Consider the following 72089-nt stretch of genomic DNA (forward strand, 5'->3'; position numbering starts at 1 on the left):
AATGTAATAAAAAAAAATTGCCCTTAGTGTTTAAATCACAAACCCTGTTTTACTGAAACACAGAAAGCTACTAAAAGAAAAAAAAAAAAAAAAAAAAAACAACAGCAAAAAATAAAAGCAAATAGTTAAAATTAAATAAAATAATAGGACAATTCAGCTGCATAATTTTGTACTATTTTCTATTTTGTACTGTTTCGTACAACAGGCATTGCAGCATTACACATTTGATTGTCACCATTATTGAGATTCATGTGCTGATCTTTGTGTGTCATGTTGCAGTAACAGAGTTTGTAATGTAAATGTATCACACTGCAAAAAATGCTTTTCTTGTTTAGTGTTTTTGTCTTGTTTCTAGTTTAAATATCTAAAAATTCTATAAAATATATAAAAAGTCAAGATTTTTTTCTTGTTCTCTGGGAAAAAAAAATCTAAATAAAACAAGCAAAATTATCTGCCAGTGGGGTAAGCAAAAAAAAAAAAAAAAAAAAAAAAAAACATGCAAAAAATCACATGTCCTTAGGACACCCTAGATGATTTTCAAATCATTACTGATTTTAAAACTGTGGGAGACAGACATAATGACAGTTTCAACCGATTTTTTTGCATTATAATCCTCCAGATCATTTGGGGGGTGTAAATCGGGCAAATCGTCACACACACACAAAAAAAAATGTTTTGATATCTCAAACACCAAACCAGCACAAATGTTCGTTTTTGCATTACAAATCGATACAAACTTAATATAAAGGAATAGCATAGTTTTGGTGATCATTTCATTTTATGGGCTGCCAACTTCACAGAGGAAGTAGACCAAGCAAGTTTACCAAAACCAGCATACTTTCTCGTTAATTTGAAGAACTTTGGTGCTGTCTGGTACAAATAACCACACACTCAAATCTCAAATCTCCTTTCACAATGTTTATTTTATGTAAAACAAATCTAAAGTGTCTTAGAGATGTGTTGTAATACACAATACATTGTTCCTTCCGACTTCAATTCATATTGAATTGGCATATAGCGGACGGGCATGCTGGGTTATTAAATTATTTTTCTTATTATCATGCTACTTTTATTATTAAATTAATATTGCAATGCGATATCATAGCGCATCACCGCATAACCGACGCACTACGAGGACAATAAAATATTAGTTAGATAGCTCCTCATTTAAAGAATAACTTGTTTAACACAAAATACTTCTCGATTCACGAAAAATACTATTTTTTCTCACTATGGCCCACAAGAGAAATATTAAGAAAATAAATTAGATTCATCTCTCATTGTCTCTAAGAGAATATGCGCCGTTATTGCAGCGTCAGATGCCAAAAGCTCAGTCTGTTTTTACTCTGTTTCTGTAGTGACTAGGCCTAATTGACTGGAGTTTGAGACTTCTTCACCCGCATTACTCTCACGCAAAGTTTGCACAGTGTTTGTGTGATATCAACTGGCTCGCCTTCATGGTTTAAAATGGAAATATTTTCAATATTGCAACGTGGCATTTTTCTTTATCACCAGTTGCTCGCAAAATGTTGGACACTGCTTCACATATCGTCCACGTCATAATAAAATATCCAGTGATAATAAAATTAAGTTAATTGTTAAATAAACAACAAGCAAAGTTAAGCTTGTTTGCTTAAAATTTCTCCGAATAATTTCTGCAAAAAAAACAAAAACATTTTGTACCTGCAAGGAAAAAAATAAAATAAAATTTTTGCCCCCCCTACCTCGAGAGTCAAATGTCACCCATGACTATTATCATGTAGATACACCCCAATCTGACTTTCAACTGTATAATAATTCTTTCCTCTTTCAATCATGGCAACAAAAAGGAATAACTCATCTCCATCATTTGTTTATTTCTTTGATTCATTTAACTGAAGGAAGTTGGCAGACATCCAATGTTTAACATCTCTCAGACAATCAAACAAACACAGCAGCCTAGAAACATCCCTTGAATGTTAAGGAACGCAACACTGAGTATCATCTGCGTAACTGTGGTACGAGAAATTATACTTCCTAAAAATGGTATACAAAAGGAAAGGTAAAGAAAATAAAACAGGACCCAGACTTGAGCCCTGTGGAACCCCATACAAAACTGGTGCACGAGAAGAAGAATAATTCCCGTTTACTTTATTTCAAAATAACCAATTTATATCATTTAACACAATTGTCCAGCAGTATACGCTTTTGGGGAGAACAGTATCTCCGGTATCAACAAATAAAATCCATAATCAAATCTATAATTAAGATAATACATAACCCACTACATCCCTCTCAGCTGATGGACAAGATAATGAAAATCACTAATTCTAAAAAAATTAGAATCCAAACTTAATAAACTTTTATCAAATACCAATACAACAATGATTCTACCAATGGCTAAATGGGAAAATGACTTGGCTCTCTCCTCCAACACCAACTTATCTTTTCTATGACTAGGAATACAAATCTACAACTTATACAGTACAAGATAATTCACAGATCTCAGAATCTGCCAACCTGTTTATTCATTTTGTATATCAGTGACCGAAAAGCTTTCCATCACTATGCGCTGTAGGATTCCTCCATCTCCATCACCATTTATTGGGTAATACCATAGAAATCGATAATCTTTCGATTAAATACAAAAATCCACTCCTCATCTCTCTAACTTTTGCCTAAAAATAATTCTGATAAACTGGAAATCAAAACAATATATACATATTAATCACTGGACTAACCTTCTTACAGAATATATTACATTAGAAAAAATAACATTTCTGATTCATCTCAATATACATCAGAAACCTGGCACTGGACTCACACACTCTCCAAATTCTCCTAACAGCAACTTTACAAAGAAAGAAAGAGAGTAAGGGGAATATATTTACAGATATATAAATATTTGTATGTGTATATGTTTATATTTTATTGTTTAATGTGTACACATGTATTGATATACATTATTGACATATACAAAGTTCTGGCATGAAACTCTAGATGGTGCAGGCTAATAGGTCCTTTAACACACCTGCTAATAATCACATCAATATCTATAGGTCACAGATTATTGGTTCCTGCTGTATTAGTAGCCAATGAGCTGCGTGCTTAATCTCTAAATACATGAGTTAGCATTGCTTAGTAGCGCAGCATGCTTCAGAAACCCTCCACCTTCCCCAGCTCCACCTGTATAGATCTGCTACAGTTATTCATGTATGCTATATTGTACAGCAGCAGCATGTCTTACTTGCTCACAGCAGCGGGTCGTGTATGTATTGGCAGTAGCAAGTCCCGTACTTGCTCTGCAGCAGCAGCAGCAATAATCAACAGCAGCAGCAATTAAGCAGCAGCAGCGTAGCAGATCTATTCCGCCAAGACCAAAATATCTACATTGTCATATCCGTTACCATACCAAACACTCCGAGAGTTGTCATGACAGAAATAGTGTTATTATTATATATTCTGTTTCTACTATTATAATAGCACTACTGAATGTAAATATGCAGTCTATTTATCTTCTTTCTACCCCTCCCTTTCATTTAGTTGTTTAGTTATTCACTCCTAAATAAGCTGACTCCCCCCTCAGGGCTTGGGAAAGGTTTTGAAGGAGACCGGGCAGTAAATCAATTCTTCCCATTAAGGGTGAGAGGATGACGACCCAGTAGGTACACTCCCACTGTTGAAACACACACTTATTGAAATATTATGCTCTAACGGAGCATTCACGGCTGTTAGGGCCACTCTGATGCCCCTAAATAGCAACCTGATCTAATACCGGCTTTGTGCCCCCATACCACCTCATCCTTTTTTTTTTCTTTCAACTTATGTAGATTCAAAGTTGAGCTCAAATTGATTGAAATATATTTTAATTGACAAAGTGTTCACCACAATTTCAAAGACAATCATAGTCTGCAAGGTTACAACATGGAGCAAACATATAGCAAGACATTAGGCAAAATCAATACAAGACGTCATATTTCTGATTTATTAAACGTATAAGATCCCTTCATTGCTCCTTTAGTTTTGGAGTGTCTGATCATCAGTCTTGTATTATGGCATCAGTAATGGTGGCATCTTTCTCCAGGTCCACAGTGATTTTCTTGCCAACCAGTTTGAAGATGTTCTCTGGTCTCATGCCGTGCGGTTCGGCCACTTTTACTGTCAGCATGTCGAGAGTTAATGTCTGACCCTTCTGCAATGGTTTCCGGGCCACCACTGACTTCCCCAACTAAAAGAAAGAACATAAACATTAATTTAATGACTTTTGATCATTTTTTGATTTTAAAGTCTGCCAGAATGACCGTTATATCGGACCTTGCTGTGACAGGAAGCCTCACAGGGCAGCATCTGTTTGATTGGCGAGCCCATTGCCATCTCAACCGTCCTGATGGCTTTCACCAGCTCCGCCGGCTCCAGTGATGCTGAATGGTCACTGCCTTTCCAGCTCTTATCCAGGGTCACATGACGCTCCAGGACCTTTGCCCCAAGTGCCACAGCAGCCACAGACACATGGATGCCCGTCTCATGTCCAGAGTAGCCTATGGGAATGTCCGGAAACTCCTTCTGGAACTCCTGCGTAGGAAAAGGGAAAGAAAGATTTCAAACTACTCTGCTACTACTAAAAAAATTAAACATTTTCTTCAGTAATTTATGAATATCATGAAGATGAGATTAAAGATATTTGCATCTTACAGGGATTTGTGGTTGACGTGCTCTAGTGGCAGTGGATAAGCGCTGGTGCACTGCAGGAACGTGAAATTGGGATTGAGCTTCTTGACGGTTTGATAAACACAGCGCATGGTCTCCATAGACTGCATTCCACTAGAAATCACCATGGGACGACCTACACAAATACACCAAAATGTTAGCTTCAAAAAATGGCTGCTTCTGGGAGAAAATAAGGTCAACTTTTTAGTCATTAACACATTAAGATGAGTTCACACATGTCGATTTCTTTGCAGACTTAAATCCAGCCCAACATGAAAATCCAGAAAATCCACAACAGGATTTCTAGGTTTCATTCGCTCTGCTTTCTGGCCAATCAGAACTGGGTCTCAACGTCACTGAGTTTTACCTTTTTTGGCGGTTTTCTCCAGGTAAGGGATATTGTTGGTGTCAGCTGAGGCAACTTTGAAAAACGGCACATTGATTTCATGAAGAAATTCTACAGCCATCTGATTGAGGTAGAGAGAGGAAAAGTTATGAGATGCATTTCAATTTACTGGGTCTCTGAGGGACATTTTCAAATCATAATTCATGTTAACATGCATATATTCTTTTCCTTTAAACGTTGGGACCTTCTTTCATTTGTTCACCTCATCCATTCCTGATGCAGTAAAGAAGATGCCAACTTCACTGGCATACTGTTGCAGCTCTCTGTACTGCTGGTGACTGAACTCCAGATGGTGCTTATGAGCCCCGTAGGTCGGGCCCCAGGCGTGAGGGGACGTATAGGGCCCCAAACTTGGCTCCAGAGCCTGCTTGGTGAATCTGTGTTCGATCTCGCTCTTTTGAAACTTGGCACAGTCGGCTCCACAGTCCTGAATGGAGATAAAAGGGGTAGTAGAAGTGGATTTGGTTGACAACAAATATAAATTCTGGATAAAAAATTAATTTCCCTTTCTAAGATCCTAAGTTTGGGCCGGTTCACACAGAACACGTTTTTGCAGTTAAAAACATGAGATGCTTTTTTTAAAAAACGTTTAACTTCTTTTAACTTTTGCACCACATTTTTAGTCATGTCATGCATGAAACGCTGCAAATGGTCAAACACATCTGTCTAGCATGGGTTTAAATTGAAAAACAAAGGAAAGTTAATGTAGTGGAATGAAAAAACATGTTCTGTGTGAACGGCCCTCAGGATGATACATGAAAAGAACCGGCATCAACACGGTATCAGACTTCACATCTGATAAAGCAGTACTTTACCATGGCCATTCGGATCATTTTTTTGGCGATTTCTATGTCTCCTTGATGGTTCTGTCCAATCTCAGCGATGATAAAACAGGGGTTGGAGCCCCCGATTTTTCTTCCAGGACAAAGTTCGAACTCAGCAGACATTTTATAGACTAATTGTTTAACTGATTTATGATTAAGAGGCTGGAGATGTGATCACAGGTGTGCTGGCATCAAGCTAAGGGGCCGGAAAGAAGGGCGCACTGTAATTTAAAGAGATACAAGTGCTCCACCCTAACCGTCGCCAACCTCCTCCCACGAATGCATATCTCAGGGCATAGTTTTGGTTTGAGGGGGGTGGGCGGCGTTGAAGTCTGTTCCGACTTAGCAGGATCCCAGGTCTTTTGTGGTGCCACTTACACATGCAAATTTGGTTGATATCTGCAAAAAAAATAATAGGATATATGGTGTATTTTTATATCATTTAAGCACCTGGGCTGGAACCTTATAAGTCTGACAAAATTTTCTACTTCAAAGTGCCATGGGAAGTCAAACTAAATTTATCTAACATTTTCTTATACTGAAAGAGTTTATTTCCTACTCAACAGTTCATCAGGCTCTAAATGACTTTGGCTCTGTCATCTCTTATCTGAAGGTCATGTTTTTCCAGTCAGTCATCATAACAGAACACATTTTACACATGGAGAAAACTGATTGTTAATTTCAGAAGGTCCAGACTTGAAGCCGTTGTAAACTACGCTACAAACATACACCTGTGACCTCATTACATCATTACTGCACCACTGTCTCTCTGTGTTGCTGCGGTTCCATGTATTGTGTATTTCAAAAATTAAGCGAGTTTATGCTTAATGTCGCCCTGTAGTCAATAATTTTATTTTTATTTTATTTGTTTATTTGACAGGGACAATGCAATCAAACATAGTTACAGAACAAAGTTTGCAGCCGATGTGATGCACATAGAGTTTATAGCAAGTGCTAATTTTCAACTCCCGTCCCTGGATGGGCCTTTCTACTATAAAAACACAATATTCAGTTCTAAGAAAAAATACACAATGTCATTTTACATGTTCAGAACTCACTCATTCTAAAAACTCATTCTAAAAAGTACACAGTGCAATTTTACATATTCAAAACTCACTTATTCACGTTCAGACATCTACAAAATGGGTACAGTTTTGGTTTGTTTTCAGCCAAGCCTTAAGCCTAGAGGTGAACATTTTAAACTCAGAAATGATCTTAATCTCTGTGGGCAATGAGTTCCACAGTTTACAAGCCCTGTAAGAAAAGGCTGATTTGCCAAAAGATGTTCTGCACTGTGGGATTTTACAGTTTTGATTTGAGGAACCTCTTGTCACTCTACTGCTGTTTGGTCTCTGGATAAATGTACTCAGGGGTTCAGGAGCCAAACTATTGATGCACTTAAATAACAATTTGAGAAAACATAAATTGCTAAAGCTTTCAAAACTTAATAAATTATATTTCTTAAAAATGTAGCAGTGATGAAAGCGAATAGGTTTTCTATCCATAATTTTCATTGCTTGGTTGTAAAGTGAACCAATGCGCTTTATTGCTGAGGGTGCTGCCTGGGCCCATGCTGTCATGCAGTATGAAATATGAGAAAAGATCATAACATGCATGTACAGCATGGCTGCCTGGTTCGGAATGTAATGTCGGATTATTTTGAAACAATTTAAATTTCGTTGTATTGTTTTTGATATTCTCTCAATATGTTTATCAAATTTTAGTTGGGGGTCAAGGACCAACCCAAGATACTTAAATTGAGTTACTAATTGTATTTTATCATTTTGCAAATGTATTTGAAATTTTTGTTCTAAATTGTGTTTTTTAATTGAAAAACACATAGAAACTGTTTTTGTAAGATTTAGAACCAACTTATTTTGAATGAGCCACTGACTAACCTCAGCCATGCATGCAGACAAAACCTCTGCAGCCTGCTCTGGTGTCTTGGCAGATACATAAAAAACGGCATCATCTGCATAAAGCTGGCAACGGACACCCGGGCAGATCAAGGGCAAGTCATTTATAAAGAGACCAAACAACAATGGTCCTAATATAGAACCCTGTGGTATGCCCATACGAATGTTTAAAAATGAGGATTTGTCCCTGGCCACTTTAACACACTGTTCCCGCCCCTGAAGAAATGAGGCAAACCAACCCACTGCCTCAGGGGAGATGTTAAACAATGACATTTTGGATAAAAGTAGGTGGTGACTGACCGTTTCAAAGGCTTTTTTAAGATCGAGAAATACTGCTCCTACCACCTCACCCCTGTCCATGGACTTCTTTAAGTTTTCAATGAAGCAGCAGTTTGCTATTTCGGTTGAGTAACCTGATCTAAAACCAAACTGCTGTGGGTGGAGGAGCTGGTTGACCTCCAAATGGTTAGTCAGCTGTATTGCTACGACTTTCTCCAGCACTTTAGATAATACGGGTAAAATTGATATTGGCCGGTAGTTGCATATAGAATCTTGACTTCCTGATTTAAAAATTGGCACAATCACTGCTTTTTTCCAGCCTGAGGGAAATTTACAATTTCTTATGGACAAATTGACAAGGTGTGTTAAAGGTTTAACAAGTTCTCTACTGTATTGTTTGAAAAAACAACAATTCAAATTATAAATGTCAGTTGATTTGGAATTTGAAAATTTTTGAATAATCTGCATGACTTCTGTCTCATTAACCTCTTCTATACAAAAGGAATCAGCAGAGGGTATTAGACATGGTTCATTCCCACCAACAATTTCTTTAAAATCTCTTGTTAATTCTTCTACTGACTGTACAAAATAGGTATTAAATCCATTAGCCATAGTTGCACTCTTATTAGTCCTCTTGCCATTTATGATGAGTTCTCGAATTCCCTTAGTCTTAATTGTTTTATTAGTTAGTGCATTTAAATGTTTCCAAAGGCAATTACTGTTACCCTTTGCGTTGCCTATAAGATTAGTATAATATGAAGCTTGTGCTTTTCTCAATTCTTGTACCACTTTATTTCTTAAACCTTTGAAGGCTAAATGATCGATGTTAAGTTTTGAATGTAAAAATTTCTTCAAGGCCAAATCTCGCTTCTTCATAAGTTTTCTTATTTCATTATTTATCCAGGGAAGAGTACCACCTTTTTGTTTGCACTTTTTTTGTTTCGTAAACTTGTCCACTAGTTTTGTGATGGCTGTCATCATAGAATTACAGCATTCGTCCACATCATCCATGGCAATAATCTGCTCCCAACTGAGATTTTTTAGTTCTCTTTCAAACTGTTGAATTTTAGATTTAGGGATGACTAACTTTATATCCTTGTCGGCATTACATGATTTACCAAAGTATTGTAGTCTTTTTTTAGTCAATTTCCTAACAGTCAAAGTCAAGTTATGATCTGATAGCCCTGTTATTAAATTATAAGTTCTTGTAATACGATCGGGTTTATTTGTAAAAGCCATGTCAATTAGAGTCTTAGTCTGTCTAGTAATCCTAGTGGGTCCTTTAATCATTTGTTGATAGTTAAATTTTGTCATTATTGTTTTCAGTTTGAATTTATAACTTTTATCGGACCAGTTGATATTATAATCACCATACAATATAGTTTCTCTATATACCTCTAGTTGTTTAACTACATGACTTAGTTCATCATAAAAAGACACATTAAAAGAAGGAGGATTGTAGAGAACAGCAATATTAAAATTCATTGATGGTGACAGAATTATATTCAAAGCTAAGCATTCAAGAGGAGTATTCAATTCAACTAAATCACATTTGAATTTATCTTTGATATAAATCAATACACCTCCACCCTTCCCAAACTTTCTGTCTTTTCTGAAACATTGATATCCCTCAATTTCTATCATATTGGTTGGTATACTACTATGCAGCCAAGATTCAGTTAAACAGAGGTAGTCCAAGTTAGAACTTAACACATATAAATATTTGTTTTTGAACTTACATGGAAATATAAGTGATGACTATACCTCAGCTCAGAAGTGCATACCTTATGCCTCAGAAGATGCAGTAGTCCAGCACGTTGGCTACATATTGTCTGTCAGTTTGTAAATAAGACAACATTTGTATTGCAAACCCCTCCAAATTGCTGTTGTTGTTGTTGTTGTTTATGGCATATGCCTACCAACACAATGTAATTGGCATAGAAACCAATGCAGATATTCTGGAAATTATAATTATACTGGATTATATTATATATTACAATATATTATATATATATATATATATATATATATATATATATATATATATATATATATATATATATAATTCCCTCTAATTGAATTCTTAGTAGTAAAGATGCAGTTATAAAAAGCAATGCATGCGACATTAAAAGCCAATTCAACTTGCCACAGAGAAACCCAAGGTCCTGTTTAAAATGACACTCTACATGACATTTGTTGCTACATTTGTGAATAGATGTATGGAACAAGAAACTAAAACCTTTCTTGCATACTTCTCTCCATCACATTGTAACACTTAAAAATTCAACATATTGTGAACGGGCTATCAATAAAAAGTCAAGAAGTCAATGAAGTCAATCAAGGAGCACCCGTGAGTATAAAAGGGTGCCTGTATTGCACGTCATCAACCATGGCAATGAGACGCAGCATCTTGTTACTTGTCTCAGGGAACCAGAGTTACATACCTAACCTAGACATTCCCTTTCAAAGTGGAATTTCAACACTGCGTCATGGAGTTGATGCTGTGGGGATACTACGCCATGCACAAACATAATGGCATAAATTGTCTCTACGGATTACTTAGGCAGTAGGAGCACATCAACCCCAAGGGCACATACAAAATGACTCATATAGACTGTATGGTGACACCACTCCCTAAGACAATATCTTTCCACGGGGGAGGATACTCAATCATTTATGCTCTCAAGGAAAGTCCTGACCTTTACAACCTTCATTGTGGGACAGGCGCCAATACCACAGCTCTGAGAAAAAATGCCTCACCTATGCCAGCACCTTGACAAAGCCCTTTGGGAGTAGACTATTAAAGCCTACCAAATACACTAGAGCAATTAGGGAAGAGCAAACATGCCCTGTTTGAGCAAAGGTACTTCTCCAGGATCCATAAAAGGCTCAATTCACTGGTCTAAGCTATGGAGTGCAAAATAACAAGGGGGAATGCTACCAGTTAAACTACCTCTACTTGTCTAATTACAATCAGCGTAAGACCATAACCACCATAGACACTGAGGGGGACAAGTCCTTCCCAATAATTAGAAATTAGAAATTAGAAAATAATTTGTTATCACAGTGACACAAACTCACTGTTTAATCTAGAAATTGGAATACATTCTAAAAATGAGCCCTGTCAATGCGATTCTGGTGCACCTGTGACGTGCTCTTTTTCTCCAGTGTCAGAATGTACTCGGCAAACTCCCGAATGGCTCCGTGGCTGGCGGGTCTCTGACAGATGTATTTAGCTGCAATGAGATCAGCCACAGGTGGGTCACATGGGACGCCGTTCAGCCCCACCTGAGACAGGATCTCTACGTCTTCAGCTTCTGAACCTGTGGCGGAAAACACAACAGACTCAATAAAAATATGCAAAATTCTTCTCAGTAAAACACTGCGAAATGCTCTATATCGAAGCTTTACCTGATTTATTTCAGAAGTAAAAAGCATATATATACCATACAATACAAGGCAGAGTAAAATGGATTTCAATTTTTAAATATTATGTATGTTAAAACAGAACTAAGTAACTTTTTTTACCTTCATAAATAGTTTTCTAAGTTACGACGGTTAATTGACTTGTAGTGGTGTGTTTGAGTCATGCACTAACCCCCTCTGGCACGTCTACGCCAGAAAACAGCACTTGCAAGTTGAGCTGCACCGACCCGACACAATCTCGCCTCATGTTCACGTTCACGTGAGAGTGACAAAATGCTTTACGGTAATTCAAAATCAGTGTATATATTAAGACTTTATAAGACAATTTCGAAAATTACCCACCTCCATCAAGATTTCTTGTACTGTATTTGCAAAACTACTGTGCTGGTGAGCGTTGTAGTCGTTGTAGTCCAGAGCTGCGCTTGGAGTATTTACGACAGTGTGATTCACTGAAGGAACCTGCAGTTTTCCTGAGTTCCGCTTTAAGAGGTCTTTTGAATATACAAGTAAAAGCCTTTTATATTGTTTATTCCGTGGAGGAAACAAGATTCTGTATTAAAAAGAATAATTTCAGGAGTGAGCATAAGATTCTGTCCTTGCTAAAAACAGCCTATATGGTAACTGTAGCCTAATTTTGAGCTTTAAATACGACCACAAACTTATATCCACCACAAACATTTCAGTTCCCAGTTTAAGTTTGTTTCATACACATATATTGAACAACAAAAAACATATTAAAGTCATATTAAACAATTAAGAAAATAAAGTGTAATTCAAGGCTTCTATACATTTTGATAGATGTATAGAAGCTGAAGAGTAGCATATCAAGTTATAATCAAATAAAACATATCGAGGAAGCACAATAAACCTGTAGTAAGTGACTGAAGGAGTGGAATGAGAACTTAAAAGATTAAGACATGAAGTAACTTGAATTGTTGTATAATCATAGGTCTACTAATAATCGATTTTAATGGTTTAGTTCAGTAATAATACTATATATAAATTAATTTTGTAATTGCTGCCGTGTTCATTCTAATAATGGACTATTTTTCTTACCGGAATCTTTAAGATATTTTTGTTACACATCATCATTTGTGTTTCACTCACTCACCACATGAGAGCAGTAGTATGTCACAGGCTTTGCTTAATCAAAACTCAACAGTTTATGTGCTTGATGTAAAATTATATAATCAATTAACTTTGCTTTTGCCCTATTCTCTTTAAATTTTGTGTAACATCAGAACTTTAACTTTTCCATGAAACACCTACAGTTTTTGATGGGTTATTATAGGGTTAGATTAAGACTTGAATAATGCGTTTTGTTGTGTTTTTTCTTTGCATGTTTACAATATTATATTATAAATCTCATCATTTTGAACAATTGTGTTCATCATATAAATCTAAGTAACAACAGATTTAAGGAAAATGTTATATGTTCTGTTAAAAGATGTTATGGTTATTTTCTTTTCTGTCAAGACATTTTGTATAACACTGTACAAAAAATAATGGAAAATGTAGTGTTACGAACCTCCCAGTTTGTCTAGGGTAGGAGGATGTAAGAATTATTGTTAATAAATAAAAAATTATAAATAAAATAAATATGACTGATGGTCACTTAAATCCCCTGATCCAGAAAATCCACAAACACCAAATTAAGCAAAAATTACTTAATTTATTTAATAACAATTCAAAAATAACCTCAACAAATAGAAAGAAAGAAATAAAGGAAGCAAATCTTTAGGAGAGGGCCAGGCCAACATAAAACTTGACAAGGGAAGCATTAAATAACCCATACAAAAGAAAACCCATACAAATAAAACAACAAATTCTTACCTTGCTCCCTGTCTAACATAAACATAAGCAAAATTCAAGTTTAAAGAAAATGGCACCCTCTGCCTACGGCTTTGAATTCAAAACAAAGTATTTACGAGCAAAGTAAGAATGAAAGCAAAATAATGATAACATAAGAACAAAAACAGGGTTCGCATGCTCTCTGAAAGTAAGCCGTTACGCAACTCATTCAAAGAGTTGAGAGCAGAGCAAGACTACATTTAGTTCTACACATGAACTCTAATGTGTTAATGTTAACCGCATTGAAATCGCAATTAATGTTGTTGGTTCAACATCAGAAAATGAAACACAAATATAAAGCCACACAGCCTGAAATCAACTGAAAATAAAAGAATGAATAAATATCTCAAGATCTCAGCAGAAGTTCTTTTTGAGAATTAACAGAGGTTTAGATGTGTTTGGTCACCATTTTGGTGGTCAGTGTTTCATTTAGTTGGGCAGTTTGACTTTTGTCATTTGTTGCAAAGAAACAAAATGATTGAGCTGTATAGTTTTCTGCCTCATAAAGCAGAGTTTACTAATCTTGTTCCTGACCAAGAGTGGTTATTTGTTATTAAAATATTATATTCACCTATAATACTTTCACAGATCTTTTTTTTTTTTCTTTTTTTTTTCATCTAAACCTCTGTTAATTCTCAAAAAGAACTTCTGCTGAGATCTTGAGAGATTTATTGTCTTCTTTTATATTCAGTTGATTTCAGGCTGTGTGGTATAGTTCACTTTCAAATTAAAATTTTCCTGATAATTTACTCTCCCCCATGTCATCCAAGATGTTCATGTCTTTCATTCTTCAGTCTAAAAGAAATTATGGTTTTTGATGAAAACATTCTAGGATTATTCTCCTTATAGTGGACTTCGATGGCCTCCTAACTCTCCTCAAATCGCACATATATTACAAATATGCCCACTGGACATAACAGCTACTGGAAATTTTCCATTATCCTAAGGACATGTCTTTTAACCCTAAAACACAACACAATGTGCAATTCAAAATACAGGTAACACACCACAAGCCACACACACACACACACACACACACACACATACAAGCACAAAACACAATAGAGAAAATTCCTTCATATTTATACAATATATTGTGCCCTATTTTTAAATATTTGTTCCTGGAAAAAACTAGCTGGACCATCTCAAGCTGTGTTTTGGAACATGGTAGCTTTTTCTGATAAACCAAACACCTTGCTTTAAGAATGGAGCACACAGACACACAGACATCCAAGAGGAAAACTCAAATGTGAATATCATTCTAACATATCTTCATTAAAAGCACAAAAAGCTGTTTTTGTTTATTTGTGTGAGATAAATTACGACTTATTTGAAAGTATTATTGAATATTTTTTATTATTATAAATTAATTAAAAGTAGACCAATAATACACTGAAGTACAACTATACAACTATGTATTTGTTTTGTTAAATAGTGCCAAAGTGTCCCTGCTCTGGCCCTTTACAAAAATTACTGACTATATGAAAATTCACAAAGATACAGAAAAGTGCATTATTTTATATTAGTGTTTTATTCACAGACATGTGAAAGTTAGTTAACATTGTACATTATACTGTTTGTTTTTAATATTTTAGTAGTATAAAAGGAATCTTATTGTATATATTTTATTATTATTATTATTATTATTTTATTATTTATTTTAGGTAATCAGTGGAGCGAATGTCCTCAGAGTAGAGTTCACAATTATTTGGCAGATATTAGACTGATATTCACATAAATAAATTGAGTAATATATAAATAGTAAACTGACAATTTGCAGTATAAAACTACTAAACTAGTTTTTTACTGAGAGTATTCTTCAAAGTATACTTTCATAAACAAAAAAATATACTCTAAGTATTAAAATAGTAAACAACTGGTATACTTAGTGCACTTGTACAGTTAGTCAGCAGTTGTTAGACTGATATTCACATAAATTAATTGAATTCTCCACTTGAATGTGTATTTCTGTGTGCTCCATTGTTAAAACGTAGGTTTGGTGTTATCAGAATAGACAGAGGGTAGGTGTTGTAACTGGCAGCTGTTATATATTAAATTAAATCAGTGACCAGCAACAAAAAATGCATCAAACCCTATCTAATAACAGTTTTAACAAAAAAATGGGACAAAATCCAGCTACCAGCATACAGTGTGGTCTAACTGGTCGAGCTGGTTTTTAATTCATTCAGTTAACAAACCCTCTTGGATAAAATGTTCAGTGATGTTAGCATCTATTGTAAATATTTTGTTGACACAAACTGACAATAGAGTGTGCGTGACTGCGAAACAACTGAGCTGTCCTAGACAGATATGTAAATGCCATAGACTGCAAAAAAAGATGGACGACGCGACGCCGCTTCCTTCTATTGTATTGAACTGAAGCCAAAATGGGCCGATGAATGGGCGCTGACACGTTACGCAATACGTCAAAAAAAAGAAAAAAAAAGAAAAAAAAGCTGCGTTCCATTCGACAGGGTCCCTACGCAGTGTTCACTGCTCCCTACTCCCTGAGCACGGTATATCAGTTGAAGTGGACTTCGCTGACAACAATCGTTCATTTGGAACGCCCTGCAAACGTCATCAAAGAACGTCAACAACAGTGTCGCGCGGATTGATAACATAAATAAATAGATATTTTAATTTACTTTAGAATTTAAAATTGACTCTTAACAGATTTGAAGCTGTAACTGTCATGCCATATGAAAATAAATTCTCATTTGGTTAACTGTATGAATGTATTCTTAATCCATGGTCTCGTGCGCTTTCTTTTCCACGCGCAGCCGCATAAACACTCCTGAGGTAACGTTAAATAAAATAAAATAAAATAAAATAAAATAAAATAAATGATAGAGCCTTAGCTGCTTTTCAACACTTTTACTTTGTCATGCCTAATCATACAATAAAATATACAAATGTAACACTCATCGCCATAACCATTCATACTTTCGTTCGTATAAAATGTATGAATACTCAAAACCAGAGAGCCGTTAAACTCTTTCAACGGCTCTGCTTCATCGTAGTTCTGACTGGTGACGTGGTGCGCAATGACAGTTGGGTAATTTTACCTCTCTACTTCCTGTGAAGTGATGTATCGATGTTCCCTTATTCCCTATGCCGTTCGCAGTGCCCTTCGAACTTAACATGTTCGCTCCCTTCGGAATGGAATCTCACTTAAGATGGCGAAATACCCTGTGAAGTCCACTTCGCAGTCCACTTACGGTCGAATGGAACGCACCTAAAGTTTGGAGCCTGGGCATGCGCAGAAGGAATCGTCAGTGGAGCCCGGAGGCGGAGACGCGGCATCAAACTTCCGCCCAGAGGACTGCGTCATCATTCATGTATTTTAAATAGACTATAAAAATTATACACAATTTAAAATTCTACCTATAAAATAATAGGCTATTCTGTTTCTAGAACAATAATATTTTTGAAACAGCAAATTCAGAAGATAAGATCAATATAATATGCCACTAGAAACAACTCTAAATCGTCAGAAACGGTCCTGCCATTTTAAATCAAGTTCAACTAACGTTACAGGAGATCGATTGCTGTAATAGAGTAAGCTAGTAGCCTAAGCTAGAGTAAGTATGTTTTGTCTTGCTAATTATTATTTTATACCCATAAAAATAATAAGTAACTGCCAGATAACGATCATCTGCTTTTTCCCGACATGGTTAACATTAGGTGTGTTATCTTAACTAATAACATTTATTAATTAGTTTATAACGCCCACATTTAATGTTACAGAAAACAAGTTCAGTGATCCGTCAGATCCTGTAGGTCAGTTAGTACAGTTTACTGCTGAACAACTCATTTTGTTGGTGTTAAATAAGAAAGAAATTGAAAATTAACAGTTAGTTAATACATCTTCAATCTCCCCTCGAAGCTCCTACAGTCCTCAGACAAGCTGTCAATCAACTTCGAATCATGACGACACGCCCCGTTTTTATAGCATCAAATTGCTAGCTAAAATCTAAATCATCACAAAAACGAACAATTGAATATATATCAGCGTGATAACAACTACCTTAAATGACCAAAACCATCTTTCAGAAAGTTTTATTTGAAGCAGAATTTATTTTTAAGTTTTCACTGAAGTCTCTTTCGACTGCATTGAGGGCGCGGTTTATGACCTGTACTGCATCCAGCTACCAGGGGGCGATCAAAGAGCCCGCAGCTTCACTTTTCAGGACCTATGAGACACACCCGGTAAACGCTCAACAGATATGTCTGTGATTGGCTTCAATGATCAGCGCTTCAAAATATTGTACTTCAGCATCTTCTTGGTTATTGATGCCCACATAAATTGGTCTACACATTTTTGAGGTTGTTATATTTGCCTAAAACAACTCATTTGCCTTTAGTGTCTTCATTCTATTTTTAAACAGGACAAACTAGAAAATTGTCCTCGGTTTACCCTCTCATTGCTTTCTGTTCAGCATTCTTTTAAGATATCTCACCAGGGCACACACAGGGTTTCAGACGTGGCTTGTAATTAGATCAAAATCAAGTGAACTTTAGTTGATAAAACCATCATATGCACAGCTCTCATGCAAATGAACAAAAAGGAAGATGGAAAAATTACTGACTATATGAAAATTCACAAAGCTTCAGAAAAGTGTATTATTTTATATCATTGTTTTTTCACAGACTGTGAAAGTTAGTTAACATTGTACATTATACTGTTTGTTTTTAATATTTTAATAATAAAAAAGCAATCTTACTGTATATATTTTACTATTATCATTATTATTATTATTATTTGACTTGAATGGTTTTAGGTAATCTGTGGAGTGAATGACCTCAGAGTTAGTCAGCAGTTGTTAGACTGATATTCATGTAAATAAATTGAATTCTCCACTTGAATGTGTATTTCTGTGTGCTCCATTCTTAAAGCGTTTGGTGTTATCACAATAGACATAGGGTAGGTATTGTAACTGGTAGCAAATCAGTGACCAGGTACCTTGCTGTGGCCAGAGAGGCTGCGCCGCCCTGGCACCCTGAACTGCCTGCACCGCTGTGGTCACCTGAGCTGGCTGCACCGCCGTGGTCCCAAGCTGCCTGCACCGCCATGTTCCCTTGAGCTGCCTGCACCGCCGTGGTCACCTGAGCTGCCTGTACCTCCGTGGTCACCTGAGCTGCCTGCACCACCGTGGTCCCCTGAGCTGCCTGCACCGCCATGTTCCCCTGAGCTGCCTGCACCGCCGTGTTCCCTTGAGCTGCCTGCACTGCTGTGGTCCCCTGAGCTGCCTGCACCGCCGTGGTCCCGAGCTGCCTGCACCGCCGTGGTCCCCTGAACTGCCTGCACCGCCCTGGCCCCCTGAGCTGCCTGCACCGCCCTAGTCCCTTGAGCTGCCTGCACCCCCGTAAATTGAGTAATATATAAATAGTAAACTGATGTTATGTTCACTTAAAGAAAACTTACAATTTGCAGTATAAAACTACTAAACTAGTTTTTTAACTGAGAGTATTCTTCAAAGTATACTTTCATAAACTAAAAAAATATACTACAAGTATTAAAATAGTAAACAACTGGTATACTCAGTGCACTTGTAGAGTTAGTCAGCAGTTGTTAGACTGATATTCACATAAATAAATTGAATTCTCCACTTGAATGTGTGTTTCTGTGTGCTCCATTCTTAAAGCGTTTGGTGTTATCACAATAGACATAGGGTAGGTATTGTAACTGGTAGCAAATCAGTGACCAGGTACCATGCTATGGCCAGAGAGGCTGCGCTGCCCTGGCCCCCTGAACTGCCTGCACCGTCATGGTCACCTGAGCTGCCTGTACCGCCGTGGTCCCGAGCTGCCTGCACCACCATGTTCCCTTAAGCTGCCTGCACCGCCGTGGTCACCTGAGCTGCTGCACCACCGTGGTCCTGAGCTGCCTGCACCCCCGTGGTCCCCTGAGGTGCCTGCACCGCCGTGGTCCCCTGAGCTGCCTGCACCACAGTGGTCCCTTGAGCTGCCTGCACCGCCGTGGTCCCCTGAGCTGCCTGCACCACAGTGGTTCCTTGAGCTGCCTGCACCGCCGTGGTTCCCTGAGCTTCCTGCACCCCGTGGTCACCTGAGCTGCCTGCACCGCCGTGGTCCTGAGCTGCCTGCACCGCCGTGGTCACCTGAGCTGCCTGCACCGCCATGGTCACCTGAGCTGCCTGCACCGCCGTGGTCACCTGAGCTGCCTGCACCGCCGTGGTCACCTGAGCTGCCTGCACCGCTGTGTTCTCTTGAGCTGCCTGCACCCCCGTGGTCCCCTGAGCTGCCCAATGCCCAGGCCCGTCTCTGCCATGCTCCAAGGCCCAGGCCTGTTTCTGCCATGCCCGCCTCTGCCAATGTATAAAGCAACTTGCTTTATACATTTTATATAACATGTATAAAGCCAATTTTATACATTTTATACAAAAATTACATTTGTACCAAGGGGGCGTTTTGCCCCACAGGTGGGGTAAAATGCCCCCTTTGTCTTTATCTTTATTGTCCTTAAATATTGTCCAGTATACATACATGTCCATACAGCAACACAATACACATTGGATAACACACATGTACATACAGTAGCACAATACACATTGGATAACACACATTTATAATAACTAATTTAAAAACATAATGGCAGCCGGTATGAAGGAGTTTTTGTATCTGTTGGTTTTACACAGAGGGAGTTTAAATCTCCGACCCGATGGAAGCAGTTGGAATTCAGTGCGCAATGGATGAGTAATATCAGAAAGGACTAGCTGGCCCTTCCTTGTCACCCTCTGTTCATAGATTTGGGTAATGGTCCTTAGATCAGCTCCAACAATTTTACTGCACATTTTTACGATACTGATCAACTCCGATTCCTAACATTTAAATTACCATACCACCAAATAACTGAGAAACTTAAAACAGATTCAATGAAACAAGAGTAAAACATTCTCATAAAAGAAACATCCATATTAAAAGTTCTAAGTTTCCTCAAAAAATACATACGCTGAAGAGCTTTGCCTCTGATACTATCAGTATTTGCTTCAAATTTTAGTTTGTCATCAATTATAGTCCCTAAATATTTATACTGTTTAACCACATCTACCTGGTGGCCCTTAATGACAACAGGTAGCACAGGTACAGAGTTCTTCTTACGAAAATCAATAGACATCTCTTTGGTTTTGGAAGCATTAATATTTAAAAAAGAATCCTCACACCATTGAATAAAATGATCAACCACTGGACCATGATTCCCGTCTGACTCATTGAGAAGAGACACAATTACAGAGTCATCTGGGAATTTAATAATGTGTCTTCCTTCGAAAACACTCCGACAGTCGTCAGTGTACAAAGAAAACAAAAGAGGGGATAAAACACAACCCTGAGGTGTGCCAGTGGATGATGACACTGCATTAGACAACACACCATTAACACGCACTCTTTGAACTCTGTTGGTTAAAAAATCCACCAGCCAACGCACAATGGCTGAGTCTACATGAAAATGTTCAATACGTTTTTTAGCCAAAATATGAGGCTGAACACAATTAAAAGCAGAGGAAAAATCAACAAAAAGCAGGCGTTCATAATTATTAGTGCCTTCCAAATGTTTTAAAATCATATTTAATAGGGTACAAGTGGCATCTTCCACTCCTCTACCTGATTTATAAGCAAACTGCATTGGATCAAGGACTGACTGGGTTAGAGCTAAAATTTTCCCCCTTACTAATTTTTCAAAAGATTTCATTACCATGGAAGTAAGTGCAATAGGCCTAAAATCATTAAGAGAAAGAGGATTTCTTTTTTTCGCAATTGGCACTACTATAGAATTTTTCCAGAGACAAGGGACTTTTGAAAGTTTCAAGGATTTATTAAAAATAAATGAAAAAATCTCCGAAAGCTGCTCAGCACAAGTCCTCAACATTCTGCCACCAATAAGATCAGGACCCGGACTCTTCTTAACCTCAACCTGGCTAAAGCATCTACGTACGTCAGCTTCACAAATTTGAAATTTATCATTATCTACACTCTCTAGATTTCCAAGATAATCAAACACTTCAGCGGTAAAATCATGAGTATCAAAACGTGTGTAAAAAGAGTTAAAATTCTCTGCTAGTTCATAGTCGGGTTTCCCTTGTAAAATAATACCTTTCGTCCTCTGTTTAGTTCCAATAATAGACTTCACTCCATCCCAGGCTATGTGAGATCTCCCATTAGTAAACATAGTTTCTATCTTATCCTTATACTGCAATTTTGCTAATTTTACTTCTTTTTTCACTAGTTTATGGGCCTCTCTATATCGAATACTATCACCATGTTTAAAATAACTATTCCGTACCATAACTGCATTCCTAACCTGTGTAGTGATCCAAGGCCTGGTATTTGGAAATACTATACACCTTTTCTTTTGAATTACCAAGTCTTCACAAAAAACAATATAGTTTGATACAGTTTCTGTGAGGTCATCTAAATCAGTACACACTTGTTTAAACAAATCCCAGTCAGTACAGTCAAAGCACCCCCTCAGCTCTTGAATTGAGTCCTCAGACCACACAGGTACAACTCTTATCTCAGTCTTTTCCCTTTTGAGGACAGATTTATAAACGGGGGCCAGATAGACAACATGATGGTCAGACAGGCCCAAGGGAGCTCTCAATGACGACTTATATGCCCCTTTAATAGACCCGTAACAAAGATCCAGACATTTCCCACATCTAGTGGGGGAGTCCACATATTGATCAAAATGGCTAAGTGATTTCTCCATTTTACAATGGTTAAAGTCCCCCATCACGATATTAGGTACATCTGGAGAGATGCTCTGCAACCGATGCACCGTTTTACATAAAATATCGGATGCATTTTCCACATTAGCCCTTGGATGAATGTATACAACAGAGATATCTAGCGTTAGCGTCAATTCTGGCAGGTCACGTCAGTCAAGCTTGCATCAGCTGACTCCCAGGTGACTTGCGTCTACCTATAGGAATACGACGCCTATTACGGCATCTATATAAGCTCCTCAGTATTCTCAGCAGCTATTGCATTTCTCAGGAGCAAATTAAATGGCGAATTTGACAGGCAAACAGCATCATCTCACTAGGAATTGTGCAATCGGGAATTTAGCAAGAGGGATTTGTGGATTCCACCTCTCATTCACTGCATTGATCATAAGCCGATTGGAAATGACTGAGTTAAGGTTAGCATTGCTTCTCGCATCGCTGGAATTAGACATGGACTGGCAGTTCAGATGATCTGCACTCCCCGCATGAAGAAGCGTTTCAAGACAAGATCAAACATCCACGTTACAGCCGGCTATTTCACTCTCCTTCATCTCTGAATGTTTCCACGAAGCTAAGCTAAGTTCCTTTTAATGCTCATTGTTTTAAAGCTAACTCATGATGTTGTTAAAGCTATCACTCTTGCTTAGGCTTCTAGTCCTTCTCAGTAAAAATGTTTTTGCAAAGCTTTTGCGATCGTATTTGGCGATGTGCGTTAACTATCTGTTGTCATTGGCAACCGGCTCGATCGCCGCACACGCTGGTCGGGGTGCTTTCGTTTGTATAGCAACATACACGCTGGTCGGATCGCCGTGTTTAGCGCTATACGTCGCAGATTCAAGCAGCTTTGCAGTAGAGACAGAAAAACAAAGATTCATGGTGCAAACGGCTTTTCTGTTGTGGTGCAGCACATAGTAAACATCGTTTTTCTTAAAGCTATAGTGCCACTGGAAACGCTCGTTCTTAAAGGTCTAGTTGCTATTTAGAACAAGCTGATCTTAAGGCTATCTAAAAAATTGCTTGTTACCGAAGCTCTAGTGTCACTGCTGCATACTATAAGCACTACTGTGGTAAGTTTATTCAGGTACATGTTATCTTAAGCTGTTGTCTTAGACTTATGCTCTTTATGATATCCGATCATATCGCAACATTCTGTGATAAGTGAACAAACGTCCAGAGATGTATAAAGTACTAGAGACCCAGACTTGAGTAAAAGTACAAGTGCTCTATCAAAAAAGTGACTTGAGTAGAAGTTGAAGTGCTCTTTAAGCACCATACTTAAGTAGAAGTACTAAAGTATACAACATTTTTTGTACTTAAGTATTGCAAGTAGTTTATTTTAAAATTTACTACTCAAGTACTGAAAGTAAAAATACAAGTATTGTGTTATGTAGTAATTAAAGAATGTAGTCAAAAGTTTGAACATCAAATTGTTTTTATTATTTCAAATGATTAACCTTTAGGTTATTAAAGTGATTAAGTATGTATGTCCCTTCCCCCCTTAAAGCATCCCTCCCTTCTCTTCCCTGCTTGTTTTTTTTTCCTCCACCGCTTATTACCTTCTTAAACTAGTATGCATAGTTTGCTAGTATACAAGTTGAGGGTGAAAAGAAAATGTGTTAACTTCCAAAAATGACTGCTTTAGTCATTTTTAGAAGTTAACACATTTTCTTTTCACCCTCAACTTGTTAGGGCAACTAAAAGATCTCAAAGGCCAGTAGGCCACATTCAACTATTTCTTATGTAAAAACAAAACAACAAGTGATTAGAGCACCTAAAAACACTGAGCTTAAATAAACAAAAACAGATCAAATATGCCCCTTTCCCTTTAAAGCATCCCTACCCTCTCTTCCCTGCTTGTGCTTTTTTTCTCTACAGCTTATTCCCTTCTTAAACTGGTATGCATAAAGTAGTCATATTTAGGAAGTTAGAAATCTTTGGTTTATCCTCAAAAGTAGTTGGTTTTCAAAATTGAGCGTATTTAGTCTCGCTCTTCTAGGGCTAAAGACTAATCCTGCAATACTAAAAAGCCTCTCGCAGGCTGCTGATGCTGGAAGGGGTGTGTTTAACTTAACAGACAACTTGCACACAGCTGGAAAAGACTTGAGCAAGTCCATGTTATCTGCTGAACATGACAAGTACGCATCTAGCTGTTTGGCGCTGTCTTGAGCCTTCGAACCCTGCATGCCAGAGAAGAAGTCGTCTTCATCCGATGAACTGGACCTGTTGACCTCACTGGGCTGCAACGAGGGGTCTTCCATGCTTCGTTTGATATAGTCCATTCCTGAAATATAAGAGTGTGTTATAAACAATAATAGTAGTTTCAACCCATCATGACAGTAACCACAGATTTGACATGGTGACATTGTCAGTAAATGATTTTAATGGAAATGATGACTTTATACTTCAAATAATTCCCTTAAACAAAAAGCCTTTTGCAGCATTTACAGCCTGGCAGACCTTAGACAGGAAGGCTTGGCTGCCATACTACTAGATTAAAGAGGAAGGCTCCCATACCACATCATTTCTCACTCTAACATCATAATGCTCTGTTTATAGGTATGTTTGCAATATCTTCTATGCAGGACCAGCTCATGTGTGTTTCCATATATATAAAAAAAAAAAAAAAATTCAAAGTAATCCCCAATTTTTGAGCGGTACTGTATGTGTGACTCATGATTGCAATTTGGTAAAATACACAAATAATGCACCCATACACTATCTTTCTTACCTATTTTGATTGTCTCATCTTCCTGTGTCCAATTTGTCTTGAATTTTGGAAGCAGAATAGCAGCGGCCACCAGCTCTGGGTCTTCCATCATAGGGCCAAAGCGATTCTCAATGCCCACCTGCAAGGCATCCACAAGTGGCTTGCAGTACTTCAGCGGCAGCTTGATCCTGTTCAGCTTGATTTTTCAGGAGCTTGACAGTTGGGAGCAGCCACCCCATCTGGACGTTGGTTTCAGCTTGCAAAATGTTAGTTGCTTGGGCGACTGGAGTCATGACAGCAGAATACTCTGACAGGAATGCAAGTTCAGCTGGATTAAACCTGTGAAGAAGACAAGAACATATAAACAATAAGAGACAAAAAACAGCATTGCTACATGATTGGATGATTATCATGCAATGAATTTAGGGCTGGGCGATATATCGCATGCGATTGTCACAAACATTTCATCAATAAAGCCATTTCCCTGATTCCCGCTAAATCGCAATATCGCGTTCATTATCGAAGGCGATTCATCTGCGATACTGAACGTGATATTGTGTGGCTTTTCAGTGATCTACGGCTCTGTCTATTAAATGCCGCTCCATTTGAAAGCAGGTGATGGCGATTTAGCGGTAACCAGGGAACCGGCTTTACTGACGAAATGCGTGTGACAATCGCATGCGATATATCGCCCAGCCCTAAATGAATTGGTACAACGTTCAATGTTAATCATTCAATTCAATGTTGTACAAGTAGACAATATGGACCAGAATCGAGTTTGAACAGAAAGAGTACCATATGAAACATTTTTAAACTTACATTGGAACCTTCAAATCTGTGCAGAAAACTCTCATTGTTGCCTCTCCCTTTTCTTTCACTATCCTGAGCAGTCTCTCCACAGCCATGAACACAGAGTTCCACCTTGTTGCATTTGGTCGCACAAGCTGGAGGGAGCAAGCATCTTCCACAGTTTCAGCTGCTGTTGAGGATCTTGAACACTTATTCCAAAGTGCATTGCACTTGCCAAATGTTGAGTAGTATAATTTCTTGTACGTGTCATTGGACACTGCCTTGCTGGCATCGGCAGTGGCTATTAGGTTAAGAATGTGGCATGCACAACGCTGGTGCTTCGGGAGCTGGAACTCAAAACCATCATCCTCATCCAAAAGTGAAGATACATCGACAAACTCTACCTCCTCCTCATCTTTGTCTGCTTCTTCTTCCTCCTCCTCTTCCTCCTGAACTAGAGCATCAGCATTGTTATTTCCATCTTCACCAAAGACTTTGAAGGCTTTAATGAAGTTGGAGCCATTGTCCGTGGTTGTTCTTACTATCTTCCCCCGAATGTCATACTCAGCATGGATATCATTAAGTGCATTTGCCAGAAGGTCGAAAGTGTGAGAGCCTCTTAATCTTTTACAGGCCAGGGCCACTGAGCACCTTTTTAAACTTTCTGGGTCCAGCCAGTGAGCCGTGACCCCAATGAAACTACGGCGCCTGGCTGACCAGCAGTCAGTGGTTGTCACGATGTGGTCAATAGTTTTCATGGCCTCAATAATTTTGATCTTCATCTGTTTTGCAGCATCATCAATCATAGATGTGAGCGTGATTCTTGTCATTATTTTGCTATTTGGCACCAGGTCTAACACAAAATCGCGGAAAGCTTCTTGCTCTACAATGTTGAAAGGCTGAAGTCCTCGGACAACATACTTCATGATTGCCTTGTCGATGGATCTCTGGGGCATCGTGGCCCAGCTACCCATTAATGTGGGCTGCTTGATGGAAGGGGAGGGAATCACAGTCTTCTTCTTTCGCTTTGCAGATGTGAGTTCCTCGTATCTACTCAAGTGGCTGTCATGCTTGCTCTGAAGAGGCAAAAAAATATATAGTTTTACCTTCACAGAATTATAATGTGAGCAACATTATAGGTGAGTGTATTGTGTAATAACTGCTGTGACACTATTTATAAAAGCAAAATTAATTCAATTAAAGTCAGTTATCCACCATAATTCTATATAAAAAACTAGAAACAAGAAACCCCATAACCAGATCCTTCATGGATTCTGCTTTAGTACTTCTCTGCAATTACTTGCAAAACCCTGTAGGCCTAACTTGATACAACAAACCATGCATCATGAGAAACGGGAGTGCGCGAAGACCACTTGAGATGCAGACAATTTGAGATGCTTTGTTTGTCAGCACTTTGATTTCATTACCAAAAAGTTTATTTTGACTAATAGTCTATTTTTCTACCATATACAATTGAATAAAATTAACAGATAGCTAACAACAACTTGCTTTGCACTTTTTTTCTGTTTTTACCTCACTCCAGTCTAAACTAGGTAATTTTTCTACACATTGTCATATAAATAACCTGAAAATACTGTAGTTCATTAAGATTAAATCTTACTAACCACTCTTACAAAAACAAATAGGGTAAGCACACTTATATTCTGATTTCAAGAGGTGTTCTGAGTAAATTATTTGTTTGTAACACTATATAACCAACATAACTAACCATGATCAATACATTTGTTGTTACTGTATTAATCTTTGTTAATCTTAGTTAATAAAAATGCAGCTATTCATTGTTTGTGTGTTACTTCACAGTGCACATTAACTATGTAAACGAACAGAGAGCAATTTGAGAGCAAGACAGCGCTCGTGTTGTTTTAAGACGGTGAATGCGCGCGCGCTCTCTCTCTCGTGCGCTGCTCGTTCTTATATGCGCCCTGACAAGCGCAGCAGTCATTCTATTCTACTACATAATTTACCGAACAATTAAGGCTTTGGCGGCCGCCAAAAATATTTCAATGCAGGAAACCCCTGCATTAGTTATGTCAGTGTAAATCTATACTACCATTAACCTATTAAACATTACTACACTATAAAAACGGACGTGTGATTAAGCAGCACCAAAGGAGACATGCTCTACAATTTATTTTTGGCAACAGTAGGCTGTCATAAAATAAGAGAAAGTTGACATTAGTGAGCGCGTTGAATGGTATTTTTGACCCATCAGTGATGGGTCAAAAATACCATTCAACGCGCTGCGTGACAGCCTTTATGATAGCCAGCTAGTTAACGTGAACACCGCAGCATGTCGTTAGTTAGCAAAAGGGCTTACTGATAGCTAAAACTGGTGTGATTTGTGATGATATTTGTAACTTACCTTGATATGTTTCTTCAAATTCGACGGTGAATTTTTGAAGGCCATTATTTCACAACCTTTCGGGCGGCAGAGTAGGCACTTCATTCTATATGAATTATCTTTCACTCCGACATATGAGAACATGGACTCTAAGTAGGGCCAGGGGTGGTCTCCTTCCTCACTCTCACAGCCACGATCACTTGAAGTTGAAGGGGTGGAAGGTGGTGTTTTTGGTTCGTCCATCTTTTTAGCTGATCAAAAGGCAGAACGGGAGCAGCACGCGCAGTCTTCTTAATCGCTCGATTCGCTCAATGATGATGTGCCGCCAGCTTCATCAAACCTGCCATCTACCGTTCTGGCAGTGGTAATGTGGGTTTGGAATGGAATGATTCGAAACATTTTTATAATTGTAACGAGTAACGATGCAGCACATAAAAAAAATATCGGAGTAGAAGTATTAAACTCATCGAAAATATGTACTGAAGTAAAAGTGGAAGTAGGAGAAAAAAATAATACTTTAGTAAAGTACAGATACTGCCTTTTAGTACTTAAGTACAGTAGTGAAGTAGATCTACTTCGTTACTATACATCTCTGCAAACGTCTGTGGCTTGAAAACTTATCAGAGTATTGTAACATGCTTTTCTTTAAATACACAGAGGTTTCTTATTCAACCCTAACAATGTCGAACTTGATGGTCCTGTAAGGAGTGTGATATCATGGGAGTCGCCATCTTCTCTTTCGTAGCCAAAGGAATCGGCCCGACTGGAGCAGAAATCGTGCTCATGATGAGGAAGCACTGCATTTCATTTCTTAGCTGCACGCTGCATCTAACTCAGAGCTATTGCTGCGGGTGTATGCTTCCCCAACCTGACTACCACTAGTTTAATACTAGTCTGTGATTTACAACATGCTTGTTGTAACAGATTGCTGCCACTAGGGGTGTAAGCTTCCCCCAATAGGAGAGAGAAGAAAAATAAATAAATAAATAAATAAAAATAAAATAATAATAATTTTATATTAGGCAATGGGTGTATGCTTCCCCGACTAGATTGCTGCTAACGGTGTAAGCATATATGATATATAAAAATCGCTAACTAAATGCACTACAACATGCTTGTTGTATCATATTTGCTGCTGCTACGGGTGTAAGCTTCCCCCATTTATTTATATAAAAAAATAAAATAAATAAATAAATCAGGTCATTCAGGTAACTGCATTTTGAGGAAAAATGGCATTCAGATTTTCGCACTCAGTTTGTGTTGGGGGATATCAGCATATGGTTTGTTTTGGGGGTTTATTGCTGCTCTCCCTGCTCTTATCCATGCTAGGCTGCATGGATGCGCAGGGAGTTCTTGCCCAGAACAGAACCATACCGCCAATACAAACTCTATGCATTATCTATCATATTTGACGATAGTGGTCCTGACAGAAATCTAGCGTTAGCGTCAGTTCTGGCAGGTCACGTCAGTCAAGCTTGCATCAGCTGACTCCCAGGTGACTTGCATCTACCTATAGGAATACGACGCCTATTACGGCATCTCTATAAGCTCCTCAGTATTCTCAGCAGCTATTGTATTTCTCAGGAGCAAATTACCCTCCTCCATCCCCAGCTCCTCCTCTCTTCAGTCAGGATTAGCCTTATTATTTCCCCTGAATCAGACTAATTCTCGAAAATATGTATGTTAAATCATGACAGTTAATGATATCTGCATGTTGGTCCTGTTCTGTTTACCCTGGGGGGTTTATTGCTGCTCTCCCTGCTCTTATCCATGCTAGGCTGCATGGATGCGCAGGGAGTTCTTGCCCAGAACAGAACCATACCGCCAATACAAACTCTATGCATTATCTATCATATTTGACGATAGTGGTCCTGACAGAAAAATATTTGTGGAAACTCCCATGGTAAGTAGAACGGGCGAAGTGAGACCGACAAGAGTTCAATGTCAGGACTGCACACAGATTCCCTCACAATCACAGACTTGCACTAGCGTTGGTTAACGTAGATACATACACCACCACCCAGGGATTTTCCAGTCACTGCGGCATCCCTGTCCAACCGCCGCGGGACACCAAAGCCATCTATTTCCATATCAGAGTCTAGATCGTGTTCTTTGAGCCAAGTCTCAGTCAATGCAATAACACAAGCATTTCTGTAGTCCGAGAGAAACCGAACGTTTGCTTGTAATTCGTCCAATTTGTTTTGGAGGGACTGGGCATTAACAAGAATTATAGAAGGCAATGGAATGCGATTCAATCGTTGTTTACGCAATCTCTGACGTAGTCCGCCCTTTTCCCCCCGTTTCCTCACCTTCTGTCTGGCAGTCTCCTCTGTGCCAACCCGAGAGAGATCAGTCCTTAAAGTTTCCAAAGGCCAGTCATGGATTTGACGATCCAGCGCGCCTAAGTTAGAAGCACGGCACTCCATGAGAAAATCACGACTATAGTGGAGCCAATCTCCCTTCCCATTCCCCCGTTGTCCTCTCACAGAATATCCAAGGAGTAGCCAAACAATCAAATAGTTGATAAACATGCGATATATCATCATGATGGTTCAATGTAGACAATGAGTAAAGACAGCTTCAGAGTAAAGAAGCTTTGGAACTTTTAGATACTTTAAATACAACTCAAAAACAAACAAACAAGGGACAAACAGTGTTGCTACCGACACGTTGCTGTTTCTACTGCTTCTACAGGTCGCCACAGTGCAGCGCCCCCCCACAATTAAAAAATTACATTTGGTACAACCCTACCCTATTTCATTTTATGAGCTTGCCAACTTCATGGAGGTAGTAGACCGAGCCATTTTGCAAAAACCAGCATACTTTCTACATACGAGAACTTTGGTGCTGTCTGTTCCAAATAACCACACACTCAATCAAACTTTCACCATATTTATTGTGTTTAAAACAAATCTAAGTGTCTTAGTGAAGTGTTGCCATTGCTGTAATACACAATAAACTTGCATTTACACATTAAATAATAATTCCACATTTCATTGTTCTCTGTGGTTTGAATTGATTCTAAGCCAAAACATCTTGCTGTTGGGGAACACAGCTTGGTCTAATAGAGAGACCAATATGAACAAAGACCCAGAGTTGATTTGAAATTAACTGAGAGAAAGATATTTTAATGGACAAAGTGTTCATTCACCACAATTTCAAAGAAAATTATAGTCTGCGAGTTACAACATTGATATCAAGACATTAGGCATATGCAAAATTAATTCAAGACATTATATTTTTGATTTTATAAAAGTATATGACCCCTTCATTGCCCTATATTTTGGAGTGTCTGATCATCAGTCTTGTATTATGGCATCAGTAATGGTGGCATCTTTCTCCAGGTCCACAGTGATTTTCTTGCCAACCAGTTTGAAGATGTTCTCTGGTCTCATGCCGTGCGGTTCGGCCACTTTTACTGTCAGCATGTCGAGAGTTAATGTCTGACCCTTCTGCAATGGTTTCCGGGCCACCACTGACTTCCCCAACTAAAAGAAAGAACATAAACATTAATTTAATGACTTTTGATCATTTTTTGATTTCAAAGTCTGCCAGAATGACCGTTATATCGGACCTTGCTGTGACAGGAAGCCTCACAGGGCAGCATCTGTTTGATTGGCGAGCCCATTGCCATCTCAACCGTCCTGATGGCTTTCACCAGCTCCGCCAGCTCCGCCGGCTCCAGTGATGCTGAATGGTCACTGCCTTTCCAGCTCTTATCCAGGGTCACATGACGCTCCAGGACCTTTGCCCCAAGTGCCACAGCAGCCACAGACGCATGGATGCCCGTCTCATGTCCAGAGTAGCCTATGGGAATATCCGGAAAATCCTTCTGGAACTCCTGCGTAGGAAAAGGGAAAGAAAGATTTCAAACTACTCTGCTACTACTAAAAAAATTTAACATTTTCTTCAGTATTTTATGAATATCATGAAGATTAAAGATATTTGCATCTTACAGGGATCAGGCTGAGGTTGACGTGCTCTAGTGGCAGTGGATAAGCGCTGGTGCACTGCAGGAACGTGAAATTGGGATTGTGCTTCTTGACGGTTTGATAAACACAGCGCATGGTCTCCATAGACTGCATTCCACTAGAAATCACCATGGGACGACCTTTAAAAATAGTCAAAACTTCAGCTTCAAGATATGGCTGCTTCTGGGAGAACATAAAGTAATTATTTCAGTCATTAACACATTAAGATATGTTCACACATGTCGATTTCTCTGCAGACTTAAATCCAGCCCAACATGAAACTCCAGAAAATCCACACCAGGATTTCTAGGTTTCATTCGCTCTGCTCTCTGGCCAATCAGCACTGTCAATACGTAATTGCCCAGGGGCATCAGAATAACTGACTTCAAATGCACAAGAGAAGCTACTCAGATTCAGTTCTCATTTGTGAGTCACTGTGGATAGTGTCTGAAATGTTATATAAATAGAGGAACAATGTGACCTTGGGAGTGAAGATGACAGATCTCAGTCAAAGGAGAACAAGTTTACAGCAACAACTCTCTTAAATTTGTTGGAACAGCTTTTGGTTATTTGAAATGGGTTTTACCTTTTTTGGCGGTTTTCTCCAGGTAAGGGATATTGTTGGTGTCAGCTGAGGCAACTTTGAAAAACGGCACATTGATTTCATGAAGAAATTCTACAGCCATCTGATTGAGGTAGGGAGAGGAAAAGTTATGAGATGCATTTCAAACTACGGGGTCTCTAAAGGATATTTGCATGTTAACATGCATATATTCTCTTGCTATATATAATAAACATTGGGACCCTCTTTCATTTGTTCACCTCGTCCATCCCTGATGCAGTAAAGAAGATGCCAACTTCACTGGCGTACTGTTGCAGCTCTCTGTACTGCTGGTGACTGAACTCCAGATGGTGCTTATGAGCCCCGTAGGTCGGGCCCCAGGCGTGAGGGGACGTATAGGGACGCTCCAGAGCCTGCTTGGTGAATCTGTGTTCGATCTCGCTCTTTTGAAACTTGGCACAGTCGGCTCCACAGTCCTGAATGGAGATAAAAGGGGTAGTAGAAGTGGATTGAGTTGACAACAATCAGCATTTTTTTTAAATGAAAAATTAGTTTCACCATATAAGAAATCTAAGTTAATTTGATGTGATATAATCTCTGAGTTATAGCTCAGGAGCTGTTTTAAAGAAACTTCCTCTTTAATTATTGATTTGCGAAGATTTGCGAAAGTTTTTCCTTTTTTTAAAGTGAATTTACCATGGTTACTAAACAGGTGGGATAGACAGGAACACGTTCTTGTGGTTAAAAACATGAGACAAATGTTAGTCAAACGGGGAAAAAATTCAAGGTCTTGAGATGAGTTTTTAAAAATGATGCACATGTTTACGTTGAAAAACAATGGAAAGTAGCTCAGTGAAATGGAAAAACACATTCTGTGTGAACAGCCCTGTTTCTGTATCCTGTTTCCATGTCATTTCTTCTGTTAAGTAGAAAATACAGGTAAAATCATTGATATTAATAGTTTCTCACTTAAATTAGTCTTTTAATTGTAATTTTTTATATGAAAATTGTGGTTTTGGCGTTCCCCTGGTCGTGCTAACATTGACATCTATATATCTCACTGCTCCCCCCTCCCCTGTTGTTTCAAAATATGAAAAGAACCGGCATCAACACGGTATCAGACTTCACATCTGATAAAGCAGTACTTTACCTTGGCCATTCGGATCATTTTTTTGGCGATTTCTATGTCTCCTTGATGGTTCTGTCCAATCTCAGCGATGATAAAACAGGGGTTGGAGCCCCCGATTTTTCTTCCTGGACAAAGTTCAAACTCAGCAGACATTTTATCAGACTATTTTTTTTTTTTGTTGTTTATGATTAAGAGGCTGGAGATGTGATCACAGGTGTGCTGGCATCAAGCAAAGGGGCTGGGAAGAAGGGCACGCTATAATTTAAAGAGTGACAAGTGCTCCACCCTAACCATTGCCAACCTCCACGCACACACACACATAGGGCATATATCAAATATAAACAGTTAGTAATTGTAAAAAAGATTGTAGTTAGTAATGTGGTCTAGATTACTTATTTTAGGTAATGTATTTTGAGTACTTTTTCATTACTTTTTAGATTACTTTTGACCTGACTCGTTTATCACGTTGATTTAAACATAAATCATATAAAAAAAACAGTCAATATTTTACGTTGTGTGTGGTGACAGGGATATGCAAATCATTTTAGAGAATGCAAATTTAATTACTGTGGATCAAAGTTTCAAAGTCAGCATTACAAAGTCAACATGTGGCATCCGAATTCATGGGCTCATCTCTTTTCCATATTTATGATTAACATGAGATAATTATTACTATTGTAAATGAAACTATATACTTAGTCTTAGCAGGCAAATAAAGCAGTAACATACCAGTACTGTGCCATAGGCCTGTATATAACACTACAGCGCTCTGAATACCCACACCTGCAGAAAGTTTGAGGCCAACTTTTAATTTAGTTCATTTTGATGGTGTGAATTGAACAAAAAACTGCAAAGTGTTATGGGCGCCTGCAGGATTTCATCTGACGGTACGCACAAAGAGTTTTTTACTTAAAGGTGGTAAAGAGGATGTTTTGTTTTATACATTTTTGCAATATTACTTGAAACTGTCTTTACTAAGTGATAAAAGACTATTTATTAGGTGCACTGAAAGGAATATTATTAATATACATCATCTGTGCACGAGGTAGGGCCTTAAAAACATCAGCCAATCGTTTACGCGATCATCGCGTAAACGATTGGCCCTCTGGCTTGTCAATCACTGCCATTGTGAGAGACGTGCGCGGATTGGCCCTCTGGCTTGTCAATCACTGCCATGACGTTCCTTGTGAGAGATGCGCGGCTGCACGCTCTAGTAACTTTCCACACTACATGCGCCGCATGCAATGTTTTTGTCAGGAGACAGGAGTAACAACTGCAGATTATGAGGTGAGTCCGACATAATGAATCCACTAAGTGTGTGCGAGGCTTAACGATTGTAAGGCCGATTATGAATGTAAATTGATACTTATGACTGATCGCGCTCAAACGCGTCCAGTCAGAGCCAGTTGCGTTCAGTCTGCGATTACAGTCGGTGTTCAAATTCCATGTGAAAGTAGTATATAAATCTGCTTCAGGAGCAGGAAACTATCGCTGTATGTTGAGCACAGTCAGAATGTTTTAGCTAGTAGTAAAATGTGTATCATTTCAAACGCTCATTTCAAAAACTCAGTCGACGAAAACATCCTCTGTACCACCTTTAACACTATAAAGTTACATAAGCATAATAGCCTAACTTTTACGCACCGTTTGGCCATCACTGAGAGCAACGGTACAGCAGAACGAGTGTAGCTCTAGATGTTTTAAACGTTTTTATATCTGAAAACTGATGTCACCGTGATCGAGGTCAGTGCTTACTTCAGTTAGGCAGTTTGACTCTTGACTGTTTTAGTGTTAGTGTTTCTCTGGTTGCTCTTGCTGTTTGTTAAGACAAGAAAAACAAAAGACAATGTGGTCAGTTGTTAGATGATAAAAATATAGTCATCATTTAGTGGCTTAATTCACTGATCTAATGACTGAGCTTTTTATGAGCAAAATGTGTTTAACTTTGTGTTGGATCTCTTCTAGAATTACAATAAAAACGTTTTAATCAGAAAATTTAAAAAACACATTGTTCACTAAACATTTCAAACCTCCTGCAAGATTTACTTAATGGAGACATCAAGAATCAGCTTATGAATCTCAACAATGGTGACATGCTTCATGCTGCAATGCATTCTGGGTGCCTCATACAAAACTCATCTATGGCTCTCAGAATGCATTGCGGCATGAAGCATATCACCATTGTTGAGATTCATATGCTGATTCTTGATGTCTGTGTGTGAATAAATCTTGCAGGTGTTTTAAAGCATTTAATGTACATTGTCCAGCACAAAATTAATAACATTTTTTTCATATAAAGCTCATTCATTAGATCATTGAACAAAGCCATAACATGATGACAATTATAGTCTTATCATCAAACAGCTGACACAGTTAAACACATTTTCTCTTGCCTTTCTTGCCATAACAAACAGCAAGAGAAGCCAAAGAAACATTGTTATTAAAACAGTCAAGAGTCAAACTGCCTAACTGAAGTAAACACTGACCTCGATCATGGTGACATCAAAACAAACTTATTTTCAACAAATCATCAACTTCTAAACCTCTGGTAATTCTCAATAACAACTTTTGTAGATGTATGTCAGAAATAAAGTCAGTCTGGTTAGTAATAAGTGAAGCTGGTAGTGCTGTTTCTGGAGACGTTTAATCAGATCTTGAGAGATTTAATGTCTTTTATCTTCAGTTGATTTCATTGAAGGCTGTGGCTGAAGTTGTAGTTCTTGTTGTTTCTCTGTCCTTCATTATCACCTAATTATCTCATTAACTCCAGCATGTTTCTGTGATACATTTAACAGCCTGTAGTGTGCACACTGAGCAGTGTTCATTTCATCTGGGCTAACCCATGTGGGGCCTCCATGGAAACCGTGGACAAAAATGTCTGGGCCCCAGTTAGACAGCCCAGGTGACACCCATCTGGGCCCCACCATGCTGTGCTGGCTGGGATGTTAATTACACCAAAGCAAAATACAAAACTTTCAAAATCACTCAGCAGTGTGATTATTTTACTGAGTGATAGGCAGTGGGTTCAATCAGTGACATTATAACTACATTTGCTATGCGTCGTCTTCCCTTCACCTCCTCAGCCAGTGTTTTTATACGTAGAAAAGGCAAAAATATATTACACCGTCCATTTTTTTCCCCCCTGAACGATGATGAGTTCCTGTTGCAGTTCTCGATTCAGCATAAATGATCTACAATGGAGACATTTTTCACAATCATGACAGAAAATCAAAATACTGCCCTAAACTCACTAGCAGAATGGCAGCACGATATAAACAAACCAGAATAGAACTGAACACGGCGTGATGGCACCTTCACATTCTCTATATCTATCGCCTCGATGGCTTGCAAGTCTTTCAATTCAGTATTCAGCACTATATTTCAATTCAGTATTCAGCATGATAAGCACTGGAGAGATGATGGTGAATATGAAGTTGTTTCAACATTTGACTAAAGAATTTAAAAGTAAAATTACTTCCCTGATCAGATTGGATAATTCACGGTATCCCAAACACAGAAATGAACTGAGTCAGTGTCTTTACGACTTGCTTTGCTGTTACAGAATGTAAATGATATGCAGCAGGATGTCTAGTTACTTGACACATAATTGTAAGCAAATATTTGCAACCTGCTTTTGACTTCGGCAATGGCCCTACACAATCTATAATGAGATACTCAAACGGTTGACTAATAGTCGGTATCGGATAAAGGGGAGCAGGTTTCAAAGACTGATTTGGCTTTCCAGTAAGCTGACATGTGTGACACGATTTAATATATTTAGACACGTCACGCTTTAATTTAGGTCAAAAAAAGCATTTCAAAAGTAACTTGTATGTCTTTTACACTCCCATATGGCCAGACGTATCATGTGCGGTCTGTAATACTAGTTGTCGGAGAAATTGAGGAACTACAATTTGCACCATTGGATCACCAATTGCAAACTCTTCTTTTGGTACCCAAAAAGATACTTAAGTACAGTAACTAATTACATTTACTCAAGTACTTTACACCTCTGGACATAGCGAACAGGAACATGGTCCTGTTAGCAACACATTATTAGCTGTTTGATAACATAGTCAAGAAAATGCTAATCATATTAATTACCGTTATGTGTTAAGCTATACCATTGTGCACCATTACCTCATTAAATTGACCGAGTCGATCTCTGAGACTGTAAAGCCCTTTTTCTTGACAAAAAGTGTTTCCAAACAAGTTTTGCGCTACATTTGAAGTATTGATATAGAATTTATGCTTTAAAGTTAAACGGTAAAAGATTGTGCAAAATTTGCATTTGCAATTTTATTGATAATTAGCATTTCCATCAGCTATATAAACATTTTGATGCCCTAAAGCTTTTTCTGCAAAAAATCCTTGGATGGAAACCTGGCTAGTGTTCTGAGGCACGCGCTTATGACTACACGTGCATTAGCTGGTATAGCCTAAAAAATTGATTGTTTATAGGTGTTCCTTGTTAGACATTAGTCTGTGCATAAATAGCCCTCATGTTTCATTGTTCCTTGGTCTAGTTTTGTCCTTGTAATTTCTGTTTGATGGGTTCAAGTCAAGTCCAGGTTTATGTTCAAGGTTTTGTTTATGCTTATATATTTACTATGTGAAGTTTTTCTTTTGTATTTGGTTCACATTTTGGTTAAATAAACTGCACATTGGGTTCTTACTGCAACTCGCCTTTCTCCAACTTTCTGTAAATTCCATTACAGAAAGCTAGACCTACAACCATGAACCCAGCAGTTGCCCTCCTATATCTACTCCAGGAGAAACATCCCCTAGAGGAATATGTTAAGGAGTTTTGTGGACTTTGTAGCCAGGTGGACTTTAATGATACTGCACTAAAGGTACATTTTCCATTTTGAATTAAATTATTTAATTTATTTAATGTCCAACCATGGTCCTCACTGGACTCTGGCTCAGTGTATGGACTTTGCCCTTCTATTGAGCGGTTCATCATTTACTGTAGGAGTGACTGAATAGGAACCTAACGCTCCAACAGTAAATGCCTAGGCCGCCATGCCAGAGCCTCTAGCCGTCATGGCCGTCACGCTAGAGTCTCCAGCCATCATGGCCGTCACACCAGAGTCTACAGCCGCGTGGCCGTCACGCCAGAATCTCCAGCCATCATGGCCATCACGCCAGTCTCCAGCCTTCATGGATGTCACACCAGAGTCTCCAGCCATCATGCCCGTAACGCCAGTCTCCAGCCTTCATGGATGTCACGCCAGAGACCCCAGCGGTCATGCCAGAGACCCGTCACGCCAGAGACTCCAGCGGCCGTGGCCGTCACAAGAGTCTCCAGCCTTCATGGCAGTCACACCAGAGTCTCCAGCCATCATGTAACTTATATTGTTTTTTAACTTTAAAAGTTGTCACCATACCCTTTTATAGCGTTTTGTGTCTGCTGATATTGAAATGAATATGGATACCATGCCTGCTTACCATTTTTTGTTTTTGACTTGGTTAAATATTCACATTATTCATGGTATCATTTGCAGGGAAGGGATTTTAGGGCAGGGATTTTATCTCATTGCATGATCATTTGGTGTTTTCACATAAGTTTTGTAGAATTCCGTTTACAATGTTGATGTGGTTACCATGAAAACAGTGTCAGGTGCTGCAATTCAGTAGAAAAGTTGCTTCTCTTCATAACATAAGCATGTTTTAATGTGATCATGTCAACTGCTTACATTTTCATACAGGCACGTGCACAGGTAGGGCTCAACCTGTGCAGAGCACATGCCATTTTTGTCCTTGCACTCCGAAGTGCCCTTTTTTGGAGGTGTTTTATTATCTTTATTTATTTTCTTCAGTAAATCAATGCTATTGGTCACCGTTTACGTCTGTCTGTGGTTTACAAATATATTTAGCCTAATAAAAGTATTAAAACGAGCTTGTGACAAAATCTTTTTGGATCCGCTAAAACTGTCAGTCAAACCTCTTAACTCCGCCCCCTGAGTGCAGCGAACTGACGTTCCACAGCAGAGCACAGCTGAACGTCTTGCAACGGTAAATAAATATCTTGTTGTTTGAGTAAGTAGGCTACAACGTTGTCTTTTACGAAAGAAACACTAGTATGTCTATAAAGTTTCATATTTTATACATTTGAGGCCTGAGACCGGCGGCGGAGAGAGAGAGAGGGGGCTAGCATTTGCCATCTAAGTTAGTCATCATAGCCAATAGCCTACAAGCCTTAAATTGCCTGTGCATACAGTACAGTAGTATTACATATTTTATAAATTGAGATTTTGGCCAAACGTATTTTACAACACGAAAAACTGAACGCTCATAACCTAATGATGACGTAGCATAATGTGACGCCGTCGTTTTAATGACAAATTGCACATTTGCACACATTCGCTGGTCAAAAACCTGGCGTAACTGCATTTGAGTTTGACACAAAGCGACTCAGTGATCCTCGTCAGCTAGGTAAAATATATTTCTAAGAAATTTGTTCTTTGATTTGTGATGGCTATCTGCTGATACACTTAATTCATTAACATTTACGTTAATCATATTATATATGGTCACACAGTATGGTTAATGTTTACGATGTTAATATGTAGCCTATTTGCTCGCTAGATAATTTTTTTAATCTAGTATTGTATACTCCCCGCTCGTCTTCACATGTATAAACATAGTAAAACATGGTTTTACTACAGTAATGTACAAACTAAAAACATTACAGAATCATCAGGTCACTGTGCTTCTTTATATTTTATCATGCAGAAAGTAATGTGTGTGTATTAATGTGTGTTGAGAGGGATATCCCAGTGGATCACAGTGAAGTCATAAACATCTTCAAGCACATGGCTCACAGATGATTGCTGTATAATTAGTTTTTATTAGCACGGCCCTGTTTTCATATACAGTATAAACATTTATTTATGTAATGTTTACAAAAGGTGTATACACAAAAATTGGGACAGAACTAAAAAGTAAATAGTAGTAAAGTCATGGTTATATGACTGAGCAAATATGGGTATAACTCTTTACTCCCCTAGCACTTCAGAAATCCCTTTGAAAGGTATACATGTGAATTAAACGTGGCACAATGGCCTTCATCATCACAGTATGCTAATGCCTGTCTAGTGCAAGGGATTCATCAATATGCTGATTGAGGACTGTTGGGACACAGGATGGTTCTGTCTGGAGAGACAGAGTCGTTTACACCTCAATACACCTCATCTGTACCAATTGCTTCACATGACATGTATGCTTTCAACTACATGCTATGTATCTACTAGTGTTTTTTAACTATCTATGTCATGTTTGGTCTTATCTGACAGCTTATAAACTGAAATGAATGGTAGTGTACTTAATGGAGACATTAAAGTATCCTAATGTACAATCTGGGTATTGCTTAAACATGCACTGAGGAGAATATGCCAATGCACTTCTCTCCCTCTTGATCACCACCCATTTGCCATATCTTGTGGTTTCCTGTCAGTTGGTTTTGGTGTTGGTATTCCACTCATGTATAACAATGCTTTGCTCAGGGTATAAGAAGGAAAGGTAACTGATGTTCGGGGAGAAAGGCTTTAACCCTGCCGCTCCCGCACACCGATGCGTAATACAAGAAAGGCTTTTAAGGCCTCTTCTGCACAGCAGCGCATTATTCGTTACAACTTAGTTTTCTATACAGTATGTTGATCCATTCTGCCGTCTGTATATTTAAACATGTAACTTAATAAATAACTTTGCCTGCTTTAAAGGTTTTGAGAATCTTTCCTTTTGTTACTGATAATGTTGAAAGTTAAACTGATTGTAACTTTTGTTATCTAAACGTTCAGGTTAAATCCTACGTTTTCCTATCAATTCTAATAAAGACTTTTACCTTTAATGAATAAGAGGTAAAAAAATAACAACTTTAATGGAGTCGGATTAATTATATTGGAGTCAGATAAGTAACTGAATTATGCACGTCATCCTTCAACTGCTGTTTGTTTCTGATTATTGGTTCAAAATAGCAGCGTTAGCTTCCAGCCTTACATGGTCATAATTTTATCATGACAAGTCTCTTTGTATTTGGTTCACAGTTTGGTTAAATAAACTACACATGGGTTTTTACTTCAACTCGCCTCCAGTGGATTCCATTACAGGTGATTTCAAGTATGAAATTTAATCGTAAGCTTGGTGAACAGCTTTGGAGAATTTGATTTCCCATTAAAAGAAATAGGAGCTGTACTTGCATGACTGAAAAAGCTGCTGGAGAAGAGTTTCAAAGATGGCCGCTGAGTGAAGTGACTTGCCTTAAAGGGAGTTTTGATTATATTTACCAATCATTTGATTATATTTACTGTTTAGTAGGTCACCTACATAGTGGTGTAATAAATGAATTATTAAATGTACGAATAAATCATGCAGAAATTAATGAAGTCATAAAACCTGCATGTGTGATGTGTGTGTGTGTTGTGTTTACATTTTTAATTTGAATGTTTGAAATTTCATGTCAACTGCTTACATTTCCATATATAAACATTTATTTAGGTAATGTACACAAAATGTGTGTATGCAAAAATTGGGACAGAACTAAGAAGTAAATAGTAAGAGCAAATTCAGAGTAATTGTTCTCAAGAGTAATTAAAGTTATGGCCCAGTTTAATATCTATAACATACAGAAGTCTTTAATATCCCTGAAATAGTAGCTTGTTGAAAATAACAAAAATATACATAAAATAACATTTATATTATAAAAAACCAGAAAGTTTTGGTGAAAAACACCATTTATTTGAAGTAGGTAGGAAAGTATCAGTTTCTTTAAAACAAATCTTAATGACCCCAAACTTTTGAAAAGTAGGATATACATGCACACATACATAAACTGAATCACACCTTAAACATTACAGATTAATTTGAGCTGTGTCCTTCCTGATGTCCTCGGACTGGCAAATATGAAACACATATAGTTAATGGAAAACTCCTGATGCACAACACTGTCCTTGATGACACTGATATGAAGACATCTCCCTTTCATACAGAAGAAGATTAAACAAACCATAAAATGGTGTGCAACAAGTAAATGAGTATTGCATATTAATAAATTGTAAATATACAGAGAGAGAGATCAAGTGAAGAGATAAACTGGAATGCAGTTGTGTTTTTGTTAACAGACACGCACAGGTGTTTTATTCAAATTAGATCTGATGTCATGTTATCACAGGGACACATACTTGCTGCTATTATGTTTTTAAATGATCTAATATAAATGTGTGTTATCCAATGTGTATTGTGTTGCTGTATGGACTAGAGATGTTCCGATACCCCTTTTCCATTCCCGATACCGATTCCGATACCTGAGCTCAGGGTATCGGCCGATACCGAGTACCGATCCGATACCTGGGTGTGTATCTGTATATACTACTAGCCCTGTATGATTTGATAGAATTATTTATGGTGTGCTTCAGACTTATCCCTTAATAAAACAAGAAGAAAAACATACAGTGAACTAGAGTATTTTTATTATCTGACATACATTTGTCAGTTATATTATTTATTTATTTTAAGTGAAAAAGAACTTCAAATGCAGCCACAAATCTAACACTGTAAACTGAAAAAGGTATTAGTTTTACAATATAACTATAAAAACAGTGCAACAAATAAATCTAGGAATATAATTAGGCTATATAAGAAAATAATCTCTTTAAAACTTGAAGTCCAGAAACAATTTTGTTAAATAAAAATCTCACGTTTTCGACGACTGACAGCAGCTGGTCATCCAGAACAATAAACCCGACAATTTTGTCGGTTATCTTTATTTGTCTTTTGAAAACTTTTCTCTTTGTTTGAATGAAGCTGGCACGCCTCATCCTTCTCCATCTTAAGCGCGTCAAACGCCCGAATCGCTCAATTCGCACCGCGTCATTCACGCGAATCACGCCGCAGGGAGTCAACTCGCGCTTATCACTTCATTCGCGTCTGGTGTGAACGCAGCATTAGGGCCGTTTCATAGTCAACGCATCTGTACGCATACGCGTCCCCGAGGCTACGCATCGTTACGCTTCGGCTGCCATTATACGTCGGTGCGTAGCCAAATGTGTCGTCCTAGTTTTTGATACGCGACGCGCCGATGCACGCAATACTATGCGTTGTCCGTGGGGGCGGCATTGCAAGTATTGTACATTAATTCAAGTATATTGTGTTTACAGAAGAAGAAGGTTTGAATACAATGGCGGGCGAAGAGGAAAAATTATCACTGCAAGCCTTGGCGAAGCTCCAATCGGGTTGCGGTGATTTTGGTGAGTGTCCGGGAGAAAGCGGATGACTTGTGAAAGCAATTCATCAAATTTTGGTGCCGACATCCTAAAATACTGGAAATGTCTCTCCTCGTCCAGGCTTCGCATGGGAAGCACCAGAGACACAAACTCCCCATCCTGATCTCTTTTTTGATTTAAAGGGCGAACATACCACCGTCTATCTCTGCGTTGCCTTTGTTGCCGCCGATGTAAAATCAGCAACAGAATACACTCCTCTTCAGTTGCCATTTTGATCTGAATATCACGTGACCCGACTCTACTAATATCACCCGACTCTACTACCCCCTGTTGCGTGAGCGGTGTATTGCATACACGCATCGCCCGTGACGCTTGCGTCCACTGTTTAGACTATGAAAGGGAGCGCGTCGCTCACGTTGCTCGCTCGCGTTTCTCGCGTTGACTATGTAACGGCCCTTAGCCTTTATGTAACCATCGTGTTGCGCGGGGTGACGCGTCTTCAAATGCTTTATTAAGTTATTTGTGTTAAAGTTGCCAATACTTGTGCCACTCGAAATTGCAGCATTGCATATGAGACATGTCGCCATTTTACTGGTCTGAAATACTGCCAAACAGCAGACATACTGCTAGCGCGTTTTCACTTCTCCGCTGCTCTAAACAGTGGTTGCTTGTGGCAACACAGCACAACTTCCTGTGTTTGCATTCTGAGCCGCGAAGAAGAATTGATTTCTGATTTGCTGCGTTAAGCAAAGATAGCGGGCACAACTAGGTATTGTTTAAGAAAATGGTATCGGATCGGTACGTGAGTTTAAATACTCACCGATACCGATGCCAGAAATTTTTGTGGTATCGGTGGTATTTCCGATACTAGTATTGGAATCGGAACAACCCTAGTACCCAGATAGCACACGTACGTCTGCAAGACGTCTGTTAAAGATTACTTCATCTGGAAAGCATCTGCTGTTTACAAACATCTAATAGACGTCTTTAAGATGTCAGTTTTACATACATTCTAAATCATAAACATCTTAAAGACGTCTTCTAAACGTCTATTTGACATCTGACAGGATACGTCCTATAGACGTATTCCAGATGAGCAAACACCCTAAATAATACGTCTTCCAGACGTAAACACACACATCAAATAGACGTCTCCGAGATGTACGTGTGCTATCAGGGTATGGACATGAATGTGTACTGCTGTCTACAAAAAGAATTGCCTCTAAGGACAATCAAGATAAAGTTCAACAAACTGACTGTTTAAAACAGAAACTGGAATACGTTCTAAAAATGAGCCCTGTCAATGCGATTCTGGTGCACCTGTGACGTGCTCTTTTTCTCCAGCGTCAGAATGTACTCGGCAAACTCCTGAATGGCTCCGTGGCCACCGGGTCTCTGGCAGATGTATTTAGCTGCAATGAGATCAGCCACAGGTGCATCACATGGAATGCCATTCAGCCCCACCTGAGACAGGACATCTTCAGCTTCTGAACCTGTGAGGGAAAACATCACAGACTGCTCAATAAACCTTTGATTATTTTGCATGTGGTTCCAGGTTTGTTTACACCAGGGGTCTCAAACTCATATTGTCGGGGGGCCGTTTCTGTGATTGACACCTCATAGGAGGGCCATATCAGAGCGCAACATTTCAGAAAATTTACTTTCCTTTGCATTATTTCTCATTTACTTCAAATTTCATTAGGCTTACTAAAATATTTTTATACCTATACTATAAATATCTTATTTACCATACTAAATGTAAACAGCATTGTCTCTCTCATTGTTACAGAGAGTAATATAATTATATAATACTATTACTAATATAATACTAATAATTGAAATAGTCTGGTGCGCCTTCTCACATCCAACAAGATATATGGAATAAAAAATCAGTAATTTAGGAACAAAACCAGCAACACTTGTGGCATGGAGGGGTCAGAAATAAACAAAAAAACTGGAGCTATATATCAACTTTATTTTGCCAAAAAAATAAAAATCTCTCATTGGTACATACATTATTAGTTTTTAACATCTAGTGGAAGTATTTTCCCTTACTTTATGTTAGCTTAAATAACATTAAAATCTTGCACTGAACAACACTATACTGAACAAATACAATCCCTGAATACATTTGTACACTCCTCTGTTTCTTGACAGACACCTGCAGCGCTTGTGCTCACACAGCTGGGCCACATTTGTCCAAGATGCCGTTTGAGCATCGGTAACGTTTAATGGTTGCATCGGACGCGTTTCGGTGGTTTAAATCGGCGCTCGTGAGTCGTGACTTAAAGTCGAGTGCTTTTACTGTAATTTAGGCAAGCGCGCTCATAATAGAAGCGATTGAGAGCGCGGCTCATGGTTGCATAGCAACGACAGACGCCACTGGAGCGAAAGTGCATTGGAAAGAAGGAGAATGCGGCGAGGCCGCTTATGTGACGCGATATGTGAATACCCTTTAGAACGGCGACTTTTTCTTTGCATATCAGACAGGTAGCAACTAGAGAATAATAATAATAATAATTTAGCGGGCCGGATTATGTTTTATTTTTGAGATCAGTTGCGGGCCGGATAGAGGGGGTGGGCGGGCCGTAAATGGCCCGCCGGCCGGCAGTTTGAGACCACTGCTTTAAACATTCTTGGAAACATCTGAGATAATGTAAGTACACAAGTCAACAAAATGTTTAACACTGTTCTAGTGGTCTCCAAAAATCGTACATATTGTGCCTTTAAATTTTACCGTTAAAATGAACGTTTTTATTACAGTGTATAGGTACTATGCCCCATTATTTGTGCCAGCCTACATGACTGCACCTCTATATCTTCTCTCTGCAGCATCTGTATGCCTGCCACGTCTCGAGCATTGATGGCCACAAGGTCCTCTCCAGAAACCGATGTGTAAATCTGACAATTCGTCAAACAGCCAGACACATTACACAGAAACAGCCTGATCGCCGCTTTCTCCTCTTGGCCGAAGTAGCCAAACCTGCAGAAAAGAGCTGCATTTATTTCTTCATTATTGTGTTTTGTCCAGCAGCCACAGAGTTTGTTGAAATATCCCACCTCAGAACCCTCTGCTCAGCGACAGGCCAGTCGATGTCCACGTCGATATCAACGCTGTGCTCAGGCAGCATCTCATAGTAAGCGATCTTGTCCAACTAAAACAAACAGAACAGATCAAAATATCTGAAGCAGAGCGTTTGAGGTCATGAGCTCTCATGGGTCATGTTGATTTCTCAATTTACAAAATGTTTTTGTCCCATTAAAGCTGATGGGAAGTATTTGTGAACATCTTGACATTTGACTTTTACACTTTATTTTAGTTTGTTTCACACACAAAGAAATAATTTAAATTTGATTATAATGACTGAGAAGTGAAGGGACAGGTTTGTCACATAGTTTGATAATGACTCACCTGTTCAAGGCCGTTTTCCAGGGCTTTTCTCGTATAAAAATAGAAAGAGCCATTTTCATAGGAGTTCCCCACACCAGTCTTGGCGTCGAGGTCTGTTCGCCACATCGATGTTCAGAGGAGTACACACTGAGCAGTGTTCATTTCATCTGGGCTAACCCATGTGGGGCCTCCATGGAAACCGTGGACAAAAATGTCTGGGCCCCAGTTAGGCAGTCCAGGTGACACCCATCTGGGCCCCACCATGCTGTGCTGGCTGGGATGTTAATTACACCAAAACAAAATACAAAACTTTCAAAATCACTCAGCAGTGTGATTATTTTACTGAGTGATAGGCAGTGGGTTCAATCAGTGACATTATAACTACATTTGCTATGCGTCTACATTTGCTACATATGTGTATTGCTTCCCTTCACCTCCTCAGCCTGCTTCCCTTAGTGTTTTTACACGTAGAAAAGGCGAAAATATATTACACCGTCCATTCCCCCCCCCCCCCTATGATGAGTTCCTGTTGCAGTTCTCGATTCAGCATAAATGATCTACAATGGCGACATTTTTCACAATCATGACAAAAAATCAAAATACTGCCCTAAATTCACTAGCAGAAAGGCAGCACGATATAAACAAACCAGAATAGAACTGAACACGGCGTGATGGCACCTTCACATTCTCTATATCTATCGCCTCGATGGCTTGCAAGTCTTTCAATTCAGTAGAAAAGTTGCTTCTCTTCATAACATAAGGATGTTATAATGTGATCATGTCAACTGCTTATATTTTCATACAGGCACGTGCACAGGTAGGGCTCAACCTGTGCAGAGCACATGCCATTTTTGTCCTTTCACTCCGAAGTGCCCTTTTTTGGAGGTGTTTTATTTTCTTTATTTTCTTCAATAAATCAATGCTATTGGTCACCGTTTACATCTGTCTGTGGTTTACAAATATATTTGGCCTAATAAAAGTATTAAAACGAGCTTGTGACAAAATCTTTTTGGATCCGCTCAAACTGTCAGTCAAACCTCTTAACTCCGCCCCCTGAGTGCAGCGAACTGAAGTTCCACAGCAGAGCACAGCTGAACGTCTTGCAACGGTAAATAAATATCTTGTTGTTTGAGTAAGTAGGCTACAACGTTGTCTTTTATGAAAGAAACACTAGTATGTCTATAAAGTTTCATATTTTATACATTTGAGGCCTGAGACCGGCGGCGGAGAGAGAGAGAGGGGGCTAGCATTTGCCATCTAAGTTAGTCATCATAGCCAATAGCCTACAAGCCTTAAATTGCCTGTGCATACAGTACAGTAGTATTACATATTTTATAAATTGAGATTTTGGCCAAACGTATTTTACAACACGAAAAACTGAACGCTCATAACCTAATGATGACGTAGCATAATGTGACGCCGTCGTTTTAATGACAAATTGCACATTTGCACACATTCGCTGGTCAAAAACCTGCCGTAACTGCATTTGAGTTTGACACAAAGCGACTGAGTGATCCTCGTCAGCTAGGTAAAATATATTTCTAAGAAATTTGTTCTTTGATTTGTGATGGCTATCTGCTGATACACTTAATTCATTAACATTTACGTTAATCATATTATAGAGAATACGAACCGACGTCATGCCGTGTTGCATGCCGGGGCGGTGCCGCCATTTTGACAGGATCGCCCCCTACTACTTGCACTGAAATGAATACAGATGCTTGCTTACCTTTTGTTTTGTTTCTGCCATTAAGTGGAACATTCACATTTTTAAGGGTATCGTTTTCAGGGAACAGAAGCTATTTTATAGCATCGCATGATAATTTTATTTATTTTTTATTTTTTCACTGAAGTTTTGTAGAATTTCGTTTACAATGTTCATCTGTTTACGTGTCGCACACTGGACGCTCGCTGCTGCTTCAGCCATCATATGAATATCCAAATAAAAGTATGTGTTCAACACGCTGAGAAAAATCGATTCATTCATTTATTTGTTGGAAACGTTTAAATGATGCTTAAAAAAGCATACTGAGTAGGCCTACAACTGTTGTCATTATAAATATACCTTTCCACGATCCCAGAGAATCAGAGATTATGGGTCATTCAGCGGACAGACGGACACGAACACACTGTATTTTTATATTTATTTCAACAGATGACAAACAAAATCAAAGCCCTAGGAGCTTGTCAACAGTTTAGTAGTGAGTCCTTGCAAGGGCACCTTTTAAAAACGCTGGCTTGGTGTATTATGATGACATTATATTAAAAGATGTGGAGACGAGCCCTGAGTATGAACGCAGCACGTTCTCCACACAGTATGCTTTAACAGATATGTACAGAATCTTGTGTTTGTCTCGGTGCATTAAGCGTTTCTTCATTCTTAAAAGCATTTGAATGTCCCCGTTCAAGTTCTACTAATTCACGAGCGGAGTGAGAGTCAGACTCGCAAAAGGTAATGTTAATTATTAAACCAAAAATTTCAAAAAACACTTAGCAATGTGATTCTTTTATTGAGTGATATGCAGTGGGTTTAATCAGTGCCATTACTAAAAGATTTGCCATCCGGCGTCTTCTCGTCATCTCCTCGACCTGCTTCCCTTGCTGTTTTTACACGTAGAAAAGGCAAAAAACGTTGCTCATTGTCCAGTTCTCTCTCAGAACGATTATCAGAGTTACTATCACCATTATCGATGCAGCATTAATGACATACAATGGTGAAATTTTTCACAATCATGACAGAAAACAAATTACTGAACTAAACTCAATGATGGAAAGGCTGCGCGATCCTGTCAAGATGGCGTATAAACGAAGAAGTTACCCAGAACTCAACGCGGCGTGACGTCAGAATCGTATTCTCTATATATGGTCACACAGTATGGTTAATGTTTACGATGTTAATATGTAGCCTATTTGCTCGCTAGATAATTTTTTTAATCTAGTATTGTATACTCCCCGCTCGTCTTCACATGTATAAACATAGTAAAACATGGTTTTACTACAGTAATGTACAAACTAAAAACATTACAGAATCATCAGGTCACTGTGCTTCTTTATATTTTATCATGCAGAAAGTAATGTGTGTGTATTAATGTGTGTTGAGAGGGATATCCCAGTGGATCACAGTGAAGTCATAAACATCTTAAAGCACATGGCTCACAGATGATTGCTGTATAATTAGTTTTTATTAGCACGGCCCTGTTTTCATATACAGTATAAACATTTATTTATGTAATGTTTACAAAAGGTGTAGGCTATACACAAAAATTGGGACAGAACTAAAAAGTAAATAGCAGTAAATTCATGGTTGTAGGGCTGATCAAATATAACTCTTTACTCCCCTAGTACTTCAGAAATCCCTTTGAAAGGTATACATGTGAATTAAACGTGGCACAATGGCCTTCATCATCACAGTATGCTAATGCCTGTCTAGTGCAAGGGATTCATCAATATGCTGATTGAGGACTGTTGGGACACAGGATGGTTACACCTCAATACACCTCATCTGTACCATTTGCTTCACATGACATGTATGCTTTCAACTACATGCTATGTATCTACTAGTGTTTTTTAACTATCTATGTCATGTTTGGTCTTATCTGACAGCTTATAAACTGAAATGAATGGTAGTGTACTTAATGGAGACATTAAAGTATCCTAATGTACAATCTGGGTATTGCTTAAACATGCACTGAGGAGAATATGCCAATGCACTTCTCTCCCTCTTGATCACCACCCATTTGCCATATCTTGTGGTTTGCTGTCAGTTGGTTTTGGTGTTGGTATTCCACTCATGTATAACAATGCTTTGCTCAGGGTATAAGAAGGAAAGGTAACTGATGTTCGGGGAGAAAGGCTTTAACCCTGCCGCTCCCGCACACCGATGCGTAATACAAGAAAGGCTTTTAAGGCCTCTTCTGCACAGCAGCGCATTATTCGTTACAACTTAGTTTTCTATACAGTATGTTGATCCATTCTGCTGTCTGTATATTTAAACATGTAACTTAATAAATAACTTTGCCTGCTTTAAATGTTTTGAGAATCTTTCCTTTTGTTACTGATAATTTTGAAAGCTAAACTGATTGTAACTTCTGTTATCTAAACGTTCAGGTTAAATCCTACGTTTTCCTATCAATTCTAATAAAGACTTTTACCTTTAATGAATAAGAGGTAAAAAAATAACAACTTTAATGGAGTCGGATTAATTATATTGGAGTCAGATAAGTAACTGAATTATGCACGTCATCCTTCAACTGCTTTTTGTTTCTGATTATTGGTTCAAAATAGCAGCGTTAACTTCCAGCCTTACATGGTCATAATTTTATCATAAGTCTTTTTGTATTTGGTTCACATTTTGGTTAAATAAACTACACATGGGTTCTTACTGCAACTCGCGTCCAGTGGATTCCATTACAGGTGATTTCAAGTATGAAATTTAATTGTAAGCTTGGTGAACAGCTTTGGAGAATCTGATTTCCCATTAAAAGAAATAGGAGCTGTACTTGCATGACTGAAAAAGCTGCTGGAGAAGAGTTTCAAAGATGGCCGCTGAGTGAAGTGACTTGCCTTAAAGGGAGTTTTGATTATATTAGCAACTATTAACCCAATATTAAGAAGGTGAATTCGAAAGCCAGGCAATAGCATAAAGCGGGAGTCAAATTATTATAAAATTGAGTTTATTGAATAAGATTAGTTGCATGTTTTAATGCTCAGACTTCGTCTTGCTATTTTTAATAACCTTTTGGCTTTTAGTAGGTCACCTACATAGTGGTGTAATAAATGAATTATTAAATGTACGAATAAATCATGTGGAAATTAATGAAGTCATAAAACCTGCATGTGTGATGTGTGTGTGTGTGGTGTTTTTTTAATTTGAATGTTTGAAATTTCATGTCAACTGCTTACATTCTCATATATAAACATTTATTTAGGTAATGTACACAACATGTGTGTACGCAAAAATTGGGACAGAACTAAGAAGTAAATAGTAAGAGCAAATTCAGAGTAATTTTTCTCAAGAGTAATTTAAGTTATGGCCCAGTTTAATATCTATAACCTACAGAAGTCTTTAATATCCCTGAAATAGTAGCTTGTTGAAAATAACAAAAATATACATAAAATAACATTTATATTATAAAAAAAACAGAAAGTTTGAAAAACACCATTTATTTGAAGTAGGTAGGAAAATGTCAGTTTCTTTAAAACAAATCTTAATGACCCCAAACTTTTGAAAAGTAGGATATACATGCACACATACATAAACTGAATCACACCTTAAACATTACAGATTAATTTTAGCTGTGTCCTTCCTGATGTCCTCGGACTGGCAAAAATGTAACGCGTATAGTTAATGGAAAACTCCTGATGCACAACACTGTCCTTGATGACACTGATATGAAGACATCTCCCTTTCATACAGAAGAAGATTAAACAAACCATAAAATGGTGTGCAACAAGTAAATGAGTATTGCATATTAATAAATTGTAAATATACAGAGAGAGAGATCAAGTGAAGAGATAAACTGGAACGCAGTTGTGTTTTTGTTAACAGACACGCACAGGTGTTTTAATCAAATTAGATCCGATGTCATGTTATCACAGGGACACATACCTGCTGCTATTATGTTTTTAAATGATTATAACATTATTATAAATGTGTGTTATCCAATGTGTATTGTGTTGCTGTATGGACATGAATGTGTACTGCTGTCTACAAAAATAATTGCCTCTAAGGACAATAAAGATAAAGTTCAACAAACTGACTGTTTAAAACAGAAAAGTTCTAAAAATGAGCCCTGTCAATGCGATTCTGGTGCACCTGTGACGTGCTCTTTTTCTCCAGCGTCAGAATGTACTCGGCAAACTCCCGAATGGCTCCGTGGCCACCGGGTCTCTGGCAGATGTATTTAGCTGCAATGAGATCAGCCACAGGTGCGTCACATGGGACGCCATTCAGCCCCACCTGAGACAGGACATCTACATCTTCAGCTTCTGAACCTGTGAGGGAAAACATCTCAGACTGCTCAATAAACCTTTGATTATTTTGCATGTGGTTCCAGGTTTATTTATACCATTCGTTTGGACCTTTGCATCTCTCATATCAAAATGACACTCTTACCCATGAAGGCCACCTCGTCCCACCGCAGATTTTTCTCTCTCATCAGCCGCTCCACCTCAAGCCCTTTCTGCTGCTCTCCAATCCTGAGGCCACATCTGGCCTGCTGGGCCACTTTCTCCAGGAGACCCCTGGACAGTGGCTCATTCACGCTGGATATGAGGATCACCTAATGAAAGTTATGAAACATGGAAATCAATTTAACTTAATACATGTTCTTCTGATCTTAATGTTGCATGCTACTGAAAATAATAGATGTATGAATAAATAAAATGGATTGTGAATGTGTGTTCATAGGTGTTCCTACACAATAGAAAAAAGTGAAATTAACTGCAGCTGTGGTTACCAGAACTTTACTTTATGGGACTTAAAGGCACAATATGTAAATTTTCGCCACTAGAGGTCATTATTTAAAACAAAGGCGTAGCTTGACGATGCCGAGATTGAGAGCTGAATCGTGGGAGATGTCGTCTTCACCTCACAGCCGGTGGTTTTCCCGCGGAATTGAGCTACTTACTGTAGTGTCCCTGAGGTAAAACTAGAATCATTCGCCGCTATAGGAGAGGAAGAATTATCTAAACTTATCAAATCATCAAAATCAACAACATGTATGTAAGACCCAATGCCGACTAAACTACTGAAATAAATGCTTCCAGAGGTCGTAGGTCCACTTCTTGATATAATTAATTCATCTTTAACACTAGGATACGTGCCAAAAACTTTTAAGCAGGCTATTATTAAACCTCTTATTAAAAAACCTCAACTAGATCCGAGAGATTTAGTAAATTACAGGCCAATCTCGAATCTACCTTTTCTGTCAAAGATACTAGAAAAGGCAGTTTCAACACAGCTGTGCTCCTTTTTAGAAAGAAATGGAATCTGTGAGGATTTCCAGTCAGGATTTAGACCATACCATAGTACTGAGACTGCTCTCGTTAGAGTTACAAACGATCTACTCTTATCATCCGATCGTGGCTGTATTTCTCTATTAGTGTTATTAGATCTCAGTGCTGCTTTTGACACTATCGATCACAACATTCTTTTAAAAAGACTTGAAAACTATATTGGCATTAGTGGAATTGCTTTGGCATGGTTCAAATCATACTTATCTGACCGTTATCAGTCTGTAGTAGTTAATGAAGAGATGTCGTATCGATCACAAGTTCAATATGGAGTACCACAAGGCTCAGTACTAGGACCGTTGCTTTTCACTCTGTACATGCTGCCCTTAGGAGAGATAATTAGGAAGCATGGTGTTAGTTTTCACTGCTACGCTGACGATACTCAGCTCTATATTTCCTCGCGCCCTGACGAAACCTACAAATTCACAAAACTAACAGAATGCATTGCTGACATTAAAAACTGGATGACAAGAAATTTCTTATTATTAAATTCAGAAAAAACTGATATCTTAATCTTTGGACCAAAAACTTCCTCACGAAAAAACCTTGAATACTCTCTAACACTTGACGGGTGCTCCATTAAATCTTCGTCCTCAGTTAGGAACCTGGGTGTGCTCTTTGATACCAATCTTTCATTTGAAAGTCATGTTTCTAGTATCTGTAAAACCGCCTTCTTCCATCTAAAAAATATATCTAAATTACGACATATGCTCTCAATGACAAATGCGGAAAAGTTGGTTCATGCATTCATGACCTCAAGACTAGATTACTGTAACGCACTACTGGGTGGTTGTTCTGCTTGGCTTTTAAACCGACTACAGTTGGTCCAAAATGCGGCAGCTAGAGTTCTTACTAGAACCAGAAAGTATGACCATATTAGCCCAGTTCTGTCAACATTACATTGGCTCCCTATTAAACATCGTATAGATTTTAAAATCTTGCTACTTACTTATAAAGCTCTAAATGGTTTAGCTCCCCAATATCTAAGCGAGCTCTTGGTGCATTATAGTCCTTCACGTCTATTGCGATCTCAGAATTCAGGCCAGTTGATAATACCCAGAATATCAAAATCAACTGAAGGTGGCAGATCCTTTTCCTATTTAGCACCTAAACTCTGGAACAATCTTCCTAGCATTGTTCGGGAAGCAGACACACTCTGTCAGTTTAAATCTAGACTAAAAACACATCTCTTTGCTCTTGCATACACATAACACATTATCAATACATTAACATTTTTTCAAATCCGTTAAAGGATTGTTACGCTGCAATAATTAGGTCGGCCGGAACCGAGAACATTTCCTATAACACTAGATATACCTGTACATCAGAATAAGAATGGCATCTACGCTAATATCAGTCTCTCTGCTTATCCTGAGGTTTGCCGGGTGCTGGATCCAGGCCGTATCCAGATCAGATGGAGAACCTGTGTCTGGACCTGACTACAACGTAGCCCAGGAGACAATGGGCCTACAGATCCAGTTCTGGCTGCATCTATAATTCAGATTTTTAAATCTCCATATCCGCTTACATATATTTATATATAATCTATTTTTAATCTCGATAATAAAAATGTATAATTCAGATTTTGATCTCCATATCCATTTACATATATTATATATATCTTCCAAGGGGTTTTTTCCCTCCTAGGACTTTTTTCCCAGTGTTAGCACGCTGGGTTTTTCTCCTAGGGGTTTTTTTCCACCCCTGGGAGTCAGCCGACATTGGCTTAATGTAGCACCATCTTGTATATGTTACATATTACCACGCTTGCTTGTACAGCTTATTTTTAACCACTTCTCTTTTTTCTGTGCTTCTAATATGTAAAGCTGCTTTGAAACAATTACCAATTGTAAAAAGCGCTATATAAATAAATTTGACTTGACTTGACTTGACTACTTTAACACTGTTGCCGCGGTTTGTTTTTCATGTCCGCAAGTAGAAGTGACCCAGAATAATATGATATTTAGCCCTTGGAATGTGAATTTTACCAGGGGAACCCCGCCAAAAATGCAGATTTTACCCCCAGAACATGATTTTTATTGGGGGACTGTTCCGTGAAACATGATTGGGCTAGTTTTGGGCTAGTTTTGAGTAGCAATTGGGTGGGTTTTGTTGTGGAAACCTGGCAACCCTGTGCAGGTATGACATCACTAGGCGATGCATGGACATGGTCCCTGTCCTGGTTCAAATTGTTTATTTTCTCTGGATTTCTCTGAATCAGTGGTTCGGAGCGTGTATCAAACTGCGAAAGTTACGTGATTTCAGTAAACGAGGCTTTGTTACGTGATAAGTGTTTCAAAATTTCAATGGTTCACCACTGGGGGGCGTGACTTTGGCAGTTTGATACGCGCTCTGAACCACTGATTCGAAACAAAAGATTTGTAAAGCTTCATGAAGCAGTGTTGTGAAATCGTCCATCACTAGATATTGTTGATTAAAGTGTTATTTTGGGTTTTTTTGGCGCACAAAAAGTATTCTCGTCACTTCATAACATTATGGTTGAACCACTGTAGTTACATGAACTGTTTTAAATGCGTCTTTAGTAGCTTTCTGGACATTGAAAGTGTAAATTGACTTGCTGGCAATGCAGGCCTCACTGAGCCATCAGATTTCATCCAAAATATCTTAATTTGTGTTCTGAAGATGAACGAAGGTGTGGAACGACATGAGTAATTAATGACAGCATTTTCATTTTTGGGTGAACTAACCCTTTAAACAAGTACACAAGTCAACAAAATGTTTAACACTGTCTCCAAAAATCGTACATATTGTGCCTTTAAATTTTACCGTTACAATTAACATTTTTATTACAGTGTATAGGTACTATGCCCCATTATTTGTGCCAGCCTACATGACTGCACCTCTATATCTTCTCTCTGAAGCATCTGTATGCCTGCCACGTCTCGAGCATTGATGGCCACAAGGTCCTCTCCTGAAACCGATGTGTAAATCTGACAATTCGTCAAACAGCCAGACACATTACACAGAAACAGCCTGATCGCCGCTTTCTCCTCTTGGCCGAAGTAGCCAAACCTGCAGAAAAGAGCTGCATTTATTTCTTCATTATTGTGTTTTGTCCAGCAGCCACAGAGTTTGTTGAAATATCCCACCTCAGAACCCTCTGCTCAGCGACAGGCCAGTCGATGTCCACGTCGATATCAACGCTGTGCTCAGGCAGCATCTCATAGTAAGCGATCTTGTCCAACTAAAACAAACAGAACAGATCAAAATATCTGAAGCAGAGCATTTGAGGTCATGAGCTCTCATGGGTCATGTTGATTTCTCAATTTACAAAATGTTTTTCTCCAATTAAAGCTGATGGGAAGTGTTGTGAATTCTCTCCTTTTAAGTTTAAAGCTTTTTATGTGTGTGACGTTTTAAGTTTGACTTATGTAAATAACGTAGTGCAGTGTTTCCTGCGTGTATGAGCTCAGCGTATCTGCTTATTCACTATCACTCCAGTGGAGCAGTCAGATCGCACGCTCTCACTAAAGTGCAGCATTCATGCGCAAGAGAAAGTTAATGACAAGTAAGTTTTAATTCAGTGTATATTGTAGTTAATGCAGATTGTTATACTGTATTGCAGCAGTATTAGATTTAGTTCATTATGTTCTTTATGCTTCGCGATCTTTCTGAATGTAATTTGATCCTGTTTAACGAGCGGATTTGTGCCGCCAGCATCGCGGCTAGTATTAGTAATGTTTATCAAAGTTATTTGCTCTAAGTTTAACATTTCTCAGTTGGATCATATCATCCTGTGGTCGCTATTATTACTGCCTGTATTACTCATTACCCTATATAATTCATATTTTGAGGGTTTTGTAATCTTTATTACACTGCAGCTTAATATTGCTGACTCATGCTGATATTACTGTCATATTTATATATCAGTTCGTTATGTAAAGTTGTTTATCATTCAGTTTGTAATCTGTTAAATTGTTGATTATATTTAGAAAATGAATATTTATTTCTGTTATTTTATATATTTCAGAAAACTACCTCAAGTACACTTCTATGTGTATATGGTCACTCTTGTGCAATAAACAGTTCAAATCTATCTGATGACTCCGACTCCCTGACCAGAGTTCTGCAGCGGTCAATAACATATACACCAGCTTTCGTTGGGGCAATCCCCAACAGGAAGTATTTGTGAACATCTTGACATTTGACTTTTACACTTTATTTTAGTTTGTTTCACACACAAAGAAATAATTTAAATTTGATTATAATGACTGAGAAGTGAAGGAACAGGTTTTTCACCATATTTTGATAATGACTCACCTGTTCAAGGCCGTTTTCCAGGGCTTTTCTCGTATAAAAATAGAAAGAGCCATTTTCATAGAGTTCCCCACACCAGTCTTGGCGTCGAGGTCTGTGCGCCACATCGATGTTCAGAGGAGTCGGATTCTTACTCCCTAATTACAGTGAAAAACGTTCAGATGTAGTTCCTGCTATTATCATAGCCACAGGGTTAGGTGCCATACAGATCCAAGATATGAGATCAAAGTATATTAAAGGTCCCGTTTTTCGTGGTTTTTTGAAGCTTTGATTGTGTTTATAGTGTGCAATATAACATGTGTTCATGTTTCGCGTGTAAAAAAACAGTATTTTTCACATTATTTACTTATCTGTATACCGCTGTTTCCACTGTCATAAAAACGGGCTGATGACTTCCTTGTTCTATGAAGTCCCTCCTTCAGAAATACGTAACGAGTTCTGATTGTGCCAGCGGTTCCTGTGTTGTGATTCGACAGCAGCTTAGCGCTCCTTGCCCGGAAAGGTCACGCCTCTTACCATAACGTGGAGATGCATGCGCTCAGTGTTATTGTAAACATGTCTTTAATTTTACCCTATCAATTTGAGCCGGAATCAGACCCGGTGATTGGACTGCAGGATGAAAATAACAGCGTTTCGACGACATGGCGACAAACACACTCTACAAACGCAACTCTTGTGTATTCCTGTGGGCGGAGGTTAGTCAAAAAACTGTTTTAGTGACGTCATTAAAGAAGGAAGTAGAGGGATGTAGTCCAAACTGGCCGTTCGATGTAGGTGACTTCTGTTAAATAAAATATCTCGCTTGGCATTGAACTTTGAGCTTTAAAATTTTACAGATTTTATTTATACTCTAACAACAACATTACACACTAACTAAAGTTTGAAACATGGGATCACGAAGAACGGGACCTTTAATGTGACCTACTTTTGTTTTTTACAATATGATTTTAAGTGAGTGTCATAAACATCAATTGGAAAGTCCTTATATGACAAATTTATACAAAGCAAAAATGTGCAATTGTTTTCTTTATGGGGTTTGTGAGATGTTTGTACCTTTCTCGTTCACCTCCTCCCACCGAAACTGGTGTCTGCGCACCACTGAAAACACGTAGTCACAACCCTGTTCGGTGATCATCTGCAGGGCTTCTCTGATGTGATGAGGGTGCAGGCATGGAGACGTAGCCTGAATATGACAGACGATGTCCACCTCTGAAACACAGAGAAAATAAATGATAAACACAATAAAGCTGCAGGCCTTTCTGGGTCTTAAATGGTTTTTAATAAAGGCTTAAATATTTGACTTCTTTTAATTGTTTGTAATTGATCTATATTCCAGTTCTCCCTCTTTAAGTTACACAAATTCATACTGCTTACTGATAAAAACATTTCGACAATATTTTAAATATAATTTTCTCTTATAATTCATAATTTTTGCTTCCTACAATATTTAAAGTTACATATATTTACATAGAAAATTACATTCAAAAAATTCTTAAAAGATACATGAATTTCAGTAGTGTTAAATATACTATAAAAGTTAACAGGTTTTTAAGCACTGTAATATTCTTTTTCTGTTCAAATTACAAAAAATATATAGTTTCCATGTCAATTCATATATATAACTCAGCATATAACTATATATCCTATTCATGCAGAAAAATTAGCATACATCACATGAAAAAATACTATAGTAATTTATAGTAAATATACAGTAGAGTTTTTGAACCATACTATAGTAAAGTACTTTAATTAATTTGTTGTGCAAATTCTATAGTTGTGGTAATATAACAAATAGTAATATAAACAAATTACATTACCCAATACTGTACTAAGTTTTCAAGAACTATGTGGGTATACAACAATATACAGTACAGTTTACTGCAGTAAAAACTAAAGTAGCCTATACTATTTATTAAACTTGATCAGTACTAGTTAATACTATGCTGTAGTATTCATTAATAAAGTGTTGTAAATACTACAATATATAGCCTAGTAGCTTATACAATTTACTATATTTTACTATATTTTTAATTGAAATACAAAATCTCATCTATGTTAGCAAGTCAGATCCTTTTTTGTTTTGTTTGCGAGGCATAAATGATGAAGGTCTGTCTCACCGGGTCTCAGTCGGATGAACTCCTGGATAGTCTCCAGAGAGCTGGAAGAATCTTTGGAAACTTCAGCACTGCGGCGATGAACTTTCGCGCCCCAGACTTTTGCGACCCGCTCAATTTCATCGTGATCTGTGGAAACCCACACGCTGCCACACATAACACCAGTCATTAAAGACAAGAATTAAGACTAAAAGGCTATTTTAATCTTAGCTAGAAGATGGAAGCTCGCCGCGGAATAAAAAACATAAAAATGCATCCTATTTGCGACATTGAAAAAAAATGCTTTTTTTCCCCCGACTTATTTTTTCCCCCCCGCTGAAATAGGATACAATTAAAAATGTAAGAATTGTGAGAAATAAACTCACAATTGCTGGAAGTAGTTAGAATTTTGAGATTAGCGTTTTATATTGTTTATTCCGTGGAGGAAACAAGATTCCATATTAAAAATAATACATTCAGGAGCAAGTATAAAATTCTGTCCTTGCTAAATACAGATATGGTAACTGTAGCCTAATTTTGAGCTTTAAATACGACCACAAACTTATATCCACCACAAACATTTCAGTTCCCAGTTTAAGTTTGTTTAATACACATATATTGAACAACAAAAAACATAGGCTATTAAAGTCATATTAAACAATTAAGAAAATATAAAGTGTAGTTGCCTGTCAGCGACTCCTGAATCCAAAGCAGCTCTCAGGACCCATCCGATGAGAGGAACACCGGCCAGATTCTTGATGTTCTTCAAAGGGATTCCTTTACTGCCACCCCGGGCCAGAATCAGAGCCGCCCGGTGAGGGTGTCCAGAGGACGAACAACACGAACTCACCTGTGAGCACCTGTTGCTCTCCATCGCCGCAGTGAGGGAACGGAGAAGAGGATGCGGATTGGACACACCTTTATGAGAATAATTTCATTTATTCGTTATTATTAGTTTGATAGACTTAAAAGCATATGTCTAACGATCAGAGGCGTTTTACGGGGCTTCCTCTATGAACAAATAGAAAATCCTTATCTGTCAGATAATCATCTTGAGCCGAGTAAATGGTGCTACTTTTAAGTCTCTCGTATCACTCCGCGATCTCTGACTTCTTTAGTTTAGGCTATCAGAGACGTACGTTAGTGTTTCTTCTGTTTTAAAACGGTCACAGACAGTGAACATAAAAATCTTGATAGATAGAAGCTGACGAGTAGCATATCAAGTTATAATCAAATAAAAACAACAACCCCGTAAGTGACACAAAGAGAGGAATGTAGAATACAAGAGGTAACTTGAACTGTTGTAGGCTAAACATTATTGTTAGGTCTACTAATAATCGTTTTTAATGGTTTAGTTCATTAATAATTTTATATAGGCTATAAACTAGGCTAATATTGTAATTGCTGTCGTGTTCATTATGTAGCAGGCCTACGTTATAATGGACTATTTTTCGACTAGTTACACATCATCATTTATGTTTCACTCACTCGCCACATGAGAGCAGTAGAATGTCACAGGTTTTGCTTAATCAAAACTGAACAGTTTATGTGCTTTATGTAAAATTATTTATAGTCATTTAACTTTGCTTTTTCCATATTCTTTTACTGATAATAACAGATACAAATGTTTAATTATGAATCTCATCATATTTTGTATGTGTTCATCATTTAAATCTAACAACAGATTTAAGGAAAAAGTTATATGTTCTGTTAAAATATGTTATGGTTATGTTTTTCTAGCCTGTCAAGACATTTTGTATAACAACCCAGCTAACAGGGAACGTTTCCATAACTTTCACTAACGTTATGTAAAAGTTTTGTAAATGTTAGAAAAAAACATTTCTAAAATAATGTTTCAGGAACATTCTTATAATGTTTTCATAATTAAAATACATTCTCATAACGTTGAGAGGAAACATTCTTAGAAAAACATTGTTGGAACGTTCTTACCATGTTATTTGTACTTGACTGATGTTCTCGTAATGTTGAACACAAACGTTCTCATAACAACGCTCTTGAAACGTCTTTATCACGTTATTTGTACTTGACTGATGTTCTCGTAATGTTGAACACAAACGTTCTCATAACAACGTTCTTGAAACGTCTTTATCACGTTATTTGTACTTGACTGGTGTTCTCGTAATGTTGAGCAAAAAAGTTCTCATAACAACGTTCTTGAAACGTCTATTTCACGTTATTTGTACTTGACTGGTGTTCTCGTAATGTTGAGCAAAAAAGTACTTAGAACAACATTGCCGTAGCGTTTTTATGATGTTATTAATATTTGCTAAATGTTTTTGAAGTTCAATGTTTTGAATGTTCTTATGTGACCATAAAATTACCCAAATTGGAATGTCCCCCTAAAGTCATATAAGGAACCTTGAACTGCAGCACTTTTATTATCAAAAGAGGACATTTATGTCACAAATGTTCTGTAAAATGTCAGAATTTTTGTCACTTTTAGAGAACTTTTAGGCAAAGTTGCACAAGGTCATGAGAACATCGCCTTCTACGTGTGTGTTTTATAGAAAATTATTAGTTTGGAGTCACCGTTATAGAGGTGAGTGTTTGCTTTAGATGGGCTCTTGATTCTTTAAGTTATAACATTAGTTTTTCTTTGGCTGTTTTAACTGTGTTATCAAGACACGTTAGTTATAGCAATAAATGCAAGGTAAATTCTGATCAAATGAATTGGCTTGGTAAGTGCTGGTGATTTAATTCATGTGATGATTCACTGATCATCACTAAAGCCTCAAACTGTGAATGTATTAACTGCTAGTTTTATTATTTTTTATATTTAATTCTTTATACAGACAAGAGTTTTGAGCAGGGTTCTTTTTTCTAACTTTAACACAGACATCATGAATCAGAAAACAAACAAACAAAAATCTTTTTTGCGACTTTAGTAGCTTGTTTTGTGATGTTCAGAGTTAATCTGTATATCTGAAAATTTTGTCACCATTGTTGAGGATCATATGCAGAATCTTGATGTCTGTGTGAATCTACATGATGCTGTCTGAATCATTTCTGCCCAATAATGAAAACTTTCAAAATATCAAAACATGACAGGATTTTATACATTATTATATGACTATCAGCAATAAGCAATCAAATCCATTTGATCAGACTCCTCTCACAATTTCTTAAGCAATGAATGCTTTAAAAACACAATTACAACAATTGCAGAAAACATAGTCAAAACGTTAAGGGTCAGGAGCCTAACTAAAACAAGCACTTACCTCCATAACGGTGACATTTATAAATTTGATAAAACATCAACACCTCATTAAGAAGATTTATATGAAAGAAACAAAGTCAGAGTGGTTTGTAATGTGAAGATGCAGATATCTAGAGAGATCTGTTAGTGTTTAATGTTGTTTCTGTTATCTGAGTTTTGTGAGGTCACCATTGTGCTGGAGAGTAAAGCCTGTGCTTCAGTCAGTGATGATCCAGAAACACTGATGCTCTGCTGTATGTTGCTTTATTTAAAGACAGTAATGAAGACAGTAGTGAAACAGCAGTTATATTAGCTCATGCATGTTCTGCTGTTTTTTTCGTCTTTTGTAAGACATTTAAGAAAAATTAGTTTTTGTTTGAGCAGATGCTTTTATTAATTGACTTTTTTGACAAGGGCAGCAGGGATGTTACCTAAAAAAAATAATAATAAAATATGGTTCCTTAAATGTTCAGAAAACATCCTGAATGTTCTGTGAAGGTCTGCCAAATAACGTCCCCCAAACCTTAAAAGAACTCCACATCATGACCGTCTCTAAAAGTTCTGGGAACATTACTAGACAACGTCCTTAACACCAGTGGGGACGTTTTGAGAATGTTCTGGGAATGTAAAATTTCTAGCGGGGCAGGGTGTTTTGAAGGTTCAGAAAATAACGTTTTCATAACATTTCCAAAATGATAGAATGGAATGTTCCTCTAACGTTCACATAAACCAAGAAAAAACGTTCTTAATACATAAAAACAGATAATTTGAACGTTCCGAAAATATTACAAAATAACGTTTTTATAACATTTCCAAAATGATAGAATGGAATGTTCTTCTAACATTAACATAAACCAAGAAAAAACATTCTTGATACATTAAAAAAACTGAATGTTTTGAAATAACGTTTTCATAACTTAAAGAGAATGTTAACAAAACGTTCTGACAATTCCTTTTGTTAGCTGGGAATGTAAAAAAATAAAAAATGGAAAATGTAGGCTAGCTAGGCTACTGGATATGTTCTGCCAAGGCATTATCCTTTTACGGACATGTCTGTTAACCCTAAAGCACAACACAATGCGTAATTCAAAATACAGGTTAAATACAACAAGCCACCCAAAAACAAAACAACAACAACAAACAAACAAACAAAAAGAACACGGAAAATTCCTTACATTGTGCCCTATTTTTACAAACTTTTTCCTGGAACTACTAGCTGGACCAGCTCAAGCTGTGTTTTGGAACATGGTAGCCAATTCTGATAAACCAAACCGTTAGGTTACTGACGTAACCCCGGTTCTCTGAGAACATGAAGTGAGGTATCTCACTATGGGGACCGCCTCAGGGTGTGACTGATCGCGGAAGCACCAATAACACCACGTCTGCCAACCATGGCAGACCAATTGCTGCAGCGATCAGGGAGTCCTGCCTCCCTGTATATAAACCACAGCTACCAGCCATTTCGTCATTCTCTGTGCAAGACAGGCAAGGAGGGCAATGTTTGTGAGATACCTCGCTTCATGCTATCAGAGAACTGGGGTTACGTCAGTTACCTAATGTTCTCGTTCTAACATTCGTTCAGTATCTTACTATGGGATATATACAACTCCCGTATTGCTGATACTGACGAAGCAAAATAATAAAGGCTGTGTAATGATCTGAATCATAGCTCCCGATGAAGGTGAAAACAGAATAATATGAGGAATTCGCCCTTTAAAAAAAACTGCATTATACAACCTGACTACTCACTCCCAGGACTAAGTGGGCCAGAGAGGGTTCTGTCACATCCAGTCTATAGAAACAAACAAAAGTGTGCAGAGAAGACCAGCTGGCTGCCGCACAAATTTCTTGAATAGAGATGCCTCTAAAAAGAGCCCAGGAAGTAGCCATGCCTCTAGTAGAGTATGCTCGTAGTCCTATTGGGGGCTCTAAATTCGCATTATTGTAACATAATACAACAGCCTCCACCACCCAGTGAGAAAGGCGTTGACGGGAGATAGGTCTTCCTTTGTAAGAGTCAGCCCACGAGACAAATAGCTGATTGCTCTTACAAAGTGTGCGGGTTCTCTGAACATACATATGCAGAGTACGAACCGGACATAAACTGTATAACCTCTCCTCCTCTGGGGATTCAAAGGGTGGTGAATGAAAAGCTAGCAGGTCCACTGATTGAACTGCACCAGTGTGATCAAACACTTTGGGTACAAACACAGGGCTAGTTCTAAAAGTGACTTTTTGACCACCTGGAGCGGGACGGGCCAAGACGGGACCAGCGGCTTCAATACTGGGTGTAACCGACGTGCCCCTCTCATAAATTGACAGACGAGAGGGTGCTGGCCAATAGTACCCGAGTTAAGACCCACATGACATGCCGAGATAGCGGACAGATAAACCTTAACCATAGAAAAGGCTCTGCCCTTATCTAGAAGGTCCTGTAAAAAAAACCAGCACATCCGAAACTGAACCCAAGAGAGGAACGATGTTCCCAGCTGCGCGCCAACCCTCAAACACCCTCCATTTGAGATTATATAAAGAACGAGTTGAGGCAGCCCTCACATTTTGAATTGTCTCAATCACTTTCAGAGGTAACCCAGCTGCATTCAGATTTAGCCTCTCACAGGCCAGGCCCAGAGACCTTGTTTCTGAGGGGAGGGGTGAAATATTTTTCCTCCCGTGCTTGTGAGAGGAGATCCCTGCACACTGGTAACGGCCATGGCTTGTCATAGAACAATTGTGCAATCTCTGCAACCCAAAGTCTTCCTGGCCAGTATAGCATGATCCGAATCATTACGTTTGCATTCCTGAACTCTCCGTAGTGTTGGCTCGATCAGGCTCAATGGACAGATCGCATAAAGTAACATGTCTGGCCACTTGTGGGCTAGAGCATCCACACCCAACAGTGCATCATTGTCAACCAGAGAGAAGTACAGGGGACAGTGCGCGTCTTTGCGCGATGCGAAGAGATCTACGGCGGCCTGGCCGAATCTCTACCACACCATGAGCATAACTTGGGGGTGGAGTCTCCACTCCCCATCCAGAGGATTCCCTCTGGACAGCAAATCTGCTCCCCTGTTCATTATTCCCGGAACATGCGTCACGTGTAATGACAGGAGGGTCCTGCTGCTCCACGTAATCAGGTCTTTCACTAACAGGTGAAGCTTGTGAGAACGCACTCCTCCCTGTTGATTTATGTAGGCTATCACCATTGTATTGTCTGTTGTGACCAATACATGATGATTCTTGAGAAAATGCACAAAATGTCTCAGAGCTAGTAACACTTTCAGTAGTTCTAGAAAATGTATGTGCTTCTCTCTCAGTGCAGGAGACCAAACTCCCCTCACTGTTCTGCCCTCGAACACCGGCCCCCAGCCTGTAAGAGATGCATCTGTTGTCACTACTTTCCTCAGTACAACAGGACCCAGAGGGCATCCTGTCTTGAGAAAAGACGGGGCTCTCCACACTGTAAAAAATGACCGTGATTTTAACAGTAAAAGACTGTAAAAATGCTGCGGTGAAAAACTGTCAATTGGTTTACAGAAAGTTTCCGTACTATATACGGTGAATAACTGTAATAGATCTAACAGTACATTTAATGTAATTTTACGGTAAAATACCATTAAATTCACAGTTTTTGGAAGTGAAAAATAACAACCCACACAGCAAGGGACTCCTAGGCGGATCCGCATTCAAGTCGGCAAACCCGCGTGACTGTCACATCCGTTTTGGCGCCGCCCAGAGGATCAGGTCCGCATCCGGACGATGCCATAAATTCTACTGTCAATCAGCGGATCCTGAGCGGACCCATGTCGGATCCGCGGACGCGCCTTTACTGTAATGGTTGTATCAATTTGCGGGTCCCAAACGGACCCGCCGCGGAGGTAAGGTTTTAATCGCGGATGCGGAGCGGATGCAGCGCGGAGCCAAGGCGGGGTCCACGATCCGCCTTCATTGCGGATCCGTCACTGCGCGCAAGTGGACTCCGATACGGGTCCGTTCGCAGCAGAGGTGAAAAGTCCAGGGGTCAGAAAGTAAAAGTCCTGCCACATTTTTTTTCCACCCACTGAAGCGGTGTTAAAGTTAATGAGATAAATAAGTGATTAATTGAGTGATGATTGACCATTATTGAAGACACCTGATGATAACAAGCAGAATCACCAAAGGAGAAAATCACATTTTTTAAGATACCATCACAGAGGTCATGGTTTGCTTTAGTTGGGCTCTTGACCCTTCACTTTTTAATATTAGAATTTGTTTGGGTTGTTGTAACTGAGTTATAACAGCCAGACAAGCAAAGAGAAAAGATGGTCAGGTAATGTTGGTTATGTTTTCACATAATCATTATTTGATCTGAACTCCTTTGGAGCCGAATCTTTGAGTTAGATTTACATTATTGATTACAGCAGCACTGTGATTAAACAGAAGATCAGCTTTATCGATAAAATATGAAGGATTTCTTAAAAATTGTTCTGATCAAAAAAAAAAAAATCCTGTCTGTTAGGCCCACACAGACATCAAGAATCAGCCTGTGAATCTCAACAACGGTGACAAGCAACATATTCTGATAAACAGATCAACTCTGAACATTAGAAAAGAAGCTACTAAAAAGTCCCATAAAAAGAGCACAAAACAAAATAGTGAGAATAAAGAAAATTACTAAAACAATTCAGCTCATAATTTATTCAAGCAGCAATGCATGATGGGAGGCATGGATGAATTTTGATTGGTAGCACCCAGAATGCACTGCAACATGCTTAATTATTCTCACCACTGTTGAGATTCACAGACTGATTCTTGATATGTGTGTCTAAATGTGAGCCTTTTTTTCTAAGAACTTTTGATGAAACCTTTGAATTATTTTGAAAAAAAACAAAAAAAAAAAACACTGGATCTTGTGCTGTAGAATCACAGTGCTGCTGTAATCAATAATGTAAATCTAACTCAGAGATTGGGCTCTAAATGAGTTCAGATCAAATAATGATTATGTGAAAACTTAACCAACACCACCTGATCATGTTTTAACTTTGCTTGTCTGGTTGGTTTTAATGCAGTTAAAACTGCCCAAGTAAAATCTAATATTAAAAAGTGAAGGGTCAAGAGCCCAACTAAAGCAAACCATGACCTCTGTGATGGTGTCTTAAAAATTGTGATTTTCTCCTTTGGTGATTCTGCTTGTTATCATCAGGTGTCTTCAATAATGCTTAATCATCACTCAATTAATCACAATTAATTTCAGTTGATTTCAGGCTGTGTGGCTTTAAGTCAGTTGTAGTTGTGTTTCATTTTCTGAGAGTGTGCAAACACTGATTCAATACCACTACCATTGATTTTTTATTGAAATTTCAACATTTTTTCAACATTAATTGCGGGTGCAAAAGTGATATTGATTCAATGATGTTAACATTGACACATTAACATTGATTTAACATTATTTTGATCATTGCTTGCTATCTGGAAAGCCACTTCTCTACAATCACTGTCAGAGCTGAATCCCATAAACCCCCACTTTACAAGCATATACGAACCAAGCAGGACATAGTGTGTAGCATTTCTACAATACTGTGACAGAAATGGAAGGTTCGGCCTCGTGGAAGAGGGGTAAGGGTGCGGGGAGGAAGGGGAAGGGGAAGGGGAAGGGGAAGAAGACAAAAGAGGAAGAAGAGGCCAAGTACATAGGCAGACCCCTGATGAAATCAGGGCTACAATTGTGGATCATGTTGTCAATCACGGCCTCACAATGGCTGAGGCTGGTCGAAGGGTGCAGCCAAATGTTGGGAGAACCCCTGTAAATTCAATTATTCAAACATTTCGTCGAGAGAACAGGTGTGCATAAATGGACAGTAATTCAGCACTAAACAATCTGCACTGCACTACTGTCATTGTGTCATATATGAAGCTTGCAGTGGGACAAGAACTTGTCACTGTACATTTTACATTTAGACGTACAGCTTTACTGCATCACACATTTAGTGTATTGTAGTGTACAGTAGTGTTACAGTAAAGATTTGTGTAAACTGTTGTGCAAATGTAAATAGTGATGTGAGAAATGCACCAAAGCGACTGAGAAAAACTGTAATTCAAGAAGGTCCAGACTTGAAGCCGTTGTAAACTACTCTAAAAACATACACCTGTGATAAGTAGCTGTTTTATTCACAAAAAAACACTGATATGACTAATTCCCCAACAGTTATGTCTATCATTGCACAACACCCTTAAGCCGCGCACACACTTAACGATTGTAAGGCCGATTATGAATGTAAATTGATCGCGCTCAAACGCGTCCAGTCAGAGCCAGTTAATAAAATGGATAGTTCCAGTCCTTGATTGGTAAATAGCTGTTTAATTTACAATAAAACACGGCTATGACTGCTTCACCCAACAGTCCTGTGTATCACTGAACAACAACCTTAGCAACCACCCTTAGTAACGTAAACATGTTTGTTCTCAATTACTGAGTACTGTGAGAGAGATATCGAGTGACAGAGTGTATTACCTGCATTCAGATTTAGCATTTTCCTTCAGAAAACCCCTCCAAATTGCTGTTGTTGTTGTTTTTGGCATATGCCTAAGTGGCATAGAAACCAACTGGATTATATATATAGGCCTATATATATATATATATATATATATATATATATATATATATAGAATATATATATATATATATATATATATATATATATATATATTCCACACTTGTTTGTCACAGTTAAAACCCCACATTCAATTAAATTTGATTTCGTACCGTTTCGGATAGAAATGTAGTGGCACGTTTATCTGCCAGTCATGGGTCTTTCATGCGGAGATCTCCTCATCTTCACATAATGATGCATTTAAAATGTAATGACCTAACGCATCTTTATAAAAGTTCACAGTGCTGTTGCAGATGAATTATAATGTGGATAACATTTAAAAATAAATATCTTTTCGTCAGGTTAGATACTGATTTTTAATCACCTTTTTCTTTGGTTTAAACCAGAAACGTGACCTATAGCCTACGTTAAAACTTGTTTTGTGTTTTAAAACATGAAACATAATACTCTTGACACGGGAGATGTATAGAAGCTGAAGAGCAGAATAAAGGGTAAAGCAAAAAAATAAAAACATGGGTAGGAAGAAAAACAAACCTGTACATGACACAAATAGCTGAATGCGAGCGAATAATAGAAGATAAGTAGGCCTAGTTTAATCAATATTGTTACTAATAATCTATTTTAATTGCTTAATTAATGCATAATAATATATAGAAATATAAACTAATATTGTAATTGTTGCTGTTTTCATTTTGTTTTGCTTATTTTATTAGGTTTTTTAGTAGGCTATGTTGTAATGGACTATTTTGTTCTTAGCGGAAGCTTTAAAATAATAAAATAACCAGCGCCTGACATAAAATAATAGTCAGAAATGGGAGAGTTTATTGAACATATAAAGTAATAAAATCTATCCATCCATCGAAAGAAGGAAATGTATTTTTGTTACACATCATCATTTATATTTCACTCACTCACCACACGAGAGCAGCAGTGTCACATTTTTTACTTGTGGACAGTGTTTATGTTCTTGATATAAAATTGATTTATATAATTGCTTTTGCCTTATTATTTTACTGTATTTCTTTACATTTTGTGTAACATCTTAATTTTTACTTTTACATGAAACAGCCTCAGTTTTATTATATAGGGTTAGATTAAGACTTGTTTGCATTTTCAAAATGTTTACAAAGTCCCCTAATAGATGCATGCACAGATAACAGATACAAATGTTTAATTATGAATCTCATCAAACATATTTTGCACAATTTTGTCCATCATATAATGGAAAATGTTATACTCCCCTCAAATCCAGATTTCATATCCATACTCTCAGAACCCAGAGATTTTTAATTCTACTAGTTTTAGCTATTGACTAAATAAAGGAAGCAGTTCAAAGCTGCTCTAATCAACCTCTGATCTTCACTCTCACATCACAGGAAGGACTTGAGTTGACAGGAAAGAGAGTGATCCAGTGTCAGAGGCCGTGACCCTCTTCTCTGATGTAAACCTCAGGTAACAGCGGCACCAGCTATTTTTATCCTTCCGACTCTATTAAAACAAGTGTTTGCTGTCCATTCTCTCTCTCTCTCTCTCCAAACACTTCTGTTGAGAAACCAATCAGTTCCTCACAACGGTTCGTGATCAGATAGCGGAGAGCAATTTATTTAGAGCAAACTGTCCACCAAAATTTCAGT

General features: G+C 38.2%; 4 protein-coding genes and 1 pseudogene across 6 annotated transcripts; all 5 read right to left on the reverse strand.

Moving 5' to 3' along the window:
• Window positions 1–3938: 3938 nt before the first annotated feature.
• On the reverse strand, window positions 3939–6194 carry LOC125247500 (annotated as a pseudogene).
• Window positions 6195–24274: 18080 nt separating this feature from the next.
• Window positions 24275–29141, reverse strand: LOC125247498. Of its 2 annotated transcripts, XR_007180097.1 has the most exons (4): window positions 28009–29141; window positions 25656–26701; window positions 24858–25175; window positions 24275–24410 (listed from the first exon to the last, which is right to left on the reverse strand). XR_007180097.1 is itself a non-coding variant. In XM_048158830.1 (3 exons), exons 1-3 carry the CDS (start codon window positions 28228–28230, stop codon window positions 24965–24967), a joined length of 1479 nt encoding a protein of 492 aa, XP_048014787.1. In that variant the 5' UTR covers window positions 28231–29141; the 3' UTR covers window positions 24582–24964. The 2 variants fall into 2 exon arrangements, 1 of the variants encoding a protein (XP_048014787.1); XM_048158830.1 differs by lacking the exon at window positions 24275–24410 and having other exon boundaries at window positions 24582–25175.
• A 1724-nt stretch (window positions 29142–30865) lies between these two features.
• On the reverse strand, window positions 30866–33877 carry LOC125247499 (sialic acid synthase-like). Its single transcript, XM_048158831.1, has 6 exons — window positions 33671–33877; window positions 32781–32996; window positions 32545–32644; window positions 31944–32098; window positions 31562–31828; window positions 30866–31475 (listed from the first exon to the last, which is right to left on the reverse strand). The coding sequence occupies exons 1-6, from the start codon at window positions 33800–33802 to the stop codon at window positions 31287–31289; spliced, it is 1059 nt and encodes a 352-aa protein (XP_048014788.1). The 5' UTR covers window positions 33803–33877; the 3' UTR covers window positions 30866–31286.
• Window positions 33878–46600: 12723 nt separating this feature from the next.
• Window positions 46601–47404, reverse strand: LOC125247765 (N-acylneuraminate cytidylyltransferase B-like). Its single transcript, XM_048159240.1, has 3 exons — window positions 47285–47404; window positions 46933–47027; window positions 46601–46855 (listed from the first exon to the last, which is right to left on the reverse strand). Exons 1-3 carry the CDS (start codon window positions 47387–47389, stop codon window positions 46630–46632), a joined length of 426 nt encoding a protein of 141 aa, XP_048015197.1. The 5' UTR covers window positions 47390–47404; the 3' UTR covers window positions 46601–46629.
• A 5006-nt stretch (window positions 47405–52410) lies between these two features.
• LOC125247764 (N-acylneuraminate cytidylyltransferase B-like) lies at window positions 52411–61870 on the reverse strand. 2 transcript variants are annotated; one of them, XM_048159237.1, is made up of 9 exons: window positions 61335–61870; window positions 60673–60815; window positions 59609–59764; window positions 58559–58692; window positions 57388–57482; window positions 57139–57310; window positions 53379–53544; window positions 53079–53257; window positions 52411–52668 (listed from the first exon to the last, which is right to left on the reverse strand). In XM_048159237.1, the coding sequence occupies exons 1-9, from the start codon at window positions 61520–61522 to the stop codon at window positions 52555–52557; spliced, it is 1347 nt and encodes a 448-aa protein (XP_048015194.1). In that variant the 5' UTR covers window positions 61523–61870; the 3' UTR covers window positions 52411–52554. The 2 variants fall into 2 exon arrangements, with proteins under 2 accessions (XP_048015194.1, XP_048015195.1); XM_048159238.1 differs by having other exon boundaries at window positions 52411–53257; window positions 61335–61854.
• Between the last annotated feature and the right edge of the window lie 10219 nt (window positions 61871–72089).

The sequence above is a fragment of the Megalobrama amblycephala genome, linkage group LG15, assembly GCF_018812025.1.
Source record: "Megalobrama amblycephala isolate DHTTF-2021 linkage group LG15, ASM1881202v1, whole genome shotgun sequence".
NCBI classification, from domain to species: domain Eukaryota; kingdom Metazoa; phylum Chordata; class Actinopteri; order Cypriniformes; family Xenocyprididae; genus Megalobrama; species Megalobrama amblycephala.

Bases quoted from the DNA above. Each gene is read 5' to 3' on its own strand.
- LOC125247498 (XM_048158830.1), bottom strand. From the start codon at position 28,230: ATGGACGAACCAAAAACACCACCTTCCACCCCTTCAACTTCAAGTGAT. The intron at 26,702-28,008 runs GTAAGTTACAAA...TTGCCTCTTCAG, and splicing joins ATTTGAAGAAACATATCAAG to AGCAAGCATGACAGCCACTT. The intron at 25,176-25,655 runs GTAAGTTTAAAA...TCTTCTTCACAG, and splicing joins ACAGATTTGAAGGTTCCAAT to GTTTAATCCAGCTGAACTTG.
- LOC125247499 (XM_048158831.1), bottom strand. From the start codon at position 33,802: ATGTCTGCTGAGTTTGAACTTTGTCCAGGAAGAAAAATCGGGGGCTCC. The intron at 32,997-33,670 runs GTAAAGTACTGC...ATCTCCATTCAG, and splicing joins AAATGATCCGAATGGCCAAG to GACTGTGGAGCCGACTGTGC. The intron at 31,829-31,943 runs GTAAGATGCAAA...TTTCCTACGCAG, and splicing joins TCAACCTCAGCCTGATCCCT to GAGTTCCAGAAGGATTTTCC.
- LOC125247765 (XM_048159240.1), bottom strand. From the start codon at position 47,389: ATGTGGCGAACAGACCTCGACGCCAAGACTGGTGTGGGGAACTCCTAT. The intron at 47,028-47,284 runs GTGAGTCATTAT...TGTTTGTTTTAG, and splicing joins TGGAAAACGGCCTTGAACAG to TTGGACAAGATCGCTTACTA. The intron at 46,856-46,932 runs GTGGGATATTTC...TCTTTTCTGCAG, and splicing joins GCTGAGCAGAGGGTTCTGAG to GTTTGGCTACTTCGGCCAAG.
- LOC125247764 (XM_048159237.1), bottom strand. From the start codon at position 61,522: ATGGAGAGCAACAGGTGCTCACAGGTGAGTTCGTGTTGTTCGTCCTCT. The intron at 58,693-59,608 runs GTACAAACATCT...CACTGTAATTAG, and splicing joins GGAGGAGGTGAACGAGAAAG to GGAGTAAGAATCCGACTCCT. The intron at 57,483-58,558 runs GTGAGTCATTAT...TGTTTGTTTTAG, and splicing joins TGGAAAACGGCCTTGAACAG to TTGGACAAGATCGCTTACTA.